Source organism: Triticum urartu, chromosome 7 (assembly GCF_003073215.2).
Source record: "Triticum urartu cultivar G1812 chromosome 7, Tu2.1, whole genome shotgun sequence".
Lineage (NCBI taxonomy): Eukaryota > Viridiplantae > Streptophyta > Magnoliopsida > Poales > Poaceae > Triticum > Triticum urartu.
Window position 1 is genome coordinate 567984808 of NC_053028.1, and position 72089 is coordinate 568056896.

The following is a 72089-nucleotide window of genomic DNA, read 5'->3' on the forward strand; positions in this document are numbered from 1 at the left end:
CTCATGGTACGAAGAAGCGCAAGCACCCCGCCGAGACTACCGCAGACAAGCTCAAAGCCATCACCCTGTCCAAGCCCCCCTCTCCGGGATCCCTCATTAAGCAAGTCCAGGTAATATCTCTTCTTGACGATCTTTTTCTCGATCTTGATCGTGTTTTTTCATCTAACACGCAGTACTAGTACTAGTAGTACAACTTTCTAGGTGATCTTGCATGTGATTTTTGTGTGCCAAACGACGGTTCTAAATTCCTCTTTTGACCAAAACATGCGAGAGGTTGACACTGATTTCTTATAGATTACTTTCAATTACTCCCTCTGTCCCAAATTTCTTGTCTTAGATTTGTCTATATACGGATGTATCTAATACTAAAATGTGACTTGATACATCCGTATCTAGACAAATCTAAGACAAGAATTTTGGGACGGAGGGAGTACTTTATGAACATCAATGCTACATTTTAAGAGGGTATATTTGCCTTAGTAACTTGTGTTATGGATATTGCATGTAATCCCTCTGCTCTCATGCCTTTGAAGACATGTTCTAGTGTCTTTGTTCACTCATTTCTGTGCGTATATGTAGTCATATATGGAGTATAAAATCGAAAATCATCTTATATTTCTGAACGGAGGTAGTAATAAAATATGGTTTCTGTTTGAATTAGTACCAGGTCCGCGGTGGAGATGAAGTTCTCAAAGTCATGCCGTGTGAACTGGAAGACCTGATGATGAGTTCTACTGCTGAACTATCCAGCTGTTGTGTCCTTGTCGCCACGTGTCCTAAACTAGTGTTTTCCTGTAGCATTGTTGTCAGGCATGTTCTCGAGGCTGTACTTGACCACAACAATTTCCTGGTTGTGCCTTTGATTACGAAGGGTGTGGTTCTTGTAAAGCTTCCCAACAAATCTGATGTGACATGTCTTCATCATCATGTATATGAGTGGAAAGACCACTCTGTTAGGTTCTCCAAGGTTGACAAGATGGTGATGGTGCATGTAGACATCTCACACGAAGTCCATGGCCTAGTCAGTTATGCGGGGTTCATCCCGTAGGTCGGTGGCAAAAAATAGTCTGCAGAGTTTAGTTAGTTCAACTTTGCTTGTCTGTAGTAAGTACTATTGTTCAGTAGTTGATTTGTGTCTGTGAACCCTGTATTGTTATTAGTACCACCGCTTTTGGTGTGTGGTCAGTCCTGAGAACGGTCTATGTTAATGTCTGTCCACTCAATTCAGTCTGTATATTTTGAAGTATCCATATCATATTTTTTGTGAGGACGGTCTATCAATTATGGTTACACTCCAATATCTGTATGCATTGCAGGGTTTATCGCACCCACCAGGATTTCTAGCCCCATGGATGTTCAGTCCATACGATTTGTCACGACCTTTGGACTGTCCTACTTGTGGGAGTAGGCGGGGCCCCTGCATGCCATGCGTAGTTGGACAATCAATCTTCTGTTTAGTACTTCAACATAGTGATTTCTTGGTAAGGATTCACTCGTGTCACATCAAGTAAATCTTATTGATTTAGTGTCTAAATCTTATTGATTTAATGTCATGTTTTCTTTCTTTTCCTGCAATTTTACTATGCATGTTTTGCCATGTGACATTCATCACAGAATAAACCGTTTGGTTTGCTCTACAATGGCTATTTTTGCAGGTTTCACTTCTTATGTCGTGTCAGTAACGAAGGCACCGTCCATCACTTATATTACTGGAAAAAATTGGATCAGTCTGTTGTTTGAGTACAAGCTGAATCCCTATGATGAACTGCAGTTTGGTTTAACAAAAACGCCACAATTAGTCCTTCTCGCGTTTAAAAGAAATGAAGAAAAAGACTGGATCACGGTCACGGATCTTAGTCAAGTTAGAAAGCTGATCATAGCAGACCAGACACGATCGCCGTTGTCTCACACAGATTGAGCACCGGCAGTTTCTCTAGCATTGACAGCGGCAGCAGCTCAGTCTGATCCAGCTGAGGATTGGGCACCGACCGCGTCAGCGGATCAGTCTAATCTACCGGAGGATCGGGCATCGACACCGGCACCTCCTCCGACACCGGCACCAGTTCTACAAGGAGCACCATCTCCGGCAGCAGCAGCGGCTTCGGCACCTGCACCAACACTTGCGCTTGCATCTGCTCCGGCCTGTGCAGTTGCACCGGCAACAGACTGGGCTACAGTTCGCACTTCATATACCAAAGTCCTTACAAAAACTGACATGTCCACCTTCTTGGTAAGTATTGGCCGCCCAAGTGCTTCGTTCTTTTTTATTTCCATGTTGTTTCACATGATTCACTGTGTTGATCTAACTATTTGGGTATGTCTTCTTGTTTGCAAACAGAGAATTTCTAGAGCAACGAGGGAGTCGTTCAACAATCCGGGCGACCGCGGCCAAGTTTCTCTTACCATGCGCAGCCTTGGTGCTCAATATACTGTAAGTACAAAGGATGGTCGCATGATGATTGATGCTAAAGGATGGTCAAGGTTCAAATCTAAATCATATCTTGCGGTAGGGGATGATGTTAAAATCGAACTTCCTCGGCAAGGAGAGCTGGTCCAAATCAACTTTGAAATTCTTCAGTAGCAGCACGCAACTGCCGAACTGATCTATTCTCTGAGAGATTTTGATGTAATAATCTGGCATGGTGAAACAAGTGTCCTGTGTGTATAAGTAGTATGACAGTATTATTTATCACATGGTATATCATTGATAGAATTGCAACTCTGATTGCTGGTTAGGAACTGTCATTCGATTTCATTCCAACAACTGTCGTGCTTTATTCAATTTTGTGTATTCGCCTTGCGACAGCATCTAAAACCAGCACCGTACCGATCGCTTGCAATATGAAATGCGCTGAGGTAGAACACATGGGCCCCCAAACATGCAGGGTCGGCCTGCAGCCCAAAGTCCAGAACCGTGAGCCTATCTGAGTATTATATTCTTAGTTGAACCCCCATAAAAAAGTTGAACCCCCATAATGCTCGTGCATTGCAGAGGGAGTATATTTCTCGGCAAGGTGAGCCTGTGATATAAAAGATTTGTATATTTATTTACAGAGGGAGTATCTCTCTGTCAAAATATATATTTACGTGTAACTAGTTACTCCTGTCTTTCTACTTCCTTTCGCTGATGTGTGGGGCAACCGGCAACGAGATCCACGTTCCATATGCACAAATTAGAGTGCACAACTTCATGGTAGACACATCCCGGTCGTAGCGCCGCAGTAATGCCCGATGACCTGTCAAATCACAACCCCCCCCCTTTCCAGCTTTAGCAGTAAGCTAGACGGACGAAGCGGTAATATTTCACTGGGCCTGAATCCCCTTCTCCCTCGTCTGCTTGTTCAGAGAAAACCCCCTCTTGGCGATTGCATAGAGTTTTCTCATGGAGAACCAGGTACGAATTATTCATCCATCCCCGATAAACCCAAGTCCCTTGGTCGCAGGTAATCCTAGGATGGCAGCCGCCGCCGTTGATGCATTTTTCTTCCTACTGAATCTAGTGTGTTTCATTTGCAGTGCCCAAAGTGCAAGTACCCTACAGGTTTCTACGCGCTCGGCGAGACGCCACACTTGTTCCTTCTCATCCTAACACAGCATTTTGAAATGCGCACAGTATGTTCCTAGAATCCTCTTTTCTATCCGGGATGGTGGGGGTTTTTTGAACATGCTGTGTTCTCATATTATTTTTCCTGCAGTGTATTATTTGCTCTGCCAGAACACATGTACTCAAGATGCTCGGCCTTGCCATAACTGAATACACTAGTTTAATGGTCACAGTGAAGACAAGCCATGGATATAAGTTCCGAGTTGGGTTCATGAACCAAGAAGATCGCTGCTTTTTTATGGCCGAACTTGGATAAACTTTCTCAAGTGTTACGGACTAAAAGTTGGCGTACGAATGTTGATGGAAATAGCAGAACCTGGTCTCATCTTCACTGCGATCTTCCACCCCGACGTCGTTCCAATTGTTCATCCATGTTAGTTTTGTATCTGGTTCTTGCTTGTTGCCTCGATTACTTCTTAATCCACCTATTCTGTCTAACTAATCACAATTTAACTTTAGAAGTAGCAACGAATCTCTCACGAAGATGCTACTTCTAACTAATATTTTCTTATAATTGGTGGCACGTGTAGGTTTTTTCAGAGTTAAGCAGTCTACTCGTTTGTTACTCTGTAATAACTCGGCTGTTACTAATGGCACTGAAGTTGATTGGATCGACATCCACAAGTTCCTACACTTTATTGATCGTCTTGAGGTCCTTGTGGGGCGTTTCAATGGTGGAAGGCCACGTGGGATATGTGTGCCACTGCTGCACTCGTTGAACAGGTCCAACTGTGTCAAGAAACTTATGGTACGAGCTATTTTCTGTTATATATGTTGTTCATAAAATATTGCTTATACACAGTTTTACAGCTGTGATCTTCTTGAAACAAGAACTGCCGAGTTCTATTGTTCCTATACAGATGCCTGACCATGGTCGGGTCAGACTTGCGCTTGGTCACAACATGATGTTTATGTCGACCTACTCAATTCCCCTTGGAGGTGAAAAGATACTTATTCATGGGTGGTCTCAAATAATGAAGGCCCGTCCATCTTGGAGAATAGGACAGAAGATTATGTTCATGCTTTTCCATGGCTCTAAAGCGAATATCCTGTTTATTGACCACGTTGCGAGATGAAGCCGCTTTCAGAAGGTTGTGGATGCGCGGGGTGGCGCCTGGGCCTTGTCCTGGGGCTTGGCGGCCTCACCCTTGGTTAACTGTAGGCAAAGTAGCACTGTTCAAGGCGTGCTTTGTATGGTTGAACCTGTATAAGTACTCATACTGCTTTCAGCTTTGGTTGTTAAGTGCCCCTGCTGGTTTCAGTTAAGGTTGTTAAGTACTCCTGCTGCTTTTAAAGTCTGTCGTGTTTCTTCAGTCCTGTCTTCCTCCAGCCGCCAAAACCAAACAGCGCTGGCAGGGCCGCCTGCTTCTGCCTCCCACGGCTGGCTGCGCCTCAGCGCACGCATCGCTGCCCCACCGTCTCCTAAATCGTTAACGCCGACGTCCTCTGCGCGCTTTGGTGCGCTCGCCGTGGCGCCGCCCTCTCGCGTTGTCAACATGGTCAACAAACAACAGGAATCGACAGAAGTACGTGGAGAGGATGACACTAGGGGCCCACCACGTCAGCGTATGGAAAAATAAAATGCTTCCTCCTAGTGTTTTCCTGACATCTGGGACCCACGACATTGTGAGCGTATATAGTCAATAGACAAGAGAACAACACAAGATCGGCTGACACCTGGGACGTAGCTACTCGAGCAGTATTTTTTTTGTTTGGTATTGTTGAGACGGAGCAGGGTTTGAACTGGGCTGTGGCCCGTCTAGCCCAGACTTATATTTTATGTTCACCATATGACCAGCCCAGCTATTTTTTCTTTGTGAAAATGAGCCCAGATTATTTTTTCTGAAGAATACCCAATCCAGGCCTACTTATTTTTCTACGCCCTGATGGGCTGCAACTCTTTCAAGACGCCCGCAAATCTTGAAAGTAATATGAAATGGGTTGTAAATTTAAAAACAGATGACAAATTGGCAATTACTTTATATTTTCTGAATTTTATTACATTTTCAGATTCCTATTTCACTGGGCATTAACCTAATTTAAATATATCTTCAAAGTACTTTAAATCTGGCTGGACATTTCGGTATTAAAAATAGTTTGGAACCCACAGAAATATGCGAAATTGGCCCTGGCCAACCAAAAAACGACTGTAATAAATTGCATAAGAAGTTGCCATGAGCTATATATAAATTATTAAAAAATGAGGGAGTGGCCTGACTTGTGGGCCTGTTTAGTTGATGTGTATGCAAGATTGTTTTAGTTATTATATACGTCAACAAACGATTCTAGCAGACGTAACCGTTGGATGTCAATCCAACGGCCGTCATGTTTCTTCAATCTCTGATCTTCTTGCTCCAGCCGCCAAAGCAGCGCCGGTGGGACCGCCTACTCCCGCATCCCGTGGCCGGCTGTGCTGCCGCGCAGGCCTCAGCGCCCCCTACTACTCCCACCGCTGGCCAAGGCATCCCTCTACTCACCCACACCCCCTGTTATTCTGCGGCGACGGCAGCCTCACACCGCAGCCGAACCGGTGAACGCTCGTACTCCTCTCTGCGTGGGCATCCACTGTCGTGTCTTCCCCGGCTCCGCGTCATCCCCTTCCTATGCCTCGCCGTCGTCCACAGCCATGGTGCTCTCGGCGCGGCGTGGTCAATGTGGTCAACGACCGACTTCCATCGGAAGAGTACTGTACGTGGAGAGGCTGACAGCTGGGTCCACGACAGCCGCAAGGAAGTGCCTCCTTATTACGCAGAAAATAATTATTCCTCCACCTGACAGCGGGGACCCATCGGACGGGCCACCAGTATTTTGCGAAAAAAATCGTTTCCCCCTGACTATTGGGACCCACCGAACGGGCCATCGTATTTCGTGAAAAAACGTTCCCCCCACTGTCAGCTCGGACCCACCGGAAGTGCCTCCTTATTACGCACAAAAAAATGAATACTCCCCCGGCTAGCTGGGACCCACCTTGGTGGGAGGCTGACTTGTGGGCCTACTAAGTTGACGGGGACGAAGGGCTTTGTCAACTTAGTCAATATGAACGATTTATAGCTCTAGTGACCGTACGATGTCCATCCAACGGCCGTAGTGCTTCTTCAACCTCTGGTCTTCTTGCTCTAGCCGCCCAAAGCAGCGCCGGTCATGCTGCATGCTCCTGCCTCCCATGACCGGCTGTGCTGCCGCGGAGGCCTCGCCGCCCCCTACTATTCCCACCACTGGCCAGGCCCTATGGCGACGGCAGCCTCACTGTCGGTGTCAAAACCGACGGATCTCGGGTAGGGGGTCCCGAACTGTGCGTCTAGGGCGGATGGTAACAGGAGGCAGGGGACACGATGTTTTACCCAGGTTCGGGCCCTCTTGATGGAGGTAAAACCCTACGTCCTGCTTGATTAATATTGATGATATGGGTAGTACAAGAGTTGATCTACCATGAGATCGGAGAGGCTAAACCCTAGAAGCTAGCCTATGGTATGATTGTATGTTGTCCTACAGACTAAAACCCTCCGGTTTATATAGACACCGGAGAGGGCTAGGGTTACACAAGGTCGGTTACAAAGGAGGAGATATACATATCCGTATTGCCTAGCTTGCCTTCCACGCCAAGTAGAGTCCCATCCGGACACGAGACGAAGTCTTTAATCTTGTATCTTCATAGTCCAACAGTCCGGCCAAAGGATATAATCCGGCTGTCCGGATACCCCCTAATCCAGGACTCCCTCAGTAGCGCCCGAACCAGGCTTCAATGATGATGAGTCCGGTGCACAGTATTGTCTTCGGCATTGCAAGGCAGGTTCTTCTCCATCTTTCGAACGTTGGTAAAGCAGTGTCCGATCCATAAATGTTTGGACCTCTTGGCTTCTGTGCCCAATAAGGGCTTTCTCCCACGCGTTGAACCAATACGAGGCGCCAGGGCGTTTTTACATTTGCCCCCTAGCCAGATAAATAAATTGTCTATTAAAGGGATGGGGATCCTTAGATCTGATCCATACCATCCTCCCCCAGCGAGAGTCCATCAGAGCGCGTTCCAGAAAGATCCATTCCAGCATGGCCGACCTCCGCAGCTCCTCCTCCCGCCCCCAAAGCCCTAAGCCCGGTGATTGGGAGAGGTGTTCAGTCCCACACAGTCGTTTAGTCGAACTGCAGACTAAGGGATTTCTCCCTCCGGCGTACATGGTGCCCGTTCGAGCCGGGCTTGCCACCTATAATGGCGGGGAGCAAGGGGAGAGCTTTCCCTATCCCTCTATGGGGGAACGGGTCTGCCGTGTTCCCTATCTATTAAGGGGACTCGGATTTCCAATTCATCTGTTCTTCTGCGGGCTCCTGGAGTTCTACGGCCTCCAATTACACAATTTCACCCCCGCCTCCATCCTACACATTGCCGGCTATGTGGCTCTCTGCGAGTTGTTCCTGGGCTATGAGGCTCACTTCGAGCTGTGGAAAAGGCTATTTTGCCTCATCCCTCGCACACAGAGGGGGTCACTTTATCAAGTGGGCGGAGCCGAAATATGGTGCATCGCCGATACCAGATACCTGTCCGGTACTCCGAAGAAGTCACCCGAAGACTGGCCTTCAGAATGGTTTTATATGGAGGGCGTTCCCCTTCCGGACCCTGTTTTGCGGGGTCTTCCTGAGTTCAACAATGCACCTCTGAAGAAACGCCGAAGTTGGCGCCCACGGAGCCCCCAGGTGGAAGACAATGGAGAAGTCCTCTATCTGATGAACCAAATTAAAGCACTGGCTCGATCAGGATTGACAGTGATCGAAGTTATGTCGATTTGCATAATGCAGGGAGTGCAACCACTTCAATATCGTGGGCACCCCTTGTGGTGTTACAACGGGGCGGATGACGCCACCTACTGCGGGCGTAAGGGTCCGGACAATGCCGCCGCTTTAGCGAAAATTTTGTCCGAATTGTTCAAGGGTGAGGAAGAGGAGTTCACCCGCATCAAGCCACGGGATGGATTCTCCATGTACAATCCTCCAAGCTGGGTAAGTTATATCTCCCTGCTCCCATTTTTCCCGCATTATTTGTCGTAAGTATTCACCTTGCCAATTTGCGGCAGGAACTGCGAAAAGCCATAAAGGAGGTAAGCAGCCCTTCTCCACAACCAGAGGACCCTGACCGGGCCCTCGACTCCAGACTTGAATAAGATCTGGTCATATTCGTGGAGCTGATAGACCGGCAGTTCTATCAGTTAAGCTGTGACGATGCCATGGTGGCCATTACGGCCGACTATCCCGGACTGCTCCCTGCATCGCACGTAAGAAAAACCAAAAAATCCCAACTCCAAAACTAGGATCCCGTTTTAGACACTTCACCCACCATATACACATGGCATTTTTACAGGGAAGGCATTCGGGACGCCCTGCCGAACCCGCAGCAACGCGCCAACAGGAGGCACCGAGGCCGGGTAGGCCAAAAAGGAAGGCGGTCAGGACGGAGACACCGGCGGAAAGGTATAACAAACCCCGCTCCGTGGTTGCCGTCTTTCTCGAAATACAATGACGCACGTGTTTCTTTAACAGAAAAAACGCTCGCCGGAATATGTCCGGCGATGTTACTAATCGCGCTTCCACCAGCCGGGCGCTAGGACCGGACATAGAGGCGGAAGCCGATATGGGGTGGGCGCCGGATAATCCCCCTACAGAGGATGCAGATAGATTATCCGCTACAAACTCGGAGGTGGAAAGCGCCATGAATCATAGGCGCCGCCGGGCCGTACTCCGTGACGCTTGTTTCTCACCAGAGGCATTTGATGCCTTCAATTCTGGAGAGGCGTACCTCCGAGCTGCTCAAGATGGTCTAGCCAGAGCCACGGATCAGTATGTAAAGGATGTACGGGTAAGTAAATCTGACGATTTATATGTATCAGTAGCCCCTGAGACTTGAAACTGTTAGCAGAACTGATTTAAGGATCAACTTTATTGTGCAGGTTCTTACAGAGAAGAATACTAGGCTGTCAAAGGAGCTAGAGGAATGCAAGACCCAACTACGGGCTGCTGTGGCCACATTACAGGAACCGAAAAGGTCACCTGCTGGTAACATTTACATTAAAGAATGATGGTTACCATATAATGTGCGGCATGGCTACAGATCTAACAACAGATGTTGCAGATGAATCCGGAGAATATCCGGAGGACCAGCATGTTATGCGACAGCTAGAGGCTGGCAAACACGTGCCACCTGAGGTCAGGCGGGAGAAAAACAATCTCCAAGACGCAAATATTAAGCTGAGCATGGAACTAAAAGACGTTCGGGGCCAGCTTGCAGACTCCGAGAAGGAGAATAAGCGGATTCGGCGCGGCATTTTCAGTAAGTCCTTGAACGAATCCTTTTAAAGGAGTTCGGCGAAGAAGCCGGCTAACAGCGTTATGTCTGTAGGTATGCTGACGGGTCGTCCCGTGGAGGAAATGCCCGGGTCTACGGGTGATCTTCTATCCGAGCTGTCACATTTGCACGAACAAGTTCGGCAGGTGATGGAGGGTGTTGCCCAGGCCTTGTGGCCGTCCGTCTCCCTGCCAGAGGGCGTTGCAGAGCTTGCGGAGAAGCTCAAGGGAGCACGGCAGCGCTTCTGATTATGGAAGATATCAGCCTGCCAATAGGGTGCCAGAGAAGCCTGGGCCATGGTGAAGACGCGGTATACCAAGGAAGACCCAAATCACATGGCCGAGGTCAGACCTATGGGGCCCGACGGAAAAGAGATCCCTGTTAGCTTAGTTTATGGGCAGGTAGAATTAGCCGCAAAGTATTCCCAACAGGATTGTAAGCTAGACCGCCTGTTGGATGGTATAGAAGAGGAATTTAGTCAGTCTGCATGACTATGTAATGAAAGTGACGTGTATAATGCCTTCTAGCCGAATTGTAGATCATTTGTCTTGGCGGACCTTTCCGCTTCAACGTCGGGACCCGATAGTCCAGAGTGTATCCGAATACCCGCGCAGTTATATAAGAACCGGGGCATGCGTGGAGACCAGGCATAGGGGTCATAAGTGCTTGAACAGACAAGTGCCCAACTAGTTATGTTATATTACATGGGTAGTAAGAAACATCTTCCAGGGAGAATAGTTCCGTTAAGGGTTCCTTTCCCTGGGTAAGCATGCCCTAGAGTGCATGTCCGGACTGCGATAGGAAACACAGGAGAAACATCTGGGGGCAGATAAGGACAATAAATAAAAATCATCTTTTGTTCATCGACCGAATATTCCCTTAAGAACGCTAGCTTTCGGCTTCACCCAGTCTGAGGTACACATCCGGCTGACCCAGCAGTAACAATCGCAGAGGTGCTCCCCTTATGCCCTAGCCGAATTAACGGGAATGTAGGGCATAAATACAAGAGCCAGGCAACCCAGCTTGGCCAAAACTTAAGTCATATCGATGCATATAATGGCGAAAAAAGGTACATGCGGAAGCATGACACATGTGCGGGGCCTGAGGCCCAGATAAATAATTAAGCTTCTGTGAAAGAAGCCCCCAGGTATGATGAGCGTGGCTAGCGCATCTATAATGTGCAAGCGAGGCACAAGTTGGCCCTTAAAGGCCTAGAGAAAGAATAAAAGAAAGGAAGAAAGAAAGAAAAACAAGACAGATAATGTATATGCAAAAAATGGACAAAGTAAGGGGACGAACATAGAGTCCGGTGCTAGGCGTAGAATCTTCGGAGCCTGGCCGCGTTCCATGGGTTCGGCTCGAGTCGACTAGTCGATGCATCCCGCAGTCGGTACACTCCGTCGGTCAGAACTTGGTCAATAATGAAGGGACCTTCCCATTTGGGCTTGAGCTTGTTCTTTTTCTTGTCCGGCAGGCGTAGAACTAGTTCGCCAACGTTATAAGTTTTGGCCCGTACTTCTCTGCTTTGGTATCTGCGAGCCTGTTGCTGATAAAATGCGGAACGGGCTTTGGCTACATTGCGCTCCTCCTCTAGGGTGTCCAGACTGTCCTGCCGATCGAGCTCAGCTTCTCTTTCTTCGTACATGCGCACGCGAGGTGAGTCATGAATTATGTCACAGGGCAAGACTGCCTCTGCGCCGTACACCATAAAGAAGGGTGTGTGTCCGGTACTACGATTCGGCGTGGTCCGCAGCCCCCAGAGTACGGAGTCGAGATCCTCTACCCAGTGCGTGTTAGACTCCGTTAAGGAACGCACTAATCTGGGTTTAATGCCACTCATTATAAGACCGTTTGCTCGCTTGACTTGACCGTTGGTTTGTGGGTGATAGACTGAAGCATAATCGAGCTTGATGCCCATTTTGCTGCACCAGAGTTTTACCTCATCGGCTGTGAAGTTTGTGCTGTTATCAGTGATGATGTTGTGGGGGACGCCATAACGGTGTACGACCCCAGATATGAAGTCTATCACTGGTCTGGATTCGGCTATTTTAACAAGTTTGGCCTCTATCCATTTGGTGAATTTATCCACCATGACCAGTAAGTATTTTTCTTGTGGGTTCCCCCTTTAAGGGGTCCAACCATGTCAAGCCCCCAGACCGTGAAGGTCCACGTAATGGGGATTGTTTGGAGGGCGGTGGGTGGCATGTGGCTTTGATTTGCAAAGAGCTGGCAACCGGCGCAACGTTGGACCAAGTCTTGTGCATCTGCCTGGGCCGTTGGCCAATAGAATCATGTACGGAAGGCCTTGCTTACAAGAGCCCAGGCTGCGGCATGGTGACCGCCGAGTCCGGTGTGGATTTCTGCCAAAAGGTTCCGCCCTTCCTCTTCGGAGATGCACCTTTGAAGGACTCCGGTAGTGCTTTTTTTATACAATTCTCCCTCATGGACCCTGTAGGCCTTAGATCGCCGCACTATGCAGCGTGCCTCATTTTGGTCCTCTGGAAGTTCCTGCCTAGTTAGGTAGGCCAGGAATGGTTTTGTCCACAGGGCGATAATGGCCATTATTACATGGGCTGAAGGTGTTATTTCGGTGGCGGAGCCTCCGATTGTGTCAGAATATTCGGTATCGGGCATTTTGGCCAGGTCCGGACTATTGTTACCGGTGTCCCCTTCCCATACTACGGATGGCTTGAACAACCTTTCCAAAAATATGTTGGGGGGACCGCATCGCGTTTTGTGCCGATGCGGGCGAGGATATCCGCCGCTTGATTGTTTTCTCGAGCCACATGGTGAAATTCGAGTCCCTCGAACCGAGCTGACATTTTTAGGACGGCATTTCGGTAGGCCGCCATTTTTGGATCCTTGGCGTCAAAGTCTCCATTTATTTGGGATATTGCAAGGTTTGAATCCCCACGCACCTCCAGGCGTTGAATGCCCATGGAGACTGCCATCCGAAGACCATGCAACAGAGCTTTGTATTCGGCTGCGTTGTTGGAGTCTGTATACAATATTTGCAGTACGTACTGAACGGTATCTCCGGTTGGGGACGTCAGGACGACGCCAGCCCCTAGACCAGCCAGCATTTTAGAACCGTCGAAGTGCATGATCCAATTGGAGTATGCGCCGTACTCTTTAGGGAGTTCGGCCCCCGTCCATTCGGCGACAAAGTCGGCCAATACTTGCGACTTAATGGCCCGTCGAGGTTTGTATGTTATGTCGAACGGGAGGAGCTCAATGGCCCATTTAGCAATCCGGCCCGTAGCGTCGCGGTTGTTTATAATATCATTAAGTGGCACTTCCGAGGCTACTGTAAATAAACACTCTTGAAAGTAGTGTCGCAGCTTCCGGGATGCCATGAATACCGCATAGGCTATCTTTTGATAATGTGGGTATCGTGATTTGCATGGAGTGAGGACAGTGGATACATAGTATACCAGCTTTTGAAGAGGGAATTTATGTCTGGCAACTTCTCGTTCGACGACGAGCACTGCGCTTACAACTTGATGAGTTGCCGCAATGTACAACAGCATTGGTTCACCGATGTTTGGCGCGGCCAGGATTGGGTTGGTTGTCAAAATGGCCTTTATTTCTTCCAATCCAGCTGTGGCAGCGTCCGTCCACTCAAAGTGTTCGGTGCGCCGAAGGAGGCGATAAAGGGGTAAAGCCTTTTCTCCTAAGCGGGAGATAAAGCGGCTTAGAGCCGCCACGCATCCAGTTAACTTCTGGATTTGTTTGAGGTCTGTTGGGGTAGCCAACTATGACAAAGCTTGGATTTTGGCCGGATTAGCTTCAATACCTCTACTGGAGACAATGAAACCCAAGAGCTTTCCGGCTGGTACGCCGAAAACGCATTTTTCCGGATTAGGCTTGATGTCGTATGTTCGGAGGTTGTCGAATGTGAGCCTCAAGTCGTCTATCAAAGAGTCGACGTGCTTGGTTTTGATGACCACATCGTCTATGTATGCCTCTACTGTTTTGCTGATTTGTTTCTCTAGACATGTCTGAATCATGCGCTGATATGTTGCGCCAGCGTTTTTGAGCCCAAAAGGCATTGTGTTGAAACAGAAGGGACCGTATGGTGTGATGAATGCCGTTGCGGCTTGGTCGGACTCCGCCATCTTGATTTGGTGGTAACCGGAGTATGCGTCGAGGAAACACAATGACTCGTGTCCTGCGGTAGCATCGATAATTTGATCGATGCGGGGGAGGGGGAAGGGATCCTTTGGGCAAGCTTTATTGAGGTCCTTGAAATCGACACAAAGGCGCTAGGATTTATCCTTCTTTGGTACCATCACCAGGTTTGCTAGCCAGTCCGGGTGTTTTATCTCTCTGATGAATCCTGCCTCCAATAACTTGGCTAGTTCCTCTCCCATGGCCTGTCTCTTAGGTTCGGAGAAACGCCGAAGAGCTTGCTTGACCGGCTTGAATCCCTTTAGGATATTGAGGCTATGCTCGGCCAGCCTGCGTGGGATTCCTGGCATGTCTGAGGGGTGCCAGGCGAATATGTCCCAATTCTCGCGCAGGAATTCTCGTAGTGCGGCGTTCACTGCGGGGTTTAACTGTGCCCCGATGGAGGCTGTTTTTGTAGGGTCCGTTGGGTGGACTTGGAATTTGACTATTTCATCCGCTGGTTTAAAAGAGGTGGACTTGGATCTCTTATCGAGTATCATGTCGTCCCTGTCCACTGTGGAGCGTAGCGTGGTTAATTCCTCGGCCGAGAGGGCTTCGGATAATGCCTCAAGGGCCAGTGCGGCTGTTTTGTTTTCGGCGCGGAGTGTTGTGTCCGGATCACTGGCGAGAGTGATGATTCCGTTGGGCCCGGTCATTTTGAGCTTCATGTACCCATAATGGGGTACAACTTGGAAGATCGTGACTGCCTCACATCTTAAAAGGGCGTGGTATCCACTGCTGAACGGGGCCACTTGAAATGTAATTTCTTCGGACCTATAATTATCTGGAGTACTGAATACCACATCTAGTGTGATTTTCCCGGCGCATCGTGCCTCCCGACTGGGTATGATTTCTCTGAAGGTTGTGCTACTTTGCTCAATGCGGCTCCAGTCTAATTCCATTTTTTGAAGAGTTTCCTCGTAGATGAGGTTTAATCCGCTGCCGCCGTCCATGAGTACTTTGGTGAGTCGAAAGCCGTACACAATTGGACTGAGGACCAGTGCGGCTGGTGCTCGGGCTGTTCGGAATTTAGGTTCATCACTGGCATTGAAGGTAATAGCCGTGTCACTCCATGGATTTATGCTGCGACGTGGCAGATTTCAGCCATGCTGTGGAGTTTTTGCTTGCGCCTATTATTTGACGCAAATGTCTCAAAGACTGTTAACACCGTATTGTTATCCACGGGATGGTGCTCTGTGGCATTTGGGATAAGAAGATCCTCACCACTTTTGGCCACCTGCCGGAGTATCCAACATGCTCTAAGGTTGTGTGTTGGTATTGTATCCGCTGTACTATGAATTTTGCAGGGTCCATTGAGCCATCCCTCCAGTACGGTTCCATGCCCTATAGAGGGTTTTTGCTTTTTGGTAGTTGACCCGGGTGTCTTTTGATAGTGCACCCTTTTATTTCGGACTAGGTTCGTATTTAGGGCCGGATTATCCCAAAAGTTTATTTCGGTTTTCCAAGCACTCTCCATCGCACATACTTTCGTACTATGGACGCCAAGTCAGCGAAGCGTGATATCTCACGGCGATTTATGGCGTTAAGGATTCCCTTGTCCGTGCAATTATTGCAGAAAAATAAGATTGCGTCTTCCTCGCGACAGTCCTTAACCTTGTTCATCGCAAGGAGGAATCTGGCCCAATAGTGATGTACTGTTTCCTGGGGCTCTTGCCTGATGTGGGAAAGATCGCTTATGTTTGGGTGGGTGGGTGTAATTGAATCCGAACCCTTACCTGATCTTGGATCCAGGGGCCGAGGAATTTCCCATTTTGGAAATTCTAGTTCTGGGGTGTTGCCCGATAATCCTGGCCCGCTGCCTGACTCTAAGTTCAGGGATTGGATGTTGTCCTCCCGCGAACGGGTATCCGGCTCGGAGAGCTCAGGAATCCGGACATAGTTGGTCCTCAATATGGAGGAGAGGTCGCCGCATTGTTCCTCCACCACTGCAATATGATGGGTGACCGGAGGAGAGTTAATCTCCCTTTGATCGGGTTTAAGCCCAATCCGATCATAGTCCATAGCGACTCCCAGGGTGGCGATGCGATCCAAGAGCTCATTTAGGGAGGCGAGCTCCATCGGATCCATCTATTCGGCGAGTGCCGATTTGACGTGGAGGTTGTTTTCAATGACCCGAGAAGTCATCGTCAGCGCGGCGGTCAAACAGGCGGTCATGATGAAACCGCCTAGCCAGAGAGTTTAGCCGACAGCCAAAGCTCCCCCAACAGTAGTACCGTCTTTAAAGATGAGACGAGACATCCTTCCTTCTGGCGACATCACAGAGGAACTCTCAATGAAAGCACCAATGTCGGTGTCAAAACCGACGAATCTCGGGTAGGGGGTCCCGAACTATGCGTCTAGGGAGGATGGTAACAGGAGGCAGGGGACACGATGTTTTACCCAGGTTCGGGCCCTCTTGATGGAGGTAAAACCCTATGTCCTGCTTGATTAATATTGATGATATGGGTAGTACAAGAGTTGATCTACCACGAGATCGGAGAGGCTAAACCCTAGAAGCTAGCCTATGGTATGATTGTATGTTGTCCTACGGACTAAAACCCTCCGGTTTATATAGACACCGAAGAGGGCTAGGGTTACACAAGGTCGGTTACCAAGGAGGAGATATACATATCTGTATTGCCTAGCTTGCCTTCCACGCCAAGTAGAGTCCCATCTGGACACGAGATGAAGTCTTCAATGTTGTATCTTCATAGTCCAACAGTCCGGCCAAAGGATATAATCCGGTTGTCCGGATACCCCCTAATCCAAGACTCCCTCACTCACACCGCAGCCAAACCAGTGAACCCTCGTACTCCTCTCTGCGTGGGCTTCCACTGTCGTGTCTTCCCCAGCTCCGCGTCGTCCCCTTCGTAGGCCTCGCCGTCGTCCACCGCCGTGGTGCTCTTGGCGCGGCGTGGTCAATGTGGTCAATGACCGACTTCCATCGGAAAAGTACTGTGCATGGAGACGCTGACAGCTGGGTCCCGGCTGCAGCAAGGAAGTGCCTCCTTATTACGCGCAAAATAATTATTCCTCCACCTGACAGCGGGGACCCATCGGATGGGCCATCGTATTTCGCAAAAAACGTTTGCCCCTGACTGCTGGGACCCACCAGCTACATCTTCGCACACAAGGAAGTGCCTGACAGTCGGGACCCACCTGGTCGAAGCGTACGTAGCGTTGTCATTCTGGTCGCAAACGTGTACGTACATATATACTGGTCAATGTAGAGGCGCGCACGTGTCGTAGTAGAGGCGCGCACGTAGCATGTACATGTACGTACAGCGGCCAGGGTGCAAGAAAGAAAATACGGCCACGTATGTGTACATACGGGCGGGGTCTCGAACGCCTACTCGCGCATACGTACGGCCAGGGCTCGTGTACATGGCTGGGTCGGAACGGAGAAACAGCGTCGTTGTCGTGTTCATGGGGAGGAAACGGAATGCGTCATGTTCATGGGGAGGCAACGGAATGTGTCGTGTTCATGGGGAGGCAACGGAACGCGTGGGAGCCAATCGGCTGGGTCGGAACGGAATGCATGGTCGTGTTCATCGGGAGGGCTTGGATGGAACAGGCGATAGAAACGAGGCCTAGCGTACCGCAAAACGGAGTAAACGACCTTGTGTTCGATCGGCCACGTTCGAAACAGGATCCTGTTCATCGGGAGGGGTCTGGCGTACCGCAAAACGAAGGAAACAGACCTCCTACGGTCGAAATGGGGGTCCTGTTGATCGGGAGGGGTGTGGCGTACCGCAAAACGGACGAAACAGACTTGTGTTGGAGCGCTATGGTCGAAACGGGGGTCCTGTTCATCGGGAGGGGTGTGGCGTACCGCAAAACGGGACTCCACGGGATACTGTTCATCTCCACCGTCGACCCCCTCCAGCCTCCGCGAGCTACTGTTCATCCATCGTCGACCTCCTCCAGCCTCCACCTGCGACTGTTCATCCACGGGCTCCTGTTCATCCAGCCTCCACCGCGCGCTACTCCACCGGCTACTGTTCAACCAGCCCTCTGCACGGGCTCTTGTTCAACCACCCCTCCTCGGGCCACTGTTCACCCTGCCCTCCACCGTCTACTGTTCATCCTGCCCTCCATGAGGTGGTCCTGTTCATCCAGCTCTCCACGGGGTCCTGTTCATCCAGCCCCAACCGGCTTGATCGATTGGGGTCATGTTCATCCAGAGGCAACACCACGGGGTCCTGTTCATCCACCCACACCGGGAACTGTTCATCCAACCCCCCCCCCCCCCCCCCCCCCCCCCCCCCCCCCCCCCCCCCGCAACGCTCACTGTTCATCCAGAGGCAGGATCGATCGGCTTCAGTTAGCACCAGTAGCGAAGGAATCGCTCGATCGGGTTCAGTTAACAGCCATCGATCGATCGCTCAGGTTCAGTAACGCGTAGCCTGCAGTGCAATCGCTTGGGTTCAGTTAGAGCCCAACGCCTCCCTCGGGTTCAGGTAGAGCCAACGCCTCGCACACACGCGCGTACGTGTACGAGAGAAGCACGCATCGCTCGGCCCCCGACCTCCCACCATAACCGGGAACTCCCCGAAATTTTCCTCGCCCTCGCTTCTACCATGGTTTTTTCCGTCATGGACGGCCCAAAGAATGTCATGCAGCTGCGTCTCCGGCCCGCCCAGGACGAAAATCCCATTTTCTGTCATGATTTTTTGTCATAGAAGTAGGAGCCCACCACATCTATGATGATATCGGGTTTTGTCACAATTATCGTCATAGAAGTGTCATATGTATGACAGAAAAAAAATAGTTCAGCCCAAAATGTCACGGATGTGTCTTTTTTTGTAGTGTGACGCGCCGCCCGTGAGGAATCACTGGTAAGGCTGACCGGCGGCAGCCTTGCCATTGATTCCCCGCGGGAAACCGAGGCGTTCAGGGAAGAAGACGCGCGATGTCGCTGACGCGGCGGGCCCGCGGCTCTTTCACGCCAAAATCGCTCGCCTCGGCGCCCCCCAGCGCACCGGCTTCGGCCTGGGTCCGCCGGCGCTAAATTCGGCCCAGGCCGGCGAAAATCGGGCTCCTGGGGGCGCGACTGGGCTGATTTTTCTACGCCGACGCGAAAAAAACGCCTGGGGAGGCCTTTCTGGGGGCGCGGCTGGAGATGCTCTTATGGACAAGATGACTAAGACGCCATTCTCCGGAACAATGGAGCGAGCAACAGACTAGTTGGAAATCATACATACTGATGTATGTGGTCCGATGGATATTGACGCTCGCGGGGGTATCGTTATTTTCTCACCTTCCCAGATGATTTAAGCAGATATGGGTATATCTACTTAATGAAACATAAGTCTGAAACATTTGAAAAGTTCAAAGAATTTCAGAGTGAAGTGGAAAATCATCGTAACAAGAAAATAAAGTTTCTACGATCTGATCGTGGAGGAGAATATTTGAGTTACGAGTTTGGTCTACATTTGAAACAATGCGGAATAGTTTCACAACTCACGCCACCTGGAACACCACAACGTAATGGTGTGTCCGAACGTCGTAATCGTACTTTACTAGATATGGTGCGATCTATGATGTCTCTTACTGATTTACCGCTATCGTTTTGGGGTTATGCTTTAGAGATGGCTGCATTCACGTTAAATAGGGCACCATCAAAATCTGTTGAGACGACGCCTTAGGAACTATAGTTTAGCAAGAAACCAAAGTTGTCGTTTCTTAAAGTTTGGGGCTGCGATGCTTATGTGAAAAAGCTTCAACCTGATAAGCTTGAACCCAAATCGGAGAAATGTGTCTTCATAGGATACCCAAAGGAAACTATTGGGTACACCTTCTATCACAGATCCGAAGGCAAGACATTCGTTGCTAAGAATGGATCCTTTCTAGAGAAGGAGTTTCTCTCGAAAGAAGTGAGTGGGAGGAAAGTAGAACTTGATGAGGTAACAATACCTGCTCCCTTGTTGGAAAGTAGTTCGTCACAGAAACCTATTCCTGTGACACCTACACCAATTAGTGAGGAAGCTAATGATGATGATCATGAAACTTCAGATCAAGTTACTACCGAACCTTGTAGGTCAACCAGAGCAAGATCTGCACCAGAGTGGTACGGTAATCCTGTTCTGGAGGTCATGTTACTTGACCATGACGAACCTACGAACTATGAGGAAGCGATGATGAGCCTAGATTCCGCAAAATGGCTTGAGGCCATGAAATCTGAGATGGGATCCATGTATGAGAACAAAGTGTGGACTTCGGTTGACTTGCCCGATGATCGGCAAGCCATCGAGAATAAATGGATCTTCAAGAAGAAGACTGGCGCTGACGGTAATGTTACTGTCTATAAAGCTTGACTTGTTGCAAAAGGTTTTCGACAAGTTTAAGGAGTTGACTACGATGAGACCTTCTCACCTGTAGCGATGCTTAAGTTCGTCCTGATCATGTTAGCAATTTCCGCATTTCATGATTATGAAATTTGGAAAATGGATGTAAAGAATGCATTCCTGAATGGATTTCTGGAAGAAGAGTTGTATATGATGCAACCTGAAGGTTTTATCGATCCAAAGGGTACTAACAAAGTGTGCAAGCTCCAGTGATCCATTTATGGACTGGTCCAAGCCTCTCGGAGTTGGAATAAATGTTTTGATAGTGTGAACAAAGCATATGGTTTTATACAGACTTTTGGAGAAGCCTGTATTTACAAGAAAGTGAGTGAGAGCTCTGTAGCATTTCTAATATTATATGTGAATGACATATTGTTGATTGGAAATGATATATAATTTCTGGATAGCATAAAAGGATACTTGAATAAGAGTTTTTCAATGAAAGACCTCGGTGAAGCTGCTTATATATTGGGCATCAAGATCTATAGAGATAGATCAAGACGCTTAATTAGACTTTCACAAAGCACATACCTTGATAAAGTTTTGAAGAAGTTCAAAATGGATCAAGCTAAGAAAGGGTTCTTGCCTGTGTTACAAGGTGTGAACTTGAGTAAGACTCAATGCCCGACCACTGCAGAAGATAGAGAGAAAATGAAAAGTGTTCCCTATGCTTCAGCCATAGGCTCTGTCATGTATGCAATGTTGTGTACCAGACCTGATGTGTGCCTTGCTATTAGTCTAGTAGGGAGGTACCAAAGTAATCCAGGAGTGGATCACTGGACAGCGGTCAAGAACATCCTGAAGTACCTGAAAAGGACCAAGGATATGTTTCTCATTTATGGAGGTGACAAAGAGCTCATCATAAATGGTTACGTTGATGCAAGCTTTGACACTGATCCGGACAATTCTAAATCACAAACCAGATACGTGTTTATATTAAACGGTGGAGCTGTCAGTTGGAGCAGTTCTAAACAGAGCGTCGTGGCGGGATCTACATGTGAAGCGGAGAACATTGCTGCTTCGGAAGCAGCGAATGAAGGAGTTCATATCCGACCTAGGTGTCAAACCTAGTGCATCAGGTCCAATGAAAATCTTTTGTGACAATACTGGTGCAATTGCCTTGGCAAAGGAATTCAGAGTTCACAAGAGAACCAAGCACATCAAGAGACGCTTCAACTCCATCCGGGATCAAGTCCAGGTGGGAGACATAGAGATTTGCAAGATACATACGGATCTGAATGTTGCAGGCTTGTTGACTAAGCCTCTTCCACGAGCAAAACATGATCAGCACCAAGGCTCCATGGGTGTTAGAATCATTACTGTATAATCTAGATTATTGACTCTAGTGCAAGTGGGAGACTGAAAGAAATATGCCCTAGAGGCAATAATAAAGTTATTATTTATTTCCTTATTTCATGATAAATGTTTATTATTCATGCTAGAATTGTATTAACCGGAAACATAATACATGTGTGAATACATAGACAAACATAGTGTCACTAGTGTGCCTCTACTTGACTAGCTCATTGATCAAAGATGGTTAAGTTTCCTAACCATAGACATGAGTTGTTATTTGATCAATGGGATCACATCATTAGGAGAATGATGTGATTGACTTGACGCATTCCGTTAGCTTAGCACTTGATCGTTTGTTTACTGCCATTGCTTTCTTCATGACTTGTACATGTTCTTATGACTATGAGATTATGCAACTCCCAAATACCGGAGGAACACTTTGTGTGCTACCAAACGTCACAACGTAACTAGGTGATTATAAAGGTGCTCTATAGGTGTCTCCGATGGTACTTGTTGAGTTGGCATAGATCAATATTATGATTTGTCACTCTGATTATCGGAGAGGTATCTCAAGGCCCTCTCGGTAAAGCACATCATTATAAGCCTTGCAAGCAATGCAACTCTAATGAGTTAGTTGCGGGATAGTGTGTTACAGAACGAGTAAAGAGACTTGCCGGTAACGAGATTGAACTAGGTATTGGGATACCGGCGATCAAATCTCGGACAAATAACATACCGATGACAAAGAGAACAACGTATAGTGTTATGCGGTTTGACCGATAAAGATCTTCGTAGAATATGTAGGAACCAATATGAGCATCCAGGTTCCGCTATTGGTTATTGACCGGAGACATGTCTCGGTCATGTCTACATAGTTCTCGAACCCGTAGGGTCTGCACGCTTAAAGTTCTGTGACGATCGATTTTATGAGTTTATATGTTTTGATGTACCGAAGGTAGTTCGGAGTCCCGGATATGATCACGGACATGACGAGGAGTCTCGAAATGGTCGAGACATGAAGATTGATATATTGGAAGCCTACATTTGGACATCGAAAGTGTTCCGGGTAGAATCGAGATTTTACGGGAGTACCGGAGGGGTTACCGGAACCCCCCGGAGGCTATTGGGCCTTGTTGGGCCATAAGGGAAAGAGAGAGGGGCCGGCCAAGGGCTGGCAGCACGCCCCCTCCCTCTGGTCCGAATTGGACTAGGAGAGGGGGGGTGGCGCCCCCCTTTCCTTCTCTTTCTCTCCCTGCCTTTCCCCCTCCTAGTAGGAGTAGGAAAGGGGGAATCCTACTCCTACTAGGAGGAGGATTCTTCCTCCTGGCGCACCAACAAGGGCCGGCCGACCTTCCCCTTGCTCCTTTATATACAGGGGCAGGGGGGCACCTCTAGACACACAAGTTGATCATGAAGATCTCTCCCAGTCGTGTGCGGTGCCCCCCTTCCACCATAATCCACCTCGGTCATACTGTAGCGGTGCTTAGGCGAAGCCCTGTCATGGTAGCTTCATCAACATCGTCACCACACCATCGTGCTGACGAAACTCTTCCCTTCCCCGAGCTCTACTGGACCGTGAGTTCGCGGGACGTCACCGAGCTGAACGTGTGCTGAACGCAGAGGTGTCGTACGTTCGGTGCCGAGGGTCGGTCGATCGTGAAGACGTACGACTACATCAACCGCGTTGTCATAACGCTTCCGCTTAACGGTCTACGAGGGTACGTGGACGACACTCTCCCCTCTCGTTGCTATGCATCACCATGATCCTGCGTGTGCGTAGGAATTTTTTTGAAACTACTACGTTCCCCAACAGGCTCGGAGGCGGCGCACGGGAGAGGGAGAGGGAGGCTCGGAGGCGGCACACGGGAGAGGGAGAGGGAGGGCTCGGCGGCGGCGCACGGGAGAGGGAGAGCTCGGCGGCTATGGCTGGTGTGGCCAGAGGCGAGGGAGGCCACCGGCTTTATATAGCCGTGCTCGTGTGTAAGCATGGCGGGAGGGGAGGCGTCGCTGCGCCGCCCCGTGACGCGCCGCCCATGAGGAATCAATGGCAAGGCTGACCGGCGGCGGCAGCCTTGGCATTGATTCCCGCGGGAACCGGGGCGATGAGGGCGACGAAGCGCCCGTCTCGCTAACTCGGCGGGCCCGCGGCTTCTTCGCGCCAAAACAACTCGCCGCGGCGCCCTCGGGCGCCCCCTGCGCGTCGGGTTCGTCCTGGGTCCACCGGCGCTGATTTCGGCCCAGGCCGACAAAAATTAGGCTCCTGGGGGCGCGACTAGGCCGTTTTTTCAGCGCCGACGCGTAAAAATCGCCTAGGGAGGCCTTTCTGGGGGCACGGCTGGAGATGCTCTTAGAGCATCTAAGCGTTTGCAGTTCGGGAAAAAATGGCTTTGCGGGCCGGCGCAGACGGCTGCAGAGGCAAACCTCGCAAAATGGAACCGTATAAAAGGATATTCGTGGGATATGCTTTTTTAGGGGGGGTGCGGGGTCTGGTCTGGCGCCGCTCCCGCCGGCCCGCAAATCCGAAGTTTGCACCTCAATTTGACACAAGATAATACAATTTTTTGCTTTTTCAACATCATTGGACACATAGAACATCATCAAATCTTTCCTACAATAGCAAGACCAAAGAAAACAAAAACCATGATTATGCATTTTTAGAAAATTTCCAACTTCCATAACTGCTCCCGCTAGTTGGACCAACATCTTCTCCATGCATTCGTTGGTGATCTGCGGATTCTTGATTTTGCATTCTTCATTCTTCTTCTTTGGTTCTAAAGAAGTAGACGTTGCTTCCCTTCTAGTTGCACATGCAGCCGCTTCATTACCTTCGATTCTACTAAGGAGTGCACGAACGTCTAATAAATTACTTTCTATCAATAAATCAATGTATTCGCCTTACCAAAATCAAAATGAGCATCCATCTTTCTACACACACGATGATGTTCGAAATGAGCTATCGCAATTGAACTAAAGAATGTTGTGCAAAAGACGAATGAAAACAACATGTACCCCGTCGTTTTCACATTTGAAGAACACCCATCCGAGGTGCTTCGGCGCCCCCGAAGTTAGCCGCAACACTGCCCGCGTGCAGTCGTCGCACTGTATGATCGGCATCGGCGAGCCGCAGAGCTGTTGCGCGAGCGCCGGAGCCTGGCGGACGGTCGGCCGAATCCATGCCGCCAAACCGTCGGTGGCGACGACAAGACGAACCTGTACCTGCATGCGGCGATGGGACTTTGCCGGGGCTGCACGAGGTGCTCCCCGACCATTCCATCGCTTGGCGCAGCCACCGGCGGCCGGAAAAGCCAAATCCAGCCGCCCGCGACGAAGGGCCGCAGATCTGCAACTTTTCGGCCCGTCGACGCAGGAGGGGGCGAAGGGCAACCTCGTGCATGTGGCGGCCTTTCGGAGTGATCCCGCCGGCTACTTTCGCCGGAATCGTGGGCGGCGGCCCGGCGGCGGGGCGAGGGGGAGAGGGAAGGTGGTAGGTGGGGAAAAGCGCGGGCTAAAATGTCCTCCCCACCAATCGCTCCCGCTATATGCACCAAGGGCCGGGTGGGGGGGGGACCCGCGTATTCGCGGGTTGGGGTCAAGATTTTGCCGCACCCCTTAAAAAAATTTACGGATGGGCCGCGTTTGCGGGGTCTGTTCGGGCGGGATTTTCCGTGTCGACCCGCATTTTGGTGATTATTTTGCGGGTCAGAGCTTTTTACGGGGTCTGCTAGACATGCTCTTATGCTGCTCTCGGTCTCTGATCGCCGACCGAAGTTATGCTTCAAATTCTTTGGTTCTATCATCATAGTTAAAAAAGATTTTTTTTTTTGGCGATGAAAGATGGCTTGTAGATTTTGATATGGGCCTCGGGAGTTTTTCATTTAAGTCCCGTGTTTTATAGACCCCACATGTTAAAACAACAATATGAAGTGTCATGCTTAATGGTTTAGTAGCAAAATAAAATTTTGGCAACCAAACCATTGCAGCCATGGTAATTAGCAAAACAGTTAGAGGTGTCTAGTTTGTTTGCAGGGCATGCTTGTAATGTGGTATAGCTTTCATGATTTCTTGTAGTTATTATCTTGACCTAAGAGTCTCGGTACAACATGATGAATCTCGAAACAAGCTCTTATCCGGCTTTATATACAAAGCAACAACACCCAAGCTACATGGTGGAACGATACAATTTGGTGAGGTAACCCTCTGACACAGCATACCCCAAATAACGGCCAACATAGCCATATACAACTGTGAGGACGAACAACTAAGCGCGGGACGACCGGATGATGCTTATCTTATCATGACCTAAGTTTACGCACAGGTCAACAACATGTTGAATGGAGCTATGTAATTGTCTTTTCTTTTATTTATTGTCCTGCGGATAAACCTGGGTGATGATAAGATAATCATCGATAGACGTCGACATTGCGTCGTACATGAAGAAGATGTTCTTTGCCAAAGGACGTTGAAGAAAGGAGCCATGACGTCCAGAAAATATTCGATGAAGAAGGGGCTATGTCATATTGTATATACTAATTGTTTATGATGTTAATTCCTTTATGCACCTTATTTGACGCGTGGTAGACATATTTTATAGGATGACCCCTCACTTAAAATATTAAGTTTGATAGTGTTCATCCAACTGTAGCACCGTCAGTAATACACGTTCCTTGAAGTACGACATGTCACATAGGTATGGTATAAGTACGCCATGTCACATAGGTATGGTATATAGATGTGTTGTGTATGAGACGGGTACGAACAATTTGTCCAGCAAGTACACTTGGTTATCTTTAGGAGATAACAAGATCGTCTTGACCTCAGAACACGCCCATCAAAAGATGAACAAGAACTATATGGATATATGATCAACTAGTGGACCTACCGATCTTGTTTCTACATCGGTGATGACACATCGATGGTGCAGTAAGTGAGTCTGGGATCTTGAATCATTAGTAGTCAGTTATGAGTAATATTGATTTTAGTGATAGCACACTTTGATTAATTATTATTTTGAGTTGCACTAATTACAGCAATGTCTAAAGTCTATTTGCATTTACGTTGTAGAATGATGGCTCGCATTACTCTTGATTAGGGCTATGTGGCAGCAGTGATGTCCCTTAGTAGGTTTAATGCCTCCCACGTTCTATCCCCGCTCCGATGGTGCATCTAGCATCGTCGGAGGGCGTGTGGAGGTGTGCCTCTGTCAAATCTCACGGGATTCGGTCGGTGCCGGTCTTCGGCGGATCTGTTCGGCTCCGGTCTTCGTTCTTCTTTGTTTGGATGTTTACGGGTTTGATCCTTCTGATCTACGACTTTCTTTCTCGGTGATGTTTGCTATTCTGGTGCACTGGGAGTATGGGTCCTTAGCATGACGACTTTCCGATTGTCTACTACAATAAGGTTTGTCCGGCTCTGGTGAGGGAGGGGCGATGACGGCGGCGCGCCTTCGGCTCAAGCTGACGCTTGTAGTCGTCGCTAAGTGGTCCACGGACATGATTGAATTTTTTTACCTCTATTGTTTTTGGTATTGCTATTATTAAAGATGAGTAGATTAAAAGTTTCTCAAAAAAAGAAAAATACACTCTTATATTATTGGATGGAGGGAGTAATATTTACGGCATCACTTGTACTAACTTCGTCCTAGTTTATTAGTCCCCTTTGTAATATGTGCTAAACTTTGACCAAAGATTTAACTGACATTGCATGTCAACAAAAAATTATATCGTTGGATTCATATTTAAACATAGTTTTCAATGACATAATTTTTTATGACATGCATGAATATTTTGTTAGTTAAATTTTAGCACAGATTACAATGAGGACCAATAAACTAGGACGAATGTAGTATTTTGCTAATTAGTTCTATGGTCAAAATCTGAGCTAAAATACGAGTAACACATGCGGATAGATCATCGAAACAAGTGCATAACTTGCCACAATGCACACGGGCATGCCAGTATTGAACCTTGGCACTAGCTAGTAGCTAGCTACGCTTTCTGCCACGGGCGGACTTGAGTAGCTCGCGCAGCACCAAGGGGCAGCTTGCCTCCAGATGCTCATACCCGTCCGTCGCCATGACAGCATCAAGAGTCGCCGGAGTTCTGACTATAAACTCCAAGCACTTTGCCTTGAGCAGGGAATAGTTATGCTGCTCCGCGAGAGCCAGAGTCGTCGCCGCCGTGTCGACGCTGATGCCGCCAGAGAGCCTGCCTTCACAAATCAGCTTGAGCCTGTCCAGCCCGTACCTGTCAGCAGCAGCAAGCAGATGCTGAGCCATAGCCGTCACCGTCTCCGTCTTCTCGTCAGCAAGCTCAGGCGCCGTGTCAGTGTAGACGAAGTGCAGCATGGCCTTGAAGACAGCCGCCTCCATGTCCTTGACCTCCGCGTCACGAGAGCTCCTCTCCTTCATTTGCCCGAAGAACTCGGCCATGAGCACGGGGGACCTTGCAGCGAGTATGGCCTTGTGCGCGGCGAAGGACTCGCCGGAGACAAGAAACGTGACGTCCGCTCCGGCCCCGCTCCTCAGGAGCTCGCCGAGGTGCTCGTGCAAGTTGGACGATGGCACCTCCATTATTCCCCTAACCGAGATCGCTGTCAGATCGGGTATTTCCTTCAGCACCGTGATGGTGCACTGCACAGTGAACGAATCGTCCCTGAGACAGGCCGATCTTTCTAGATAGCTTTTTTCAATCAGCAAAATTGGATGCGAGGTGTCCTGCGGATTCTTGAATTTGCCACTGTGCCTCTTCTCTTCGGATGGTTTAAGCTTCCCCCTCGGATCTACCAGGCGACAGCCGAGAGTGGCCTTCACGTTGCGCGTACGGGCTTCGCCGAGGAAGAAGAGCTCCGCCGCTAGCCATGACAGGTACATGGAATGGTGGCCGGGCAGCCCTGCGGAATACAGGCGGATCTCCCAGTCGTACCCGTAGACGTTCCACCTGGATCTGATGCAGCCCTCGAGGCTGTCCATGGTCTTGGTCATGCAGTAGCCGTTGACCCTGAGCAGCCGCACCGAGCGCACGACGTCGGTGAGGTTCGTGCGGGCGCTTGCCATGGCGAAGGCGGGAGAGATAAGGTGGGTAGCACGAGAGGTCGAGAGGAGAGAGTAGTGGAGTGAGAATGGTGTCTTTGATGCGATTTTATTCCAGGACGAGCTTACGAGCCGACTCTTCGGGTGAAGAGATGTTGCAAAGCAATAAACGTAGGTTGGAAGCTAGAGTTATTAATCATTGCATGCGCGCAGTATACCAGCAGTCATCGTTGATTATGACGTTGGAAGTTGGAAGCATTTTTCAGTTGCTGAACATCGTGATCAACGGTGATCAATGATCGAGTAGTGAAACATCGTGTGACTGTTGAGTACTACAGCATTTTCGCTCGATCTTCCGGCATCGTGTGACCGTTGGTACTCGAGGAGTACTCTGTTTTTCTGTCTGGAGCATAAGACTACCCACAGTGAAAGTAACATAGGTAATAACATCACACATATCTAGATAAAATAGATGACGTGACAAACAATAAATGAAGAAAGAGAGAAAAGTAGTAACATAGCTAGTTACTAGTAATATGAGTAACATCACGTATATCAAGGCAAGATGAGTTTATAGCCTAATAAATAAAGTGTTGCATGTTACCACACATATGTTACTCACTATAGAGATAGTAACATAGACTAGTAACATGTGCATGTTACTAGTCTATGTTATTACCCATTGTGGCTAGTCTAAGCTGTGTCGACTGGGACGTAAGCTGTCGACTGGACTCTTCACATAAAGAGGCATTGCATGCCAATAAATGGACGTTGGAGGTTGCATGCGTGCATGCAGTATACCAGCAGTCACCATTGATGATGGGGACGCTGCAAGTTGGGAATACGAAGCATTTTTGTGTTGGTGAACATCGTGTGGCTGTTGGCGTACCGCATTGACAGATCATTTGTTATTCAGCTCCATCTTGCAGCCTCAGATTCAGACCATTGGTGTTCTATTCATGCATCTTTAATTTACCCGAGGAGTCATGGTTACTACGTTTGAGGTGTACAACTACAACCTCCATAAAACCTCCACAATCATTCTCAGTTTCTCATATTGTCTCCTCTACTACTCTGTTCATTCCACTTCCCAGCTATCTCCATGGAAGATACTACCTGCACCACAAACCTCACGGACGTCGTGCGCTCGGTGCAGCTGCTCACGATCAATGGCTACTCCATGACCAAGACCATGGACAGCGACGACGGTTGCATCAAATCCAGGTGGAACGTCTACGGCTACGACTGGGAGATCCACCTGTATCCTGCAGGGCTGTCGAATCGATCCCGTATGTCTTTAGCCTTGAAGCTCGTCTTCGTCGGTGAAGCCCGTACGAGCAGCGTGAGGGCCAGCCTAGCCTGTCAGCTCGTAGATCCACAGGGGGACCTCAACCCCTCCAAAGAAGAGAGGCAAGCAGGGACATTCAAGCGCGCCCAGGACAGCTCGTCTCCCGTTTTCGTCATGGAAATGTCTGCTCTTGAAAAATCTGCCTATCTCAAAGATGATTCTTACACCGTGCAGTCCACCATCACCGTGCTCAAGGAGACACCCGGTTCAGCAACGAGCTCGGTTCATGGAGCGGACGTCCTCCCGTCCTCCGACCTGCGCCGGCACCTCGGCGAGCTCCTGCGGAGCGAGGCCGGAGCGGACGTCACGTTTCTTGTCTCCGGCGAGTCCTTCGCCGCGCACAAGGCCGTGCTCGCCTCAAGGTCTCCCGTGCTCATGGCCGAGTTCTTTGGGGAAACGAAGGAGGAGAGCTCTGCCCGCGTCGAGGTCAAGGACGTGGAGCCGGAGGCATTTCGGTCCATGTTGCACTTTGTGTACACCGACACGGCGCCTGAACTGGATCAATCGCCGGAGACGGTTGTGGTTATGGCTCGGCGTCTGCTTGCAGCTGCTGACAGGTATGGGCTGGACAGGCTGAAGCTGATTTGTGAGTGCAAGCTCTCTGACGGCACTGGCGTCGACACGGCTGCGGCGACTCTGGCTCTGGCCGAGCAGCGTGGCTGTGCCCTGCTCAAGGCCAAGTGTTTGGAGTTCATCGTCAGCACTCCTGAGATCCTTGATGCGGTCATGGCGACGGAGGGGTATAAGGAACTGGAGGCAAGCTGCCCTTCGGTTCTGCGCCAGCTTCTCAAGTCTGCACGTGGAAGAATGTGTAGCTAGTGCAAAGGTCCAAACCGCTCCAGCATTTGTCATCTGTGGCAAATTTTACCTCGTGTCTTTTTTTCTCGAAAATACTAACGCCTACATGATGTGAGTGCTCACAACACCATCCAAACGCGTCTGGAGCCATTAGATGAAAAAGCACGAATCTTGAAGCGTGTCCCAGCCACGTCATCAACTGAGCGTTCGGTCACAAGGACGAACGTGCCGCATGACTAAACGTAGCTCAGTTGCCTCCCGCCGCCCGCACAGAGCCCACTTCCCCACCCATAGCCGTATCTTCTCCCCCTCCCCCATACTCCTCACCACCACATCTCAAATCTCTCATGGTGAGCTCCTGGACGGCGACCAACGCGAGGGTGACGGCGAGGGGATGCTGGGTCGGCATAGCTCCCCATGGCCGTCGAGGGGACGAGCAGGCGGAGGTCCTCGACTACCTCAATGACGACGAGGAGATTGGGGTCGAGGGGACGTCCTCGAAACGCCCGTAGAGGAGAGCCTCGTCGGAGGCAGGATGGGAGGACCATGGTGGCTGAGGCTGGAGTGAGCGGATCTGAGCTCGGCTGATGGAGCACGCCGCCATCGGGGGAGACGAGGAGCAGGGAGACGATGAGCCCAGCATCGGCGAGCTCGACGAGGAGCCGCGTCGAGGAAGGCAAGGTGGGAAAGGAGCTCAGAGGAGCCGCTCCAAGATGCGGCGGCTGCTTGGCGGTGCCTGAAGCAACGCGAACGGGCGCGTCCCGCGCTGATGCAGACGAGGCTGTCACGGCCTAGCTCGAGCGGCGCTCGGCCACAGGGCCGAGATGCGGTGGCGGTTGGCGGCACCAACGCGACGTGGACAGGCACATCCCACACTGATGTGGGCGCGCCGCCATGGACCACGACCCTCCCATCCATCTTCAGGGTAACACTCCCTCCCTCCTTGTGTGCACCGACAGATGGATCTCTGTTGTTGCTACTGAAATCCTCATGTGGGTTTACTAATTGATGTAGGATGTTGCTAGATTATTGCACTATGTGATTCGTTTGGTGCCTTTAATTAATTTTGTGTAGCATCGAAACTACTTAGAATATGCTTGTAGGGTGATGAATGAGAGAGCACCAGGTTTCAGATTTGTGAACTTTTTGTGGTTTCAGACTTGTGATCTTTTTTATCTTTGCATGGCAAATTTTACAAAAAATTCCATGGCAATTTTGTATATGCATTAGCCATTGCAAGTTTTATCTCTGTCCTTGTTCGTAAACAATGGCATTTTGCCACATATGACTTCTTCATGTGATTTGCCATGGCACATTCTTTATCTAAAAACATGGCAGTTCGAAAACATCGTAAATTTATAGATATTCCAAAAACATGGCAACTTAGTATGTTCAACAACACGGCAAACTTGCCATGGCAACTTTTGCCAGGTTCGAAAACGTGTCAAAGTTGTAGATATTCAAAAAACATGTTCAACTTTATATGTTCAACAACACGGCAAACTTGCCATGGCAACTTTGCCATGTTCGAAAGCATCACAAATCTATAGATATTCAAAAAAACATGGCAACTTAGTATATTCAACAACACGACAAACTTGCCATGGCAACTTTTGCCATGTTCATAAACATATCAAAGTTGTAGATGTTCAAAAACATGGCAACTTAATATGTTCTACAACACGGTAAACTTGCCATAGCAACTTTGCCATGTTCGAAAACATCACAAATAGATATTCAAAAAACATGGCAACATAGTATGTTCAACGACATGGTAAACTTGCCATGGAAACTTTACCATGTTCAAAAACATGGCAAAGTTGTAGATGTTCAAAAACATGGCAACTTATTATGTTAAAAAATATTCAAATCTTGCCATGTCAAACTTAACGGGCATGGCAAAAATATTTGAATTCACAAACCAAAAGTGGGATTTTTCTACATTTTCTTTGCAATGGCAACTTTTTACTTTTTTGACATGCCATTTTTTCTTTTCTTTTTTTGACATGGCAAATTTATTATATAGGGCATGGCAATTTTAATTCAAATACGATGGAAAAAAATTCATTTTTTCAGAACATGAATTTTTTTAAATATATAGCATGGCAAATATACTTATGTAGCCATGGAAATTTTTACTTTATTCCCATGGAAAAATTACTCTATTTTTGCCATGGCAAATTTCACTTATTTTTTCCATGAAAAATACCATGGCATTTTTAACTTATGAATTTGCCATGCCAATTTAATCTTTGTTTGTATGATGGGAGTTGCCATGTCTTGTTTTCTTCTGGGTCATAAAAAAATATATTTTTTTCACCGATGGCATTTTCTGCTTTTTATAAGGGCTGGTATTTTATTTTTCATATCATAGCGAAAACTGGGCTTTTTTTTTGGTTACTGGGCTCTTTTTTGGTTTCACATGAAAACGGCCTGTATGGCGATCTGGAGGCAGTTCGGGCGTTGGGGAGATCGTTCGGTCGTTGCCCCTCCAGACCGGACGTGTGGGCAGCCTCCTCCCCTGCCACACGTGTGACAGATATCAGAATCTTTTTTTTTTCAGGGATTATCCCTCGTGTCTTCAATATGCTACCAGTACTATCTCTTTTTAGTTTTTAATCCGCTGAACATGACCCTGTTTTAATTGGTCAAATCTTAGTACTAGTTGTAGTTTGGAACAATCTTGTGCACGGCTGTCCAATGTTTAGCTAGAGAACGAGGTGTCCAATTTGTCCCCAACCCGAGTCGATCAGGTATATCCAAATCGAATTCTTTCCCGGATCGAACTGGCGTTGGATGGAAGGATCCATAAGCACAATGCTGACAGAGTTTGACTCCCCTGCTCTAAGTTCGTCCATCTACGACCATGGAAGCTCCGGCTCCAGATTGGTCCGAGCTGCCCGCCGACATACTGTGCGACGTGCTCACGCTGCTCGAGTGCCCGGACCTCCTCCGAGCCGGCGCCGTCTACGCGGCCTGGCACATGGCGTACTCCACGCTACGCCGCGCCGGCATCTACCCCGTCCGCCAAACCCCCTGCTTACTCTACTGCAACGAGGCCGCCGGCGGGCTCAACGCCCTCGGCATGTACATTCTTTCCGAGAAAAAGGCATATACCATGCCGCTCCCTGAATCTTCCATCAAGAACTGGATCAGCTCGTCGCACGGATGGCTAGTCACTATGGATGACAAGTCCGAGCTGATGCTGCTCAACCCGATCACCGACAACACTAATGTACTCCCTCGAATTACAACCATGGAGCATGTTAAACCTGTCCTAAACGGTCATGCATGGGGTTCTTGAAAAGTATGAGGTGTTTTACTACGATAGAGAGATTCCGAGGGTGGTGGAGGAGGACACTGCTATATGGTCCTTGGAGGAGTATGGTCACATGGTCTATCTAAAGGCGACTTTATCGTGTGATCCATCGGTAGGTGGATGCATCGTCATGCTCATCCACCAGCCATACGGCCAGCTCTTGTTTGCCAAGGTAGGAGATGATCATTGGAATTGGCTCATCGTATGCAGCTACTACAAAGATTGTGTATACCACAACGGGTGGTTCTATGCAGTTACCGAAGAAGGCGTGATTGGTGCATACAATTTACATGGACCATCTGTCATCCACAAAAGGTTGTTACCCCAAATAATCCAGACAGTTTCGAAATGTCACGTTGTTCGGGCGCAATCCGGAGTTGTCCTCCAAATCATTAGCTAGGAGGCAGCTTCTAAATCCTGATCATGAACAACCGGGCAGTCGGGAGTGGGTCACTGAAATCAAAGTGTACAGGGTTGATTTTGATGACCAGAAGTGTGTCAACATAAATGAGATAGGGGATCCGTTTCAAAAAAAAAAGAGATAGGGGACTATGCGTTGTTCATTGGGAGCAGCACAACGTCTTGCTTAAGCGTCAAGGACTATCCAGACTTGATGCCAAACCATGTCTATTTTAGAGATGACGACGATGCAACACACATTTTCCCGAGAGATGACCCTCCCGAGGTTGGAATTTACGACATTAAAAATAATACCAGGGTGAATGTGGTTCATCCTGAACTTTGGATGAATTGGTTGCCTCCAATATGGTTGACGCCAAGTCTTGCAAAAACAGATATGGTTGTCCCTTGATATCTATTCTGGAAGATGCTGGTTGTTGTATATCTCGAGCTTTGAGCAGCATTTATTATTTACGTGTTGTATTTTCTAGTGCCCTCCTCATAGAATTTATAGAAATCAATTCCCAACACTAGGACAGTTAAAAGTTTTGCCATGTAACATTTTTTCCCTCTTGGAACATCATTATTGCTTCGTATTAGTTGTACTTTTATTTGATAAAATTCGCTTGGTTATGTTGAACTTGCAAAACGTAGTTTTCCTTGACTTGTTAGATTGCATGAATCATGACACTTTTTACCAAACCTGTAGATATTTCTTCCCACAGTTTTTTTAGGTAAATTATGAGAAGCTCTATATACAGAGTTAAAGCTATACCTATACTAGGCCAGAAAGAAATGGAACTGTACAACAAAGGCACACACAGTACCTGGAGAGCTAGTTATGCAAAAGAATGAACCCAGACCTCAAAGTTCTCATATTTTCATCTCTTTGCCCTGTGAACGATCCACTGCACTAGTGTATTGTTTACCCACATGATCCTAGTGTATTGTTCTTTCAAATCTCTTATTGGATCTCGTATTGCGCTGGTCTACAGAGAAACGGAAAACAACAGACGCTTCGTGCCGTGGCATCACTGCTAGTTGATGTTGCGAATGGTTTCTTCAACAAAGGCAGAGGTTGGGTGTCAATGACGAGAAGACTTGGGGTAGGGCAGCTAGACCTGGCGGTACTGCTGTTTAGTTTTCTTCTGTTAGATGCTCTGTTTCAATTCTGCATCTGTATGGGCCCTGCGTGGTTTCCCTCTCTTCCATTTCAGATTTCCAGTAAGGATTTAAGGCTTGGTGTTAGCTGCCTCGGCACCCGACTGGCTGTTTTAAACCTTGTTTATCGGTTTGCTTTCATTCTATGAAATGAAATGGGGGGCACGCCCCTCAATTTGAAAAAAAAATGATTTGCTAGTTGTTTACATATAGGTACTACTATCATTTTTTTTTCAGTTTTTGGCTCTATGATGGCTTTTTAATGCATTGAATATGACCGTTGTTCTAATTGGTAAAAACTTAGTAGTAGCTTGGAACAATCTTGTGCACGCCTAGCCAATGTTTAGCTAGAGGGTGAGGTGATCTCTAAGACAATCTTGTGGCTTTTAGATGGAACTAGCAGGCGCAAGCACGGCACCATGCAGTGAAGCTTTTTCATATTTGTACTCAGGCTAAGGATGAAAAGAAATACACACAGATTTTTTTTAAAATATCGATGAACTCAATATAGTCTAACACATCAGGCAACATATTATCCCTTCGAAACATAGCAAGAAAAAAATGCACGTTCTACCATTTAATAAACTCACGGTTCAGTACAAAAGTGTGGCCACACCGCAAGAAGTCTGAAATTTTGATCATAACAATGAACCCACGGTTCATTACATTCAGACATAGATAGTTGCAACATCTATGCGGAGAAGTCTGTTCACTACAAAAATGTGGTCCGACCGCAAAATGTCTGAAAATTTGGTTCTCAAAATAATACAGGGTAGCTATCTATACTGAATTAGGCCAGCAAAAAGAACGATAACTGAAGCTTTAGCTACCCACTGAATCAGACCAAGCAAAAACCAACAACTGAAAGAACTCCGCCGCTCCAAACCTGTGGATATTACCTTCCATCCACGGTGCAACAAAACAAATTTTCGGAAGTCAAATTGCACATCTGTTTAACAAAGGAGTAGTAATTACAAAGGGTCTGGCTCGCCTGGAGCCTTCTTGATCAAAAATATTCAATCTGCAATTTGGCTGATCACCAGAATCAACAATATATAACTGAGCAAATTTAGGAGCCTCATTGTCCAAGGGCATAAGAGAATCAATTCTGTATGGTAGACAGAGCCCCCCATATTACAACCGTAAGGCACATTTCCCATATTTATGTTGTCATCAACAGGAGCATCAAGTGAGGTGAAACAAAACATAGCATTATAAGTACCTAACCAGACGTAAAAATTTCAGTTGATGCAGTACCACCATTAAAGCAGAGCAAATATTTCAATGGGAAAGGCCACTCAGGAAACACTGGTAAGGAAACCTTTCTTGCACAACAACAATCATTGTACATTGGTAAAAAATAAAAAGTGAAAAGATAGAAGGTAAACCTCGAGAAGCGACACAGGATGCTTTCCTTCACGAATATCTCGGCGGCATCACCGGACTTCAGAAGAATTCAGATGTCCTCCACGTACAATTAAGGGTGACAACCAATTTCTCTGGAGCAAAATCAAAGGAAATTACTCACCAACAACAGTAAAATCCGGCATTAAAATCATCAATAATGGATAATAGATTATGCAGTATTTATTCACATGTTGTATTTCCTAGTGTTGCTCCTCCTATAATTAATAGAAATCCACTTCCAACAATAAGACTGTTGAAAGTTTTGCTATTATAACATGTATGTTTTTTTCCCTTTTCTTGGAGCAATATAATTGCTTCAGTGGGTTCATTTCGCACTGGTCTTGATGTGGATTGTTAGTTGTACTTTTTATTCGTAAAAATCACTTCGTATTTTTATGAGTCGCCGTGGAAACAATTTCGTCTAGATCGAGAGACCAAACTTGTTTGGTTGGGATAGTTCAATATATAAAAGTTGTCCGGTTTTAAAGTTGGGTGACAAAAACCACATGAGTCAATAAGTGTAAGGACAAAAATGAACATTTCTACAAATTGATATAATTATGAAAATAAGTTACTACCTTCGGTGCAAAAAGATACAGGCATACCGCTTGACATGAACGGTGCCTATCTTACAAACCAACAAGGAAAAGACACATGCATAACTTGCCATAGTGCACGCACGCATGACAATCAAACCCTGGATCTTTGTGCTAGCTACGTTTTCTCCCACGGGCAGATTTGAGGAGCTCTGGCAGCACCAAAGGGCAGCTTGCCACTAGGTGCCTATACCCCTCAGTCGCCATAACAACATCAAGAGTCGTGGAAATTCCAAAAATGAACTCCAAACATTTAGCCTTGAGAAGCGATGAAACTATGCCGCTCCGCAGAAGCCAGAGTGGTCGCTGTCGTGTTGACACTGAGTCCATCTGAGAGCTTGTACTCAAAAATTAGCTTGAGCCTGTCTAGCGCGTACCTGTCAGCAGCCGCAAGTAGATGCTGAGTCGTAACCATCACCATCTTCGGTCGCATCTGTGTATATGAAGTACAACATGACCTTGAAAGCCTCCGGGTCCATGTCATTGATCTCGAAGTGTCGAGACCTATTCTCTCTCACTTGGCAGAAGAACTCGGCCATAAGCACTGGGGACCTTGCTTTCATGGCACACTGTAATGATACAAAGTAGTGTAGCGAACCAGTCTATGATAGCATAATCAAGCCGGGTGACGTGAACATTTTAAAAACATTTTTTGAAGTTATGATCAATTTTTGAAAACACGAACATTTTCTATAATTGTGAATATTTTTTGGAGGCATGTATTTTATAAAACTCTGATAATTTTTGGGAAAATACATCAAATTAACATTTCTGAAAAATTGTGAAAAAAAGTAAAATTTCAATCATTTTTTAAAAAGAAAACGTATTTTGAAAATATACAAAAAAGAATTCTCAAGCAAAATTTGAAATTCAGAACATTTTTGGAAACTGTGAACATTTTGTATGAAAAATAAAAAAATTTGAAAAGCTCGAACAAATGTTGAAATTCTAAACCTTTTTCTAAATTTCTGAATATTTTTTAAAGAAGAAAAAGAAAACCACTGAAAAAGGAAAAAAGACAAAACTGAAAACCAAACAGCAAAACCGCAAAAACGCTACACTTATACTGGTAGAAAAAACCCGACAAAACTTCTAAACAGAAGCTTCTAGAATGTTCCTAAACCGACAGAAAACCAAACAGCAAAACCGAAAAACGCTACACTTACAGTGGCTAAACATGGGCCGGCCCATCCCCGAGCGCTCCCGTTGCTCATGTGTGCGAAAGGGAGCAACGGGAGTGCCTGTGGCGAAATTGGCAAAATTTAGAGGGGTAAAAATAAAATTTTCCCTGCGTCAAATAGCTCTCATTTTTTCAAAAAAAAAAATAGCCCTCACTTGCCTTAAAAAAAGAGCCAAATGGCCCTAAAACTGGAGCGTGCTACGCGTCGACCGACGGATGTTTTAAAAAGATCCGTCGCCTCGCGGGCCATTCAATTGTGTGATTAGTATCTCTTCTCTAAATTCCTACAACAATACTCTTGTTGCGAAACTTTCCCTTCTCTAATTTTCTGCAACAAAACCTTTGTTGCGAAACCTTCCCTTCACTAATTTTCTTCTTCTCTAATTTTCCGCAGCAAGATTTTTGTTGTAAACATTGTAAACACATCTCCCGTCACGTCTAATTTTCTGTAATAAGACCCTTGTTGTGAAAATTACAACAACATCTTCGGCCGTATCGTGCACTAACGCAATCGTCTTTTGCTGCTGTCATTCTGCAACAACGTTGTTATTGTAGAAACTTGAAGTGGATGGACGTACCGCGTGGTGATATGGCTGCTGGCCCGCTTGCTAGCGTCGGTGATGCCAGGATGGCGTTGAGGTTGATGGCGCTCCACGTTGGCGTGGCGGATCACGTCGCATCCATCGACCTGGTCATCAAGAGGCGTTTGGCGAAGAAAATCCGGCAGGAATGCGCTTGCGACAACGACCTACCTGCGGTGGCGCTCGGCGACGACAAACTGCAGCAACAGAGCTTGACGACGATGACCTACAAGCGGCGGCCCCTACGGCAACGGCAATGGACGACCTAGAGGCAGGGGCACTCAGCTTGGATGTTGGTCATGAGTGCTCGGTCTGCAACAGACCATTTGTTTTGATCAAGCCAATTGAAACAAGGAGCAAGTTGCGAAAACTGTACTAGAATGGAGATTGCGCCTGAGCCGTTTGATTCTAATCAAATCCGACGATCATGAAGGAGGTTGATGCGCGCACAAACATCCATCGGTCGAACGATAGCGTTTTCCAAAATAGCCTTAAACAAAAGAAAAAGATTTCGGAGCAGCGTTCCATGCCATGCTGCTACCGGGGAGGGCACTCCGCTCCATCTGCGCTAATGCAGTTCGAGCTGCAAAAACGCGGTTACGGCGGCGCCATGGATCTGCAGCCTAGGTGGACTCCGACTCAGTAAAGAAGCAGTGTCCGGATTCCATCATATATAAAACTGAATTAATTGGGGGTTTCTTGGTTTTCTGTTGTTTCCAGATCCAAATCCAGTTCTTTCCCCGATCAAATTGGCGCGGGGCGGGAAGGATCCATAACTAGTCAGAGTTGCAGCCCTTTTCGTTCTAGTCCACCTGCTCTAAGTTTGTTCATCCACCCATCCACCATGGAAGCTCCGGATCGGGATTGGTCCGAGCTACCAATCGACATACTGTGCGACGTGCTCAAGTTGCTCGAGTGCCCGGACCTCCTCCGGTCCGCGGCCGTCTGCTCGATCTGGTACAAGGCCTACTGCACGCAACGCTGCATCAGTGCTTGCCCTGGACACCAAACACCATGTCTGCTCTATTGCACCGAGGCCGCCGGCGGGCTCAGATCCCTCGGCATGTACAGTCTTTCTGAGAAAAAGGCCTACACCATGCCGCTCCCTGAGCCTCCCATCAAGAACTGGTTCGGCTCGTCGCACGGATGGCTGGTCACTATGGATGACAAGTCTGAGCTGATGCTGCTCAACCCGATCACCGGCAACACGATTGCACTCCCTCCGGTGACAACTATGGAGCATGTGAAACCCGTCCTGAACGGCGACGATGGTGTTCTTGAAGAGTACGAGATGTTTTACTATGATGGAGAGCTTCCGAGGGTCGTGGACGACAGGGCCGTCTCCAGAAATTTGGGGGCCCAGGGCAAAATGCAAAATGTGGCCCTAAATTTGGAAATTTTTCATATAACTAAGACATATGTGCATTTAATTATATTACTTCAAATGTATGCAATTTCGTAAGATATTTAGAAATATTTCAAAAAAACTAATGCAAAAAGAGTAAAGGTGATACAAGTGATAAACTAAACACATGTTCTACCAAAAAGCAAAACAAAAGTCATGATTGAAACATTACATGAGTTATAAGCCCATCTTTATGGCAAATAAAACAAAATAGTACCTTGAAAATGGCACTACATTGAAAATAGTTTATGACTGAGTAACTATCTCCAAAAAACCAATCGCAATGAAATCCGTAGAACATCTGCCTTGCATTGTCCAAAAAAACTATCTCCAAAAACAGTTGTAGCAATCTATGTGGAATTTAAACTTTTGACTGTAAAGCGTATAAAACAATTTATTATTTATCAACCGGGCCAAATTACAATGGCTAAAATGGCTAATGCTATCTTATTAATTATCAATGTGATTAGTTTATGTACCAAAATTTAGAAAACAGAGAGCATATCTGCATATGTATGGTATTGTTAGCAGGACTCAAGGAGGTGCACCTTTATTTTTAGGATCCGTAGAAGCAGATATGTTTCTGTTTTCTATACCAAAATTAAAAATTCAGAAGTCTATTATCTGAAGCAAATCGAATCCAACCTGCAACAAATAGGCCTCGAGCACTCACGTGGGGATAGTTTAGGTTGGGGAACCAGCCAACTACCATGCACAATCCATCTGTAGATCGCGGGAGAACTGGACGAGGGCGACAACGGGAGGGCGAGCAGGGTGAGCGCTCATATCGACAGAAGGTATCAGGTTCTAGGCGAAACGGGTGATGGGGAGAGGCGACTACGAGTGTGATACTGGGAGACAATGATTCAGGCGACAGGTGATCGGGCAACCTGCTTGTTTCACTGGGCTCCTGGTTTGGCTACCGTGCATTTTTTTTGAGAAAGGCTACCGTGCATTTTCTTTTTCAGATTATAATGCAGTCTACCCAACACCTGCTGATTTGGGGGCCCCAAAATTTTTGGGGCCCTGTGCGGTCGGCCAATTTGGCCTGCCCCATCGACGGGCCTGGTGGACGAGGACACCGGTATATTTTCTGGATGCTAAGATGGTTAAAAAATTAGACGCCTGGATAGCCTATGCAGCCTCGTCTGGTGCTAGGCTTACCCTGTTAGGCTCGAGCCTAGATGGAATACCTTCTTATCTTATGTCTATGTTCCTATTCAACAAGACTTTTATTGAGAAAATGGATAAACACCGGAGAAGATTTTTCTGGAAAAGGAAGAACAATAAACGGGCGTATCATATGGTGAAATGGACTAGGGTTTGTAGGTCCAAAAGAATCGGTGGGCTGGGGATCAAAGACCTCCACAAGCAGAACATTAGTCTGTTAATCAAGTGGTGGTGGAAGCTTGAAACTAAAGATGGGTTGTGGCAACAAATTATTCGGGCCGGATATATCAAGAATAAAACGGTGGCTAATATTCGTAGTCGTTTTTCAGACTCCCCTAGCTGGAAAGCGATTATGAAAGTTAAAGAGACTTATATGGCTGGGAGGGCCGTTAAGGTTAATAGTGGTAACTTGGCTAGGGTCTGGCATGACCCATGGATAGCTGCTGTGCCACTATGCGAAAAATTCCCTATCCTGTTCAGTATTTGTCAGGATCAGGATGGGACTATTGCAGATTTTGTGGCGAAAAACTATAGCTTGGGTTTCAGGCGCAGGCTGTTTGGGGAGATCAATGATCAATGGGAGTGGGTAGTTTCTGAGGCAAGAAAATATGCTTTGAACAATATACCTGATACAGTGTTTTGGAAGCTGTGCAAGAACAAGAGACTTACCACTAAATCAGTGTATAAGTGGTTGGAGAGAGATTTAGCTGGTCCTAACTATAAGTGGATCTGGAAAGGTAGCATCCCATTGAAAATCAAAATATTCTTGTGGCAGCTATTCCAAAATGCGGTGCTTACCCGGGATAATTTGAGGAAGAGGAATTGGCCCGGGAATCCTGTTTGCTCTTTCTGCACGAACATGGAAACTGCGAACCATCTATTCTTTACATGTCCTCTTGCTCGAACAGTCTGGGGGACCCTCGGACTTACGGCTGGAGCGTCCTGTTGCCCGCGATCCCTCTGGCAAAGCTGGGCGTGGTTGTATAAGTTTTTCCGTGGTGGAAAACAATTTTACATGATGATCATTGCTGCTTTGTGTTGGGGGATATGATGTCTTCGAAACAAAGTTACTTTTGACAATTATAATGCTCGTTCTCCGCTGGAGGCTGTTTTCAGTGCATGTTCTTTTATGTTGTACTGGGCAGGACTACTGAAAGAAGAAGATAGGTCGAAGTTTCAGGCGGGCGTGAAGAGATTGGCGTATGTGGCAGCAGCTCTGGCAGACAGGACTCACTCGCGAGGTGTGATGCGACTGAAGGATGAAGAGGGGATCCAGATCGGCTAATCTGCTTGGTTTGTAGTCCACTGGGGTTTGATGCCCGTTCTGGAGTCTTATGTGCTTTTGGAGAGTTACTTCTTTCTACCCTGAGTAGACTATGTAGTCTACCAGGTTGTGCACTATTTTCGCTGATGGTTAGGGTAGTGGCTAGTCGGTGTCGTCAGGTTTTCGTCCCATGGCAGTTGATCCGTTTTAGGGTCCTCTTGCGGTAGGTTTCCTGTCGATGCTCCAGCTCGCTCCTCTCCTTTCAGTCTTATTTTGGGTGTGGTTGTCTTGATAAAACTACTGGAACATTGTATTTCCGTTGATTGCAAAATTAATGGAAAGGGGTGCGAGCCCGGTTGGAAAAAAAAAAAGCTCTCTTTTGTCAAGGTAGGAGACAGTCTCTGGAATTGGCTCAACATGGGTATTAACTATACAGATTGTATATACCACGACGGATGGTTCTATGCAGTTACTCATGGAGGCGCAATCGATGCATACAATTTAAATGGACCATCTGTCATCCAAAAAAGATTTTTACGCAGAATAATTCGGACGGTTTCAAAATGTCACATTGTTCAGGCAGAATGGGGAGATGTCCTCCAAATCATTAGGAAGGAGATTCTCGATCCTGAACGACCGGACAGTCATACGTGGATCCCTGAAATCAAAGTGTACAGGGTTGATTTTGATAAGGAGAAGTGTGTCAGCATAACAGATATAGGGGACTATGCGTTGTTCATTGGGAGCAGCACAACGTCTTGCTTAATCGTCAAGGACTATCCAGACTTGATGCCAAACCATGTCTATTTCACTGATGATGACGACGGAGCACACATACTCGAGAAAGACTACCCTCCCAAAGTTGGGATTTACAACATTATAAATAATACCACGGTGAATGTGGTTCATCCTGAACTTTGGATGAATTGGTTGCCCCCCATATGGTTGACGCCGAGTCTTGAGAAAACGGGTATGGTTCTACTTGTCCCTTTATCTACTATGGAAAATGCTGCTTGTTGTATATCCCAATCTCTGAGCAGCATTTATTTATGTGTTATTTTTCCTAGTGCTGTTAAAAGTTTTGCCATGTAAGATATTTTCTTCTTTTCTCTTGGAACATCATAATTGCTTCGTATTGGTCTTGATGTGGATTGTTAGCTGTACTTTTTATTTATGAAATTCGCTTGGTTATGTTGAACTTGCAAAACCTAGTTTTTCCAAGGTTGACATGTTAGGTCATTTGGTCTTTTTAATTTGTTATATGGCATAATACTTGATGCTGTTTTTTTTAACAAAACCTGTAGAAATTTCTTCCCACAGTATTTTTTTAGCAAATTATGAGAAGTTTTATATACAAGTTAAAGCTAGAATAGGGCAAAAAGAAAAGGAACTGTACAACAAAGGCACAGAAAGTGCCCGGAGAGCTAGCTATGCAAAAGAATGAACACAGACCTCAAAATTCTCATATTTTCGCCTCTTTGCCCTATGAACGACCCACTGAATATCTTCCTTGAATTTTCGTCAGCAAGCATATAAATTTGGTCCGATGCCTTTGAAAATGAAGTCATTTTGGGTTCCAATTAGCTCCGGTGATTAGAAATTTGCAGCTATCTGGTTGAGTTGCTCCTGGATATCACTTAAAATTGGGATCCGAGTAATTCGAACAAATTTGCGCAGCTGACAGTGGAAGAACAAACAATACTTGTTTCCAATACCCTCAACCCACACATGACACAGGTGTAGTCTGGTATGAAAAAATTATTTCGTTGCAGCATACTCTAGTGTTCAGTCTGTTGTGGATTAAGAGCCAAAAATAATTTTATGCTTCAGCTGACAGCATGGTTGCCAAAGCCATCTTACGGCTGGAATTGCCATGATCTTACCAATCAAAATTTGATAAGCCACACATCTATATCAAAGCTCCTGTTGGAAATTGCCACACATCTTGACTGTCAGATAGCTGCGAATTAAGGCCAAATTTTCCATCTCCTGAAACTGAGAATATGCTTCCTCAGATAGTGGCAAGTGAAAGATCTCAGAGATAAATTTTCTACCAAAGTGGTGTCCAGAATTGAAATGTTACCGTCCTTGGCCAAGGAATATAGACATGGCCAACACTCTTCTCATCGCATTCCAGTCATCTTTCCAAAAATAAATTGATTGCCCTTCTGAAAAGAGCAATCACCTCAAGATTTGTGGAGCGGCAAAAGTTTCAGGTAGTCTCTCCACCATAAGGAACAATTGGTAGTTTGCTCAGGAGGAAGCCCATACTGTCCCGAACCATATTAATCCAAGGAATGTCTTGGTGATTTAGGAATTTATTATGCACCATTTTAAGCTTTTAAGAACAAACTACTCCCTCTGTAAACTAATATAAAACCATTTAGATCTCTTCTTTAGTGATCTATAAACGGTCTTATATTAGTTTATAGAGGGAGTATTATTTTGGATCTTCAAATTTTGGATATTAATCATGTTAGAGTTATAATATAAGTCATGTACCCCTTTGTATTTATCACGTTGTATAAGGGGTTTCCTGCATATGTTCCACACCTGTACATGTATATATATCGGCCTATGGCCTCATGGGAATACAAGTTGCATATTTCCTAACATGGTATTAGAGCCCTAGGGTTTTTTTTCGCACGCCGCAACTCGTGCTCGATCCCGTCGTGCACGGCCGTTTCCGTTTCCTTCTCTCCGGACGGCCGCTGCTGCTTCCTCTCCTATTCTGCTCCGGTGGAATCTTACCCATCCATCCACGCCAGGTCCTGATCCGCCGCCCCGGCCTGAAGCATCCACGCCCGACGGCCTCCTCAGCACGCGCTGGGGCGCTGCTTCTTCTTCTGGACGCCACAGCCGCCGTGTGGTCTACAAGGTCGGGCAGACTAATCCGGCCGCTCGCTGTTGGCCCGTGACGGCCCGCCTGAACCTGACGTGTGCATGTCCACATACGGCTGCTGCACCATCTTCCTCCCGTGAAGGCCCGTGACGTGGTGCACTAGCCTCCCCCACTTGATTCTGCTCCGCCGCCGCCTATTGATTCCGATCTGATTTGCTCGGCCGCTGTGTTGGCTGTTTGAGTGGTTGCCTTCCGATAAAAAAAAGAAAAAAAAAGAAGCATAATGTCGTCGGGTACAATTTCCTCTCCACACTGTCCGCTGATTTTGGAAGGCGTACCCTACACTGATCCTATCTCGCATATGCGCTTTTCCTCTGTGCTTGGTGCTCGTCAGCCTGTGACGTCGTCCGCTACGGCATCTTCCGCCTGTTGTGTTGGTCACTCCTCAGCGACTCTTCTCACGACCTCTGCACATGGTGACCGTCGCTCTACGTCGACTCCTCTCGCGACTTTCACTGGTAGTGCTGGTGCATATGGTTCCGTCGACTCTGCCTCGCACAGGCGTCTTCCATTGACGCTTGGCGCTTGTCTACATACGGCCTTGTCTCCCCCACCGGCCTGTGTGGATACTACTGGTCATGCTACACCGCCACATCTAGCGGCTTCCACAGGTGGTGGTGGCCGCTTCTCTCCCGGTGCTCCCGGTGCTACTGCGTCGACTACTTCAGCTGTGTACTTCACTGAGGAGGAGATTGCGCGACTTCGCGCCCTGCTGGTTGCATCCGACTCTCTATTGTCGGGCGCATCTACGTCGACCTCTTCAGTTGCGCTCCTGACCGAGCAGGAAATTGTGCGAGTTCGATGCCTGCTAGCTCCATCCTCCGGTTCTCCATCGACAGGTTCTGCTGGTTCTGCTGCTGACTCTTCTGGCATTGTGAGACCACCTTCTACACAAGTAGGTACATCTCCGTGGATTCTTGATACTGGAGCATCTTTTCATATGACTCATGATTCATCCACTCTGTCCTCTACTCGACCTCTCGATTCTCCTGTTCATGTTCTTACTGCTGATGGTACCTCTCTCCCGGTTATTGGCCGAGGCATTCTTAGCACTTCTTCTTTTCATGTTCCTGATGTTGCTCATGTTCCCCGACTTACCATGTAGCTCATTTCTGGTGGACAAATTGTTGACTCTGGTTGTCGTGTCATTCTCGACTTCGACTCTTGTTCTGTTCTGGACCGCCATACTGGTACTCTCCTTGGTGCCGGTCCTCGACGTCGTGACTCTCAGGGTCTCTGGGAGCTTGACTGGCTTCATCTTCCGTCCGCTGCTACTGCCGCCAGTCTCTCCTCCTCTGTTGCCTTGTCTACCAGCTCTTTTCAGCAGTGGCATCATCGCCTTGGTCACCTATGTGGCTCTCGTCTCTCATCCTTAATTCGACGTGGTCTTCTTGGATCCGTCTTCGGCGGTGTGTCTTTAGACTGTCAGGGCCGTCGGCTTGGTAAACAGGTCCAGTTACCTTATCCTCACAGCGACACTGTGTCTCAGCGTCCTTTTGACCTTGTTCACTCTGATGTCTGGTTCCAGCTCCCTTTGCCTCAAAAGGAGGTCATCGCTACTATATTATCTTTATAGATGATTTCTCTCGATACACCTGGATATATTTTATGTCTTCTCGTAGTGAGGTCTTATCTATCTACAAACGTAATGCTGCCATGGTCCACACTCAGTTCTCTATGCCTATTCGTGTGTTCCGTGCTGACTCTGCTGGAGAGTATATCTCCAAGATGTTGCGTGGAGTTCTTGCCGAGCAAGGTACTCTTGCTCAGTTCTCTTGTCCTGGTGCTCATGCTCAGAATGGCGTGGCTGAGCGCAAGCATCGTCACCTTCTTGAGACGACTCGTGCGTTGATGATCGCCGCCTCTCTTCCACCTCACTTTTGGGCCGAGGCTGTTTCCACTTCCACCTATCTCATCAACCTTCAGCCTTCCACTGCTTTGCAGGGTGGCGTTCCTTTCGAGCGTCTCTTTGATCGTTCTCCTGATTACTCGGCGCTTCGTTTGTTTGGTTGTGTTTGCTATGTTCTTCTAGCCCCTCGTGAACGCACCAAACTGTCCGCTCAGTCTGTTGAGTGTGTCTTCTTAGGCTATAGTGATGAGCATAAGGGCTATCGTTGTTGGGATCCTATCGGTCGTCGGATGCGTATTTCTCGGGATGTAACTTTTGATGAGTCTCGTCCTTTCTACCCGCGTCCATCTTCCTCAACCTTTTCAGTGGAGGATATCTCTTTCCTCACTTTTCCTGACACACCTCCCTCTGTGCCCAGTATTCCTATTCCTCGTCCTGCTGTTGCAGATCCGACGCCATCCTCTCCTACAGGTTCTTCTCCACCTTCATCACCGACACATTTCCCATCTCCACCTTCATCACCGATACCTTCCCCTTCTCCACCTTCGTCATCGCTACATTCCCCGTCTCCACCTCCAGTGATTCCACCTCTTCCCTCCTTTCCTTTTCATTATACTCGACGTCCACGTGTTCTGGATAAATCCACTGACGTGCCATCTACTTCTGGTGCGTCGTCCTCCTCATCCCAGCCGCCTTATGGTCTTCGGGCTCGGCCTCGCCCTCCCCCTGACCGCTATTCTCCTAGTCGATATGCTCTTTCGGCTATACTTGAGCCTACGTCTTATCGCGATGCTCTGATTCATCATGAATGGCAGTTTGCGATGGCAGAGGAGTTTGCTGCTCTTGAGCGCACCGGCACGTGGGATCTTGTTTCTCTTCCTCCTGGTGTTCGTTCCATCACTTGTAAGTGGGTCTACAAGGTTAAGACTCGCTCTGATGGTTCTCTTGAGCGTTACAAAGCTCGTCTTGTGGCTCGTGGTTTTCAGCAGGAGCATGGTCGTGATTACGATGAGACATTTGCTCCTGTGGCCCATATGACCACTATCCGCACACTTCTCGCCGTGGCCTCTATTCGTCATTGGTCTGTTTCTCAGCTTGATGTTAAGAATGCCTTTCTTAATGGTGAGCTGTGTGAGGAGGTATACATGCAGCCCCCACCTGGGTATTCTGTTCCTGATGGCATGGTATGTCGTCTTCGTCGCTCTCTCTATGGCCTTAAGCAAGCCCCTCGCGCCTGGTTTGAGCGTTTTGCCTCTGTGGTGACTGCCGCTGGTTTTTCAGCGAGTGATCATGATCCAGCGTTGTTTGTCCACATTTCCACTCGTGGTCGGACTCTTCTTCTTCTCTATGTTGATGACATGATCATCACTGGCGACGACCCTGAGTATATTGCCTTTTGTAAAGACTCGTCTTAGTGAGCAGTTTCTTATGTCTGATCTTGGACCTCTTCGCTACTTTCTTGGGGTTGAAGTCTCTTCTACCTCTGATGGCTTTTTTATATCCCAGAAAAAGTATATCCAGGATCTTCTTGCTCGTGCTGCTCTTACTGACGAGCGCATTGTTGAGACTCCTATGGAGCTCAATCTTCACCTCCGTGCTACTGATGGTGATCCTCTCCCTGACCCGACGCGTTATCGTCATCTTGTTGGCAGTCTTGTCTATCTAGCTGTCACTCGTCCGGACATCTCTTATCCGGTTCATATTCTGAGTCAGTTCGTCTCTGCTCCCACACCGGTTCACTATAGTCATCTCCTTCGTGTTCTTCGATATCTTCGGGGCACGATCTCTCACCGTCTATTCTTTCCTCGCTCCAGTTCTTTACAGCTTCAGGCCTATTCGGATGCTACGTGGGCTAGTGATCCTTCAGATCGCCGTTCACTTTCTGCTTACTGTGTTTTTCTTGGTGGTTCTCTCATTGCCTGGAAGACGAAGAAACAGATTGCAGTTTCCCGTTCGAGTGTCGAGGCTGAGTTGCGAGCAATGGCTCTTTTGACGGCAGAGGTGACTTGGTTACGGTGGTTACTTCAGGATTTTGGTGTTTCTGTCACTACACCGACTCTGCTCTTATCTGACAGTACAGGTGCTATTAGCATTGCGCGCGATCCTGTGAAGCATGAGCTCACCAAGCATATTGGTGTTGATGCTTTTTATGTGCGCGCTGGTGTGCAGGATCAGGTTATTGCTCTTCAGTATGTGCCTTCTGAGTTACAGTTGGCGGATTTCCTGACGAAGGCCCAGACTAGAGCACAACATGGCTTTTATCTCTCCAAACTCAGTGTTGTTCATCCACCATGAGTTTGAGGGGGGGGTGTTAGAGTTATAATATAAGTCATGTACCCCTTTGTATTTATCCCGTTGTATAAGGGGTTTCCTGCATATGTTCCACACCTATACATGTATATATATCGGCCTATGGCCTCATGGGAATACAAGTTGCATATTTTCTAACAAATCCAAACCATATTAGCCCTCCTGGTCTTTAGGTTAACAGATTAAACCCCAAGCAACAAGCGGAGGGTTTTTCCTCTCCAAATCTTCCCCCCTCTAGAAGCAGTGCCTCATGTATTTATCCAGCTACACAATTATTCCTTTATACAGTTGCAAGCATGCGCTGTTTTTCTTAGAAGAACTCTTTTTTCGATAACTATATTCGCTCGAGTCTAGAAAACTTTAAATCCGTGATTTGTGATACTACATCACCATGCTCGTGTTTGTAACTAACTCCAGCTTGTAATGACAGGATCTCAAGATAATAACGGCGGGGGGCGGTAATTCCATGGCAGTCATCAATAACCAGCTGGAGACAACAGAGTGGGTATCAATAAATTGAACTGTAGGTTATAGCAGTAATTTATTCTCATGTGAATTCCATGAGAATTTGAGAAGGCATATTGTGTTTGTTGTAGCAGTAATTTATTCTCATGTGAATTCCATGAGAATTTGAGAAGGCATATTGTATCAATGTAACACCTCCGCATTTTGTTTGCTGCACTTATGCTTTTGTCCATTGAACAATAACAGTAATGCATTATCATGTGAGGCCGGATTTGCTGAACCTTTTTTTATGTACTCGATTGTGGCAAATGCCGAGAGTTGGTCCCGGTTGGAGCCTAGCCCAGTGTATCTGTCAGTGCATTCATAAGCCTGCTTTATTTGTTCAGTCATGGCTACAACATTTTCACTGACATGAGTACTAAGTACCTCCCCCATTGTAACTTTCTTTTGCGAAAACCATTGTAAATTTTCAATAGACGTACACACCAAATCCAGTATAGGTAGCCAAATATTATATGAAGAAACAAAAGAGTACACAATTTTGCAAGTGAAAATAATATAAATATATTAGCAATATATGTGCACTCTTAAGAATATCATGTTTTTTTTAGAATCTCTCAAGAGTATCATGTGTGTTTCTGTTAGGACTCCTTGACATATTCCTGTATATGCGTACATGAAGGCCCGCCCAAAACTCAGGACGGATCCTTACACTCCAACCAAGGCCACCATACCCAAATTCCTGATGGAAATGGGCGCGAGCTTGTCTTGCTTAGGGCGCCCCTATGCAGGGGCAGCGCCAGTTGCGCCGGAGCCTCGTGCTTTTATGTTTTTTTTTCATTTCTTGCTTTTCTTACTTTATTTATACTTCCAAATATTTTAAATAAATATAGTACAAAAATCCACTTTACATAAAAACATTTATAAAATTGTTAACCAAGCGCTTGAAAATGTTAAATAAGTATAGATGAAATGTTTCTCATGTACTCCCTCCGTTTCTAAATATAAGTATAGCGACCCGACCTCAGACGGTCAAGTCTCTGTGTATCTGTGCTATCTCTGGATCGGTATGCTAGCACACACAGTACATCAATGTATATATCTGCAATCACATGTATAAGTAACAAAAAAACTGATATATACCTTAAGAATCTCACAGCAAACAGGCAAACGGGTGTGGAGTCCCATCAACGCCATCGGCAAGTTGAGTGCGGACCGTAACCCTATCGTATCACTTACTCGTCGGATAATACCTGCAACATGATATGTTGCAGCCGTGTAGGTCAGTACGTTGAATGTACTGGCAAGTCACACCACAAGAGATGAATAAATGTCCTATTTATACATGCAATATGGCTGGTGGTTGGTTCTAAATTTAATTTGCATAAAGCTGATTTTTCTCTATCATCAAAAGAATATCATATTGTTACTACATAATTCATCACAATATGATTGAGATGGTTGCTCCATTCAATCTATACCCAAATTCATTAAAACCCATTAGATTATTTAGAGTGATGAGATTGCTCAATTCCCATTTTCCAGATGCTCAAATTGTCCATAACCGGGGACACGACTAATCGATTAATTTTACACTCTGTAGAGTTTTGCACACTTTTCCCCGCAAGACTCGATCACCTCCTTTGTAGTCCTCGCACTGCCTGGTGTTTGAGAGCCGGAAGATCGAGACATAGTCTTTCTGAAGTGTTCCCTCTTAACCCTAGGTAGACCGGTACACCTACATATATAACTACATCTGCTAGTCTACCACTGTAAGAGGTCACACAACGTACTCAACTAAGCCAGAGCCCATAATAGCTTGTGGCTGTGCAGGTAAGCTTCTAGTCATGAAAAATTAATGAATCCCTTTGAGTCTGGGTGGCAGTCCATAGGGTGATCACACGGGTACTCCGGGATCCCCTGGGCAAGTCCACTGGTTTCTCCAGGGTGCCCCTTACAAATCCACCCAGATGTGTGTTAATGTTGCCACCTTAAGGTTACCCTTAATTATTATATCACTCGCAACTTTCATGATCTCACATACCAATCCCCGTCTATAATGGCATAGCAAAAATCCCTACAACGTTGGCGACAAAGAAGTAAAGCCTCAGACCTACCTCATTGCACTACTGGGTTTATAATATAGCCAACTAACATATTCATGCAAACCCTACATCAAAGGACTAAATGCATATATAAAACATAGGTATAAAAAACGTGATCAAGATGTAACTTGCCTTGTACTGTTGATGAAGATGAAATATTCCATTGAGTCGTCTCTCCTTCTCGTTACAATATATCTAACGATATAAGAAAGTACTTTAACACACAACAACATCCAAATAAATATCCAAATAAAATATTCAAATTACAATAAAAAATAAAAAAATAACATTCCTACATAAGGTGTTAGGACTTGGTTACGGGTTGAGATAAGATCAAGAATGAAAATATGATATAGGTTTTGTTCTAGGGTTGGGTCAAAGTGAAGATCACGGGCTGAAGAGTTGTGAGGCAAGGTTCTATGACAAAGTCTATAATGAAAATGGTAGATGGAGTTTGTGGCACAAAGATTTATGTAACAAAATGTATGTAACATCTCGTGAAGTCTAAATTTGTATAATGATGGCATATGACCAGAGAGGTTCCTAATGATCTTCTCAAGAAAGCTGAATCAAGAATCACATTAAACTAATGATGAAATTGAATTACGATAAAATAAAAACTATATGAAGTGTTAAGGTTGAAATAGTGGCAAGACATAGATGAACAATTAGGAAAAAAATTCTAACAGCAAGATATGGACCAAAGGATCAATTTTGCTGAAGGAAACATTTTCAATAGAATTACAGATTAATAGATATAGCAAAAATACTTAAATACAAATTTTAAATTTGTGTCAAATTTAATTTACCAAAAGTGAAATATTTTTGTCTCATGATAAACTTCGTGTTTCAACGAATCTGTGGATATAAAATTTGTCGAATTCGGACTTACGGTCTAGGAGATACGAATTTCCGAAGTTTGAGTATTTTTCTGAAAAGCAATTACAGGATTTACACAGTGCTCACCAGAGTTTCGCCGGAGTTTCGTCGGAGTTGGGGAAGAAAAAGGTCCCGATGTCAACGATTGGCCGAACGGCGGAGAGGAGGCCTAGGCGAACTTGGGAGATGCAGAGGTGAGACCGTCCTCATCCTCGCGTGCGGTGGAGAAGCCGCCGGAGTTGCGAAAACAGGTAAATCCCGGCGAGTAATTCCTCTCGGAATAGAGCGATATAAAGAGGGGGGGTTTTAGGGAGAGGGACGAGGGCTTCGAGGCGCACCTAGGGGTCCTATTTATAGTGGCCAAGGTAGCCGGTACAGAGAGATCAAACGAGCTCATTGTGGCCTCTAATGACGGATTGATTCCGAAACAATTAAGACATCAAAGTGAAATTTTAATCCTCTGAATGGATTCTCCATGCAATACAAAAGATCTTTCTTGTTGATAAGAAGTGAAAAGAGCGAACGTTTCAAGTGCTAGAGGAAGAGGAAGATGTACAGGTGCCATGGCTGTTTCTGTTCTCCAGATTGAAACATACAGAGAAAGAAGAAGGGGTTCCTTGACTTGGGCTAAGGAAAAAATAAGATGGGCCTTAGTGGGGAATCAGGCCCAAGGGGAAAATGGAAAGAGAGAAAGAAGAAAAAAAAAGTAGAAGTGGGCATGGTCTAAATAGGCTTAGGACATAATTACAAAATAATATATATTTTTTGTGCAAAAGTTTTAAAACAGCAAATAAAATAAATGTTCACATACACGTAATTGTAATTTGGTGCCTACAAAATATTATTTGTGTGCACAGGCTAGAATACATTTTTATGGACATAAGGACAATTGTAAATTAACAAAAGGACAATTGTACCGTATTAAATATTTCCAAATATATTTTTGGAGAAGTCACATTATCTCCTCTCATTAAATTTGATTTGATTAATTTGGAAATATTTAAATGACAGTAAAACTCCAAATAATATCATATTTCAATTGGAACTCCAAAATCCAAACAAAGTGCATATGAAATATTCATCCACCACATTTGAGAAAGTCATCTTATTCTCACTCCAAAATTGTGATTGTGGTTTCCAATATTTCAAAAAAGAGTCAAACAAAAATTAAAGCCCTTTGATTTTCTTGAATAAACTTCCCCAGCCATAGTTTAATTTATTGGACAAAATGTTACCCAACTTTTATAACATGATTAAAAAAGTTTTAAACAAGAACTCAAAATGTTTTAATTCTCGTGAAAATAAAATAATTTCACACAATCCATCACACAACAATCAAACAAACAATCCTATTTATTTATTTAATATAACATTCCAAAATAGAGAATTTTGGGATGTTACAAACCTACCACACTTAAAATGAATCTCGTCCTCGAGATTCGAAAAGGCTAGAAAGAAAAGGTTAGGGTTGTGGTCTCCTTGCAATTCCATTGATCATCATGAAGGTCTCGGATGCTACCACACTTAAAATAAACTCATGCACCACCTCTATAGTGTTGACAACACATTTCTTCTCAAATTTCTTGTAATAACTCCTTCATTGATGCTCTCTTGTTAGAGGCATAAAATTTCCTTCAATATCCTGGGTCTTTGCATCAAAATGAAATTCTTCCGAGACTGGATCTTCTCATCTGACAGGTCTAGCGCCAATGCTAAACAACTATCAAAAAATCTCATGGAGGTTTGCCCTTACTGGTTCCCTGCAAGAAATGGGTCTTGGCTTCATTCTCACTGTGTTAACCTACGATTGGCAACATCTACCATGTACATGGGTTTATCATCATACCATTCTAAGGCTTAATCAAGGTTTCAATGGGCGTCGACACTTTACTATGGTGAAAGTGCGTTATATCGACTAGAGGGGGGTGAATAGGCGATTTTTATGAAATTCTTCACTGAGGAATTTGCCGGTGAGGAAATTCCTTAGCGAAGAACTACTAGCAGCGGAATAAGTACTCAAAGATAAACATAACTGAATACAAGCATAGTCATCATGATGAAATGAAGACAGGCTCAGAGTACAGGAAGCGTAATCACAGAATAACACAGGATGAAGACAAACAGACTGAAGAAATTGAACTGAGGAAATTGAGAAAGTCTTCAGTCAAAGTCTTCAAACACAGATATGAACAAACATACAACATAGTTATGAGGAAATGAAAGAGTTGAGGAAATAGAACCAGTAAGCTCGGTGAAGACAATGATTTGGTAGACCAGTTCCAACTGCTTTCTCAGTTGTACATCTGGTTGGAGCGGCTGAGTATTTAAACTCGAGGACACACAGTCCGGACACCCAGTCAAGGACACTTAGTCCAAGACACCCAGTCCTCACCGTATTCCCCTTGAACTAAGGTCACACAGACCTCATCCAATCACTCGTGGTAAGTCTTCAGGCGACTTCCAAACCTTCACAAACTTGGTCACCCAGCGATCCACAATTCGTCTTGGATGCTCTAGACCATGACGCCTAACCGTCTGGAAGAAGCACAGTCTTCAAAGGTAACAAGCGTCGGATCCACTCAGGATCAATCTCTTCAGTGATGCTCAATCACTTGGGGTTTGTAGGTGTTTGGGTTTTGGGTTTTTGGTTTTTCCTCACTTGATGATTTTCGCTCAAAGTCCTCGGAGGATGGGTTGCTCTCAAATGACAAGTGTCAGTTTCTTTCAGAGCAGCCTCTCCCCGCTAGTGGTTGTAGGGGGCGGCTATTTATAGCGTAGGGAGCAGCCCAACATGATAAGACATAAATGCCCTTCAATGATATGACCGTTAGGTGGATAGATATTTTGGAACAGCTGGCGCGTAGCACAGCAACGGTCGGAATTTTGAGTACCAAAATCCTCAGGGCTATCATGTTCCTCACTGTGTAGGCAATCTGCACTGGCGAATTCCTAACTCCTCAGTCAGGACAAATTCCTCAGAGACCAGAAGAACTTTGTCTCTGTCACTGAAGAAATTGACTGAACTGTATGAGATTTTCAATGTCTTCACTCAAAGGGATTGGTAGGTGTAGGATTTTGAGTTGAGCATCACATGGAAATTTTTCCTTAGTATTTTCTCGACCCCCTTTAACAGTACGGTGTTTCCTATGACTCAAGAAAGAGAAAAACAAAATTATGAAAACAAAAGTCTTCAAGCTTCATATTCCTCGCATGAATATCAAGTCTTCACGGACACACCATTTTTTTCACTTTCAAAGTCTTCATGAAAGTCTTCAGAAATACCAAAATCTTCAGTCGAAGATATTCATTTTTAGGGGTCGACTTTTCCTATAAATATCAAACTCCTCATAGACTTATAGACCTGTGTATACTCACACACGCATTAGTCCCTTAACCTATAAGTCTTCAATACACCAAAATCATTAAGGGGCACTAGATGCACTTACAATCTCCCCCCTTTTGGTGATTGATGACAATATAGGTTAAGTTTTCAACGGGGATAAACATATGAAGTGTAAATACTGATATTGAGGAATTTGACTGCAAGATATAGAAGAACTCCCCCTGAAGATGTGCATAGTGAGGAATTTGCTTTTGAAGCAATGCACACTTGAAGAGTTGAATCATGAAGATCTCCCCCTATATCTTGTAATTCATACACGCATTTAACATATAATATGAAGAATTTGAAATGCATGATGAAATATGGTGCCTGATGAAATTCAGCATGCGTGCAATAATATCAATGAGGAATAAGCATGCAGAATAGTGCATCAAGAGTGTCAGAGCATAGTGCATCAAAAGTATCAGAGCACCATTGGGTTTAAGATTACAACTCGATCCAATAAAGTTTCAGAAGAACGAGAGTTGTAACTTAGCAAAAAAACATTGTATATGGGCGATAAAATAGACCCGCTTGAAGACTAACTCAAATTTCTCCCCCTTTGTCATCAAATGACCAAAAGGATCGAAACTGAGGACTAACGCTCCTGAAGATAATCAAGTTGATGAAGGAGTGCCAGCGTTGTTGGGGTCATTGGTTGATGTAGGGCCTGCCGCAGTGTCATCTAAATCTTCATGTTCATCAGTGTCGCGCGATGAAGAATACGAGCTGGCCACCAGAGAAGGAACCTTGACCTTCTTGAATTTCTTCGGTGGAGGTGCAGACCAGTCAAAATCTTCATTAAGACCCATGTTCTTCAGATCTTCTTCACCATACAGATGTGACAGGATTGCCCAGGTGCGACCGAAGACTTGATGGAGGTAGTAGTGGTTTTTCTTCACTGCATTGTGTGTGGCGGTCATGTTGTGAAGAAGTGAAGCAAACTGACGCTTAACCCATTTGTGATTTCGATCCACCTTCTGGTGAAGACTAAGTAGAAGTTCACGGTATGTCATCACGCGCGGAGCAGTGGCTTGAGGAGTGGACTTGGGAGCATTGGCAGAGTCATCATTGGTGGAATAAGATGCAGCTTTGCGAAACTGGCCATCCAATGGACGAATGCCTTCATCAATTACAGTTGGTGCCTTGCCCTTTTCATCAACTGAGGAATATGTCTGCTTGAGGACTTCAATTGGGGGCAAGTAGCTGAGATGATTCTGGAAATCAGCTTTGTAGTTGAGTGAAGACCTTGTCCTGAGGAATCTCATGATCCAAGGTGCATAAGGCTTCAGCTCAAACGGAGACAGTGCAACATTGGCCATAGTCTTCATGAAGAAATCGTGATAGTTGACAGGAATGCCATGAACGATGTTGAATACCAGATTCTTCATGATGCCAACAATTTCCTCATCAGATGAGTCGTGGCCTTTGATAGGACTGATTGTCCTCGTAAGAATACGATAGACAGTTCTGGGCGCGTACAACAATTCCTTCACGAGGAATTTTGTTCATGGTGCCTGACCTGGTTTCAAAGGCTTCATAAGCACTTGCATGTAATGATGTGTGAGCTCAGGTTCACTGTAGATGCAGCGAGCTTCTTCAAGGGGAGGACTGAGTGGTAGAGCACGAAGCAATTCAGAGGCTCGTGCAGTGTAGTGAGTGTTTTCAGACATCCAGTCCAGCACCCATGAATTAACATCTTCAGCATTTCTGGTGATGTGCAGCGTTGCATAGAATTGAAGAATCAGTTCTTCATTCCAATCGCAGATGTCAGAGCAAAAATTGAGCACTCCAGCATCGTGAAGAACACTGAGGACTGGTGCGAAGCACGGCAGAGATTCCATATCCACGTGAGGAATATGCTCATGGTAGAAAATCTTCTCCTTGTTGAACAGCACTGAGGAATAGAAATTTGCTTGATTGGCAGTCCAGAAACGCCTCTTCCTAATACGAGCAGAGTCATATGGGTTGTAATCTTCGAAGAATACGTGCTCGCCAAAAAAATCATCAGCCTTGAACTTTTGCTTGCGTGAGAGTGGATCCTTTGGCTTTGGCAGAGGAGTGTCAGTGAGTTGCATCACGACCTCAGGAATCTCAATCGCAGGTTCTTCAGGCTGAGGAATTTCCGGTTCCTCCTCAGTGGCAGTCTGCGTCGTTGGTTGTTCAGAAGCAGCAGTTTCTTCAGCGCTAGTGGCTGGAATTTTCTCATGGACAGATGCAGTGGGATGAGTTTCTTCAGAGCCCATGTGAATAGTTTGTGTGGGGGACTGAGGAATTTGCTGTAGAGGGGTGAACATTGGAGAGTTTGGATGCTGGCTTTCCCAGAATTCATCACTGATTACGGGTGTGGAGCAGCCAATGTCCACATCTTTATCTTCCATTTCTTCAACGCCAGCCTCTTCAGCTGTGAACTGAGGCATTGCGAGGAGATGATAGGTGTTGAAGGGATCGCATCCACTTCAATTTCTTCATCCAACGGTTCAGACGAAGCAGCAGAAGGAGTTTCTTCATAAGATCCGCTGGGGATCACATATTCTTCATCAAAAGGAACAAGGTCCTTTGATGGCCTGGTTGAGATGGAAACAACATCAATCGGATGTGCAAATGAACTTGTCATAGGCTTCATTTTCTTTGGAGCTGAAGAATCTGAAGTAGCTGATGCTTTCCTTTTCTTCACTGCAGCACGCTCTGCAGCCTTGGTCTTCTTCACATCTGATGTAGATGGAAGGATTGGAGTTGAAGTTGGTGTAGGAGCAGCTGAGGAATCTGGTTGATTTTCTTCAGGCACAACTGATGCAGTTGCCCTGATTTCTTCATTTTCTTCAGGCGCACCACTAGTGGATGCCCTGCCAATTTCTTCGGTGGCTGAAATGCAGTCATCAGCCCTGGAACTCACATTTTCTTCAGCAGCCTGATTGTCATCAGCGGTGCTGGCATGTTCTTCAGTCAGCTGAGCAGATGCGTCAGCCTGAGGAATTTCCTGTTGCGTTGGGGCAGCAACATTTGAGAACTGTTCAGTTATCTTTACAAATCTAACTTTGGCTCCTTGCCAATCAGCATAGTAGGCTTTGAAGTCATCGCTGAGGGTTTTCATTTCAGATTGGATTTTTACAAGTTCATCAGTTGTCATAGTGACAACGTTGTTCTTCAGATATTTCTCCTTTCTGTACTGGGCCTTCTTGATCTGCCTGGCCTGATCATATTTCCATTTCTCCTCTTGGATGAAATGAGTCAGCATGTGATTTTGACCAGGCGTCAGCTTGAAGTCAGGCATAGGAGTATTTGGGTCCTTGTGCCAGAGATCAATGTAGTCGAGGATCAGCTTGGGATCCAAAAGCAGTGGCACAGGTGTGCCTTTGGCTTTAGCGGCCCTAACTTGTCCGTCTCTCATGATTTCTGCAAGTTCATCATCATCAGCTTCATCTTCTTCAGACGACACTTGGAAAGCGACTTGCTTCTTTTGAGGACTTGGGCGCGGACCTCGTCCAGCAGTGGCCTTGGTCTTCAGCAGAGTGGGCCAGATGAAGAATTTGGTGCAGCTGAGGAGCTTGCTGAGATACCAGAGGCAATGGAGATGCCTGCAGTCCTTTGGCACGAGGCCAGATGCGCAGGTGCTGAGGACTTTGTCGAAACATCTAAGGACTTTGGAGGAAGTGCTGAGGATTTTGAAGGAGTAACTTGAGGGATTTGTCGTGAGGACTTTGAAGAGTCTGGCCGTGAGGGCGCAGCTGAGGAACTTGGCCGTGAGGGCACTATTGGTGAAGCACTTGGCTTACGAGCAGGCTTCTTAGGCATGGATTTCCTCGGCTTGACAGAGGCCTCAACAGAGGCAGCAGCAGCCGCAGCAGAGTCTTCATTGAATTTCCTCACTGCTTCTCTGGCTTGCTTGGCCAGCTTGGCTTGGCGCTTGGCTCATTCATTAGGATAGTCCTCACCGCGCTTGAGGCTGGTGGGATCAGCAATTTGGCCAGGTGCCAGTGAAGCTCTTTGGCATGGAGGATTGAGTGTGAATTTCTTCATATACTTAGGAGTGACATATCTGTACTCCCTCCATTCTCTTGCCCATCTCCTCTCTATCTTCTGAATGCGCACTTTGCGCTCATTCTTGGTTTCCTCAGTAGGTGTGCAGTACCCAGCATATATGTCATCAGGGATTTCAAACGCTGTATTTACCTCAGGCCTCTTTCCTCCCTTCTGTGGCTTCTTACTGTCAGCCATTTTCTTCAGTTGAGGAATTTGAACAATTGAATTCTCTGAAGAAGTATGCAAATTTTCTTCGAGGAACGCTGCAAATGAGTTAAGTTGATGAGAACCTAGTGATTCAGCAGCGGACATGTGTACCTGTGAACAGAGTATAGTTGCGAGGAATTTGGAGAGGTCATATGCATTCTCAGAAGGTTTTTCAAAAAGATCAAGTTTGAGGAATTTGACTAGATGAGTCTTGAAGATTTTCACTAAGCGTTCTTTGTCTTAGGTTCCAGAGTTGTATAGATCGAAGATCCACATAATTGAGGAATCTTGAAGAAAAATGATGCTTAGAGAAACGAATCAAGAACAGATGACATGTGAGGTGTTTAGTGTGTGAAGATTTGAAGAATAAAACACCTTTGAAGATTTTGTAGAGAAACTTCGAATCAAAGAGGGCAGTAAAAGTAACTTTTAATTACCCTGAATGAAGAACACGACGAACAGTGAGGTGAAACAGTGGAGTTCGTCGGTGTAGATCTTCCATGCCCTAACTTGGCGGAGGAAGATGTCTACGGCGGCGGCGGAGGTGAAGATTTCCGCGGTCGACGCGAGTACGACGACGACGAGGTCGAGGCAGTGAAGCTCTTCCTCACCGGCGACGATGGAGTAGCGGCGGCGCTAGGGTTTGGGAAGCTTGAGTGGGAGAGAGAGATCAAGCGGAGTAAAGGAAGTGAGGAAGGGATGATGGGGTATTTATAGTAGCAGTGAAAAACTGTTCGCCCGAAGATTTGGGACGAACGTGCCCCTGACCCTTCTCCTTCGCACGACATGTGTCACCCACGTACTGTGTAGTGGAGATCGTGTAAGATCGTGGGTGAATTAAAAATTTATTGTGGGATGCGGAACGTTTTGAGCGGCAAAACCAAAAATTTGGATAAGATTAGTTTTAAAGTTCTGTTCGCAATTTCTTCAGCTGACAAGGACACAGTGAAGATTTTGAACGAGTTTCAAATAGAACGCACATGAAGAATTTGTGAACAAATTGGGTTGAGTATAGCATAGAGGGGAAGGGTCCGATCACATTCACTTAGCAAAAAACCAACTTGAAGAAATAGCAATAAGTGAATGCTGTAGAGGACATAAACTCATATATATATATATATAGCCAATGAAGAAAAACAACGGAACCAGTGAAGACTATGCAAAGTTGAAGAATATGAATAATTTGAGGAATTTCAACTTTTGGTGGTGGCGTGACCCACCGTATAAGAATGATGATTTCAGACACCGCGTACAATTATCGTAGGGTTCTGAGAATCAAATTCTTCATTAATTTCTTCACACTAAGAGTGTTATTCTTTATTGATTGAAGTAAAACGTTTCTTCATGTGTTGCACATCTAAGTCATCAATTTTGCATAAGTGTTAGGATGAGTGTCCTTTTTACAGAACATTCGAAGATTCTAGGATATTTAGCTCACACCGCAACTTGCTAAATCTCTTCTCATCCAAGGGCTTTGTGAAGATATCGGCTAGCTGTTCTTCAGTCTTCACATGCTCAATAGAAATGTCGCCCTTCAACACATGATCACGAAGAAAATGATGACGAATCTGAATGTGCTTTGTCTTCGAGTGCTGAACTGGGTTGTGAGCAATCTTAATGGCACTCTCATTGTCACAGAAGAGAGGTACATTCTTGATGTTGACGCCGTAGTCCTTGAGAGTTTGCTTCATCCATAGCAATTGGGCATAGCAAGAACCAGCGGCAATGTACTCAGCTTCAGCAGTAGATAGTGATACACAGTTCTGTTTCTTCGAGGACCAACATACCAAAGATTGTCCGAGGAAATGACATGTACCAGATGTTGATTTGTGATCCACACGATCACCAGCATAGTCAGAGTCGGAATATCCAACAAGATCAAAAGCCGAGCCCTTGGGGTACCATAATCCAAGTGTTGGTGTGTGAGATAGATATCGAAGAATATGCTTCACAGCCTTATGGTGTGATTCCTTCGGTGCAGCTTGAAATCGGGCACACATGCAAACACTAAGCATTATATCTGGCCTAGATGCACATAATTATAATAAGAAACCTATCATGGAGCGGTATACCTTATGGTCGAAGTCAATACCATTTTCATCAGTGCACAGATGGCCATTTGTGGACATAGGAATTTTAACGCCTTTGCAATCTTGCATGCCGAACTTCCTAAGTACATCCTTGAGGTATTTCTCCTGAGATATGAATATGCCATTGTGTTGTTGATGAATTTGAAGACCTAAGAAAAATTTCAACTCTCCCATACTAGACATTTGATATTCTTCACTCATCATATAGGCAAATTCATCACTATAACGTTGGTCAGTACAGCCAAAGATAATATCATCAACATATACTTGGCACACAAACAATTCACCATCATAAGATTTAGTGAAAAGAGTAGGGTCGAGTGAACCGGGTTTGAAGCCTTTCTTCATGAAGAGTTCCTTCAAAGTATCATACCAAGCCCGTGGGGCCTGCTTGAGGCCATAGAGGGCCTTGTTGAGTCTGAAGACTTTGTCAGGATTCTTTGGATCTTCAAAACCTAGGGGTTGAGCAACATATACTTCTTCCTCAAGCTTACCATTGAGGAATGCACTTTTCACATCCATTTGATATAGAGTGATATCATGATGGTTAGCATAAGCAAGTAATATGCGAATAGCCTCAAGTCTAGCAACATGTGCAAAAGTTTCATCGAAATCAATTCCTTCAACCTGTGTGTAGCCTTGAGCTACAAGCCGTGCCTTATTACTCACCACAAGGCCATTTTCATCTTGCTTGTTGCGGTAGATCCACTTTGTGCCGATGATATTGTGCTTGCGAGGATCTGGACGTTTGACCAGTTCCCAGACATTGTTGAGCTCGAACTGATGTAATTCTTCTTGCATGGCCTGAATCCACTCAGGCTCCAGAAATGCTTCATCTACCTTAGTGGGCTCTGTAATAGAGACAAAAGCATACTGCCCACAAAAGTTAGACAAATGTGAAGCTTTTGAGCGTGTGAGAGGACCTGACGCTTTGATGTCATTGATGATATTTTCAACTTGCACTTCTTTTGCAATGCGAGGATGAGCTGGTTGTCGTTGAAGAGTTTGATCAGCGTTTTCTTTAGCACCATTTTCTTCAGGTGCATTAGCTCGATGTTCTTCATGTCCTGGAATGAATTATTCAGCAGATTCTTCAGTAGGAATGACATCCTCAGTAGCCTTGAACTTGATAGTTTCCTCAGGTGCTAGTTCATCTATCACAGTAGGTAGGTGCTCTCTTTGCGAGCCATTAGTTTCATCGAACCGCACATCTACAGTTTCAACAACTTTGTGAAGAACGTTGTTGAAGACTCTGTAGGTGTGCGAGTCCTTTCCGTAACCAAGCATAAAACCTTCATGTGCTTTCGGTGCAAATTTTGAGTTGTGATGAGGATCTCTAATCCAACATTTAGCACCGAAGACTTTGAAATAACTTACATTGGGTTTCTTATCAGTGAGGAGTTTATAGGCAGTCTTTTTGAAGAATTTGTGAAGATATACTCTGTTGATGATGTGGCACGCAGTATCAATTGCCTCAGTCCAAAAACGACGAGGCATTTTGTATTCATCAAGCATAGTGCGAGCCATCTCAGCAAGAGTCCTGTTCTTGCGCTCCACGACGCCATTCTGCTGAGGAGTGTAAGGAGCAGATAACTCACGAGTAATACCAAGTTCATCAAGATAGTCATTGAGACCAGAATTCATGAACTCAGTGCCATTGTCACTTCTGATGTGCTTGATCTTCACACCAAAGTTGGTTGAAGCCCTCGAGGAAAATCGTTTGAAGACTTCCTGCACTTCATGTTTGTAAGTAACAAGGTGTACCCATGTGTAACGAGAATAATCATCAACAATAACAAAGCCATATTGAGATGCTTCATTTGAGATAGCAAAATAATGATTAGTACCAAAGAGATCCATGTGAAGCAATTCAAATGGGCGAGTGGTGGTCATGATAGTCTTCGCTGGATGCTTGGCCTTGGTCATCTTCCCGGCTTCACAGGCTCCGCATAGGTGATCCTTGAGGAATTTGACATTCTCGATGCCAATGACATGCTTCTTCTTCGCAAGCGTGTGCAAATTCCTCATGCCTGCATGACCAAGTCGTCGATGCCAGAGCCAGCCTTCTGAAGCTTTTGCAAGTAAGCACACGGCTGGTTGTGGTCCTGTAGAGAAATCAACAATATGCAGGTCTCCTCTCCTAAAGCCTTCGAAGACTTTGGAATTGTCAGCTTCCATAACCACAACACAACGGTACTTGCCAAAGACAACAACCATATCAAGATCACAAAGCATTGAGACAGACATAAGGTTGTATCCTAAGGACTCAACAAGCATGACTTTGTCCATGTGTCGATCCTTTGTAATCGCAACCTTACCTAGACCCAATACCTGACTTTTGCCTTTGTCAGCAAAGATGATATGCTTCAGATGCGACGGAGATAATGGAGCATCCATCAATAGATTCTTGTCACCAGTCATGTGGTTTCTACATCCACTATCGAGGACCCACTCAGTGGCTTTGGGTTGATCATCCTGCAGATGAATTAGTGCAGCTTACAAACTCATATACTTCATCAGTGAAGAATATGACATCAATTCATCAGATCAATTTCATCAAGTAAAAGAACTGATAAAGCAATATGAGGACGTGAGAAATGAAAGTTCATTTCTTCAAGATTAGCCTGCGTCTTTTCAGGCATGCTTAGATCTTCAACAAATTCTTCAGACGATTATGTGCGTCTGGAGACCTGACCTTGCAGAAGAGATTAGTTCTTTTTCTTCACCACCCACATCTGAAGGGGTGGAAAAGAGTTCATCATTCTGCGAGCTCCATACGAGAAGGATGGCATGGAAGCCGGTCCATTTTGTCTCACATAAGAGGGGTTAGAGTAAGCAGAGAAATTCTTTGAGGACTTATGGACATAATGATTTGAAGAATAATGCACATATCCATAATCCTTAGATCTTCCCTGTGAAACAGACGGGTTAGCACGATGATGTTCATATGAGGACTTTGATCCATATGAAGAGTTTGGTCTGTATGAGGACTTAAATCCATATGAAGAATTTAGTCCATATGAAGAATTTGATCTGGGGTTCCTATTCTTCACAGGTGGCGTCATGATGACATTCACCTGAAGATTTTCAAGACATCTTTTGAGAACCTAGATTTTCTTCACAGGGGAGCCGTTCCTACAGTTAGTGCCAACATATCTAGCAAATACTTCACCATTCTGATTTTTGAACAGTTTATAGTTGGAGTCAATTGACTCATCATCAGAATGAGGAGATTCACATGCAAATCCAGATAAGTTAGATGGATCAACTGGAGGTCCCTTTGCAGCAACCCATGTAGTTTTGGGGTACTGCTTAGGCTTCCAATATGTACCATCAGCATTGATTTTCCTCTCAAAGGCGATACCCTCTTTCCTAGGGTTCCTGTTGAGGATCTGCTTTTTAAGCACATCACAAAGATCCTGATGCCCTTTGAGGCTTTTGTACATGCCTGTCGTGTACAATTCCTTCAGCCATGCATTGTCAGTGATACTAGCAATGTCCTCAGATGAGAAATTAGTGATAGTAGAGGCATGTGAAGAATTTGAAACATTAGCAGCATTTGAACATTCAGGTGAAGAATTAGCAGATTCACGTTCAATGCACTTCAAGCATGGAGGAACAAATTCTTCCTGAGATGCGCTGATTTGTTGAGCAAGTAATGAATCGCGCTCCTTCTGAAGATCTTCATAACTCACTCTTAGCTTCTCAAGGTCTTGCTTTCTTTGAAGAAATTCATAAGAAAGCTTCTCATGATCCGATAAGAGAGTGTTATGTTGATCTTGAAGGGTGTCATACTTAGTATGAAGTCTCTGAAGACTTTCAGCCAAAGCTTTTGACCGATCCATTTCCTCACCCAACATATCATCGCTCTTGTTTAGCATATAGTGAGCTTTTTCCAAAGCTCTTTGTTGTTTAGTAGCAAGGGAAGCAAGTTTGACATAGCTGGGTCCAAATTCATCACCAGATTCATCATCACTGGACTCGGATAGGTAGCATTCAGTTACCTCAGCATCTTTTGCCATAAGGCATGATGCAGAAGATGATGATTCTGGTTTGAATGTCATTGTTTTGAGAGATTCCTTGAAGTCCTCAAACCAAGGATCATGACAAGTTCGATGACCTTCATAGACCTCAGAGAGACGGTCCCAGATGAGCTTCGCATGATCGAGATGCATGATATTCCTGAACTGATTTTGTGACATGCTGGAGCAGATGACATCCTTCGCCGTGAGGTTGATAAGAGTGTACTTGCGAATGTCATCAGCATCTGCCATCTTGCACAGATCAGTCAGGCCAATCTCAGTGACGGTCCACAACTCGCTGTTCATCACCATGAGGCGTTTCTTCATATGGCCTTCCACTTTGGATACTCGTGACCGTCAAAGATGGGGCATGTCACCTTCGTCATACCTGCGGTCGACATAACTAAAACTCCAGGCGGTTAAACCAAAATCACACAGAACAAGGGAGTACCTTGCTCTGATACCAATTGAAAGTGCGTTATATCGACTAGAGCGGGGTGAATAGGCGATTTTTATGAAATTCTTCACTGAGGAATTTGCCAGTGAGGAAATTCCTTAGCGAAGAACTACTAGCAGCGGAATAAGTACTCAAAGGTAAACATAACTGAATATAAGCATAGTCATCATGATGAAATGAAGACAGGCTCAAAGTACAGGAAGCGTAATCACAAGATAACACAGGATGAAGACAAACAGACTGAAGAAATTGAACTGAGGAAATTGAGAAAGTCTTCAGTCAAAGTCTTCAAACACAGATATGAACAAACATACAGCACAGTTATGAGGAAATGAAAGAGTTGAGGAAATAGAACCAGTAAGCTCGGTGAAGACAATGATTTGGTAGACCAGTTCCAACTGCTGTCTCAGTTGTACGTCTGGTTGGAGCGGCTGATTATTTAAACTCGAGGACACACAGTCTCGGACACCCAGTCAAGGACACTTAGTCCAAGACACCCAGTCCTCACCGTATTCTCCTTGAACTAATGTTACACAGACCTCGTCCAATCACTCGTGGTAAGTCTTCAGGTGACTTCCAAACCTTCACAAACTTGGTCACCCGGCGATCCACAATTCGTCTTGGATGCTCTAGACCATGACGCCTAACCATCTGGAAGAAGCACAGTCTTCAAAGGTAACAAGTGTCGGATCCACTCAGGATCAATCTCTTCAGTGATGCTCAATCACTTGGGGGGTTTGTAGGTGTTTGGGTTTTGGGTTTTTGGTTTTTCCTCACTTGATGATTTTCGCTCAAAGTCCTCGGAGGATGGGTTGCTCTCAAATGACAAGTGTCGGTTTCTCTCGGAGCAGCCTCAACCAGCTAGTGGTTGTAGGGGGCGGCTATTTATAGCCTAGGGAGCAGCCCGACATGATAAGACATAAATGCCCTTCAATGATATGACCGTTAGGTGGATAGATATTTTGGACAGCTGCGCATAGCACAGCAACGGTCGGAATTTTGAGTACCAAAATCCTCAGGGCTATCATGTTCCTCACTGTGTAGGCAATCCGCACTGGGCGAATTCCTAACTCCTCAGTCAGGACAAATTCCTCAGAGACCAGAAGAACTTTGTCTCTGTCACTGAAGAATTGACTGAACTATATGAGATTTTCAATGGCTTCACTCGAAGGGATTGGTAGGTGTAGGATTTTGAGTTGAGCATCACATGGAAATTTTTCCTTAGTATTTCCTCGACCCCCTTTAACAGTACGGTGTTTCCTATGACTCAAGAAAGAGAAAAACAAAACTATGAAAACAAAAGTCTTCAAGCTTCATATTCCTCGCATGAATATCAAGTCTTCACGGACACACCAATTTCTTCACTTTCAAAGTCTTCATGAAAGTCTTCAGAAATACCAAAATCTTCAGTCGAAGATATTCATTTTTAGGGGTCGACTTTTCCTGTAAATATCAAACTCCTCATAGACTTATAGACCTGTGTACACTCACACACGCATTAGTCCCTTAACCTATAAGTCTTCAATACACCAAAATCACTAAGGGGCACTAGATGCACTTACATATGGGTAAGTTACTCAGATTTACCATTCCAAATAACAAGAGCAAATGATAAGAGTAAATCGTCATGGTGGCCAAGCCATGTCGCACCCAAATCATTACCCTCTATAAGGTTTAGTGAATCTCGCATCCTAACACTCGGGCATCCTCACAGGCATTGCAGATTTCTCTTGTCCATGAACTGGGTTCGGATAAATCCATCAATTCTGCAAGCCAAATGAAAACAACTATCGTTTCACCAAAACCCTCTGGTTTTACGCAAGGTTGTCAGAATCGCGATTCTGTTAGACGATTCTACGACTTTATGATCCAAACTAACCCCTATGATTCTACGACTTTAGTTCTTAGAATCTACGTTTCTACGATCCTGATAGTGAAGATTCTACGATTTGCGATCCTACCATCGAAGTTCCGATCCGATTCAAAATCACGATTCTGACAACCTTGGTTTTACGTATCCTCCTACAAAATAGCTATAACTTGATCGGTAGACGTTTCATGGATCCTTCATAATTCTTCCTTCAACAATACTGTGCTTGTTCCTCGGTAAATCCTGGGCTTGTGGGTTATGGCCCACTTCAACACTTGTATAGCTTTTACTCATCCTCAACCACTGTTCAAGATATCTTCCAATATTTCGATAAATCGGCCAATTTATCACTTACCGTTGTCTGACCGATAAGATAAATCGGCTGATAAATTAGCCGATATGGCGATAAATCGGCCGATATACCGATAAACTGGCCGATTTAACCCTTATCATGGGTCGACCGATAAGTTCCCGATAAGCGATATCCCCAACATTGGTTACAACTGATCCATATTCTCCGGTAATTCTCATACCACTTCATTTCCTTCATCTCCTTGTGGTAACCAACATAACGAAATCAAACTGCAACTTATTTTTGTCCAGCTCCTTTCTGCGGATCGGCATGAACAACACGTTTCTTTCTCCTTTGACCCTGTGGTTTTACGAAATACTACCACACTTAAAATGAATTGTACTAATTCATCCACAGACCATATTTCTCATATCCTTGAAAATGGTCAAAATCTAAGAGAGTGGCAACTCTTACAATTCAACATGGCACTGATGATTCAACTTTATTGATCCATGAAATATTACATTCTCCAAGACTTCCATTACATAGGTCAACTCAACCTACTCATGAAAATAAAATTGCTTCCTACTACTTATTACTGATATCATAATCTCGACTCGGTTTTAGCTTTCTTTTGATCCGAACATTCCCTAGCATAATGTCCCACTTCCTTACAATGAAAACAAATGGCTTCCGACTTGTCTCGAGGCTTCCTTGTGATTTTCTGGACTCCTTGGGTTCTTGGCTTCTTGTCCGAACATTCATGGTAGTAGTGCCATGAGTTCTTGCACCTGAAACATGTGATATAACTCAAGTCCTTCTCTGCAGAAATTGGGTTACTCTGGGGAGGTATTCGTTTCCTCCTCGGGGGCTTCTTCGTACCGATCAGTGCTTCTATTTCATGTGGATCAAATTTTACTTCTTCTATCGGGAAGTATTCTGGATTCTCTTTTCTTTCCTTGGTGCAATACTGTGAAAAATGTCCTTTTTCTCCACATGAATAGCAGGCTTTGGAATAAAATCTGGTTAGGCCTTCTCCATCAGGGTCTTCAACATCGTCCTTCGTCACAGGTTGTTTCATACCTTCTCGGAGGGTTTCCTTCATTCCTTCCTTATGCTTCCGGTTAGTTTGTTGTACCACGGGATAAATGTGACACTGAGTAGGGTAGTGATCCGTTCCTTCACATAAGACACATGTAACCTGCCAGGTTGGGCATTCTCCGGCTGGGTGATTTTCTTCACAATGTGGGCATCCGTCCTTTGTGTTCTTTATGTGTGTGTCCAATTTCTCCGCAAATCTTACATGCACAAGGTTTCTTCATCATCTTACTATCGTAGGGATTCCGGGTAAGACGAGACCTTAGCAGAGTCGTCTTGAATTCTTCCCAAGTCTTTGCTCCATTCCATCCTTGTATGGCTTGATGCATTTTCCACCATGTTGCGGCACTTCCTTCAAAGTACCGAAGAGCGTATGGTACTTCATCCTTTCTTTCAACAAGGTTGATCCTTAGGTGATTCTCCATGTTACGAATCCATTGCTCGGTCTCCAACTGAGTCTTGGGTACCGAGAATTTGAGTCCATCTTCATTCATCATCTATTGGGTCCAAGGGTTTTGAGATGAGATAGAGTTGGAGGAATAGAGAGATACAAACATCGCACAAGTCAATCATGATTCACACATTCATTCAATCAAACATTAATATAGTACTGCCACCCACATAAGTTGGTATGGTCAGATACTCAAATCGTAAACGTTCAAACTTATTTTCTCATGGTGGTCTACTGTGGTGTCCCAGTATGTCTTGGAGTTGATTCTTGAGCTTCTGGATCTCAAC

General features: G+C 45.8%; 2 protein-coding genes across 2 annotated transcripts; one reads left to right on the top strand and one right to left on the bottom strand.

Annotated features, from left to right (window-relative positions):
• Positions 1 to 27725: 27725 nt before the first annotated feature.
• On the bottom strand, positions 27726 to 28796 carry LOC125519093 (BTB/POZ and MATH domain-containing protein 1-like). Its single transcript, XM_048683977.1, has one exon. It carries the CDS (start codon positions 28794 to 28796, stop codon positions 27726 to 27728), a length of 1071 nt encoding a protein of 356 aa, XP_048539934.1.
• A 1078-nt stretch (positions 28797 to 29874) lies between these two features.
• On the top strand, positions 29875 to 30939 carry LOC125519094 (BTB/POZ and MATH domain-containing protein 1-like). The gene has a single exon (XM_048683978.1). The coding sequence runs from the start codon at positions 29875 to 29877 to the stop codon at positions 30937 to 30939; it is 1065 nt and encodes a 354-aa protein (XP_048539935.1).
• Positions 30940 to 72089: the final 41150 nt, after the last annotated feature.

What these genes read in the sequence shown, in the direction of transcription:
- LOC125519093 (XM_048683977.1), bottom strand. Translation starts at nt 28,796, where the DNA reads ATGGCAAGCGCCCGCACGAACCTCACCGACGTCGTGCGCTCGGTGCGG.
- LOC125519094 (XM_048683978.1), top strand. Translation starts at nt 29,875, where the DNA reads ATGGAAGATACTACCTGCACCACAAACCTCACGGACGTCGTGCGCTCG.